This window comes from Elephas maximus, chromosome 25 (assembly GCF_024166365.1).
Source record: "Elephas maximus indicus isolate mEleMax1 chromosome 25, mEleMax1 primary haplotype, whole genome shotgun sequence".
NCBI classification, from domain to species: Eukaryota; Metazoa; Chordata; class Mammalia; order Proboscidea; family Elephantidae; genus Elephas; species Elephas maximus.
Genome location: NC_064843.1, coordinates 65,183,289 through 65,255,377, shown reverse-complemented (window position 1 = coordinate 65,255,377; position 72,089 = coordinate 65,183,289).

Genomic DNA, 72,089 nt, shown 5'->3' with positions numbered 1-72,089 from the left:
AAAAACACACAAATCTTTCATTATCAGTGATTAATATACAGCATCAAAATGGCGCAGGGCGTGGAATGGTTGTATCAGGGAAGACTAGTAGGAAACCATGAGTGAGGGCCCAAGAGTAGTGCTCACCAATCTTTAACATGTATGTGAATCACCTGGGAATGTTGTGAAAATCAGATTCTGACTCAGTGGTCTGGGGTAGGGCTCCAGATTCTGTACTTCTAACCAGTTCCCAGGTGATGTTAATGTTGCTGGTTGGCAGACCACACTTTCAGTAGCAAGGTCTTATATGATAAGTTTTCCAAAATGGAAAGGAATTCCAGGAAAGTGAAGAGGATAGAGGCCTGGGGATATAGGGTGTTTTAAAACTGTTTGCTATGGATGGAACTTAAGTTATGTTGAGAAAACTGCAAAAGTGAAAGTGTGTGAGAAGGACCACGGGCCAAAAAGCAGAGATCAGTTTTAGGTCATGTTCTATTTGTTTCATTGCTAACCTTGTTCTTATAGGCAGCTTCCACCTGTTTGTCAGTTTGTCGTACTGTGGTGACTTACATGCTGTTATGATGCTAGAAGCCATGCCACAGGCATTTCCCATACCAGCAGGTCACCTATGGTGGACAGGTTTCAGAGGAGCTTCCAGATTAAGACAGACTAGGAAGAAAGGCCTGGCAATCTACTTCCAAAATTCAGCCAATGAAAATCCCATAGTTGCAACAGAATATTGTCCGATATAGTGCTTGAAGATGAGCCCTGTAGGTTGGAAAAAAAAATTACACAATGGCTTCGACTATGGACTTGAGTACACCGATGATCTTGAAGATAGTGCAGGACTTAGTGACATTTCCTTTTGTTGTGCACTGGGGTCGCCATAAGTTGGGGCTGACTTTATTGCAACTAACAAGAACTTATAGGCAGTAGGGAGCCACTGTATGTTTCTAAGAATGGAAGTGGCTTGAAAAGTTTGGGATTTGTATATATCATCTGGTATCTGTGCTGAGAAGCATGGGGTGAAGTAGCATGGGGTGGGGTGAAAAACTGGAAACCTTTGAGCTGTGACCCATGATCCAATACAGGAATGTAAATGAAAGACAAGGAAGTATTTACCTGTGCAGGGGCCACGGTGGTGGAGAGGTAGGGATAGGCTTGAGCAATGTTTAGGAAATGGAATCAGCAGGACTTCTGAATACAGAATTTGGAAGCTTAAAGATTCTAAAAAAAAAAATCGCTCGGGTTTCTTGCTTGGGAGCCTGGATGGATGATGGTATCGCTAACCAAAATAGAGAATTTCGGAAGAGGAACAGCAGGTTTGTGGGAGGATAACAGGTTTAATTACTGATTTTAAGGACCCTGAGGGTTTCTGATTTTAAGGACCCTGAGGGGTAGCCAGACAAGTGTGCCTATGCACACACATGCAACATACATACACATACACACATGTGTGCACATATGCACACGAACACACACACATACACATATGAGACTAGGGAGGCAAGAGCCAAACAGGATGATTCAGATGACCCTTTTGAAAGAAAAAACAATGGGACATGTGAATATCAGAGTTGAATAATAAAGCGGATTCACAGGCAAATCCAGACTTCCCATCCTGGGGCGTGGAGTGGTATACACCTTACTAGTCAGTAGGATGGCTGCTGCTTAGAGCACTGGGCAAACAGGCACACCACCAGGATGTCCCTGCAGCTCTGTCCCCAGCCAGATTTTGGATTTCAGGCAAGTCATCTAACCTTCCTAGAGGCCACTTTTCTCACTTTTCCTAATTTTACCTTATGTAAATAACCACTAAATGTAGAACAAGACATATGTCAAACATCTGTGTGCTCTTCAACAACAGACCAATATTGAAAAGGAAGCCCAAAGGAAAACAAAAACCAAACCAAGTTGGAAAGGTACCGTAAGTTAGAAGGCTCAACTTCTTAGCTGGGATTTCGATTCTTCCTCTGGCTCTGACACCGTTGTCCTTAAGACACTGACATTTACAACTCCCACATAGACAGGGTAAGTAGTTTTCTATCTCTGTTGTGATAAAACTTTATAAATAAAATCATGTTGGAGTAAAACCCAAAGTAAAAAATAAATACACATGAGCCCATACTAACATAAACAAAAGACTGAATAAATAAGTAAACAGGGAGAAGGGATAGAACTTCCCTACAGAATTTCAAATATTAGAGGTAGATATCCTCTTCCTCCCTGGAGGTGTAGCTTAATCCCCTCGCTCCATTCAAATGTGGATGGGACTGCCAAAGAATATAGAAATGGAAAAATAGTAACTTTACAGTTGGAAGAACATGGCAGACACTACCTTAACCAAATGATCAAGATTGGAATGCCCATTGTTGCAGCTACTGTGTATTTTGAGTACCTTCCAACATAGGGGGCTCATGCTTCAGCACTATATCAGATAATATTCTTTTAAGATAGATAGGATTTTCATTCGAATCTACCAGGCAATCCTTGGAAACTCTATGGGCCAGTTCTACTCTGTCCTATACGGTCACTATGAGTTGGAACCGACTCGATGGCACTGGGTTTTTTAATGTTGAGAAGCAGACCACCAGGTCTTTCTTCCTGGTCTGTCTTAGTCTGGAAGCTCTGCTGAAAACTGTCCACCATGGGAGACACTGCTGATATTTGAAATACTGGTGGCATAGCTTCCAGCATCATAGCAACATGCAAGTTAACTCAGTATGACAAACTGACGGATGGGTGCATCAGGCAAAACCAAATTGAGGGACAGTCTATAAAATACCTGACCAGTACTCCTCACCAAAATGGATGTCAAAAGAGACTTTGAAACTTGCTCTTGAACATGGAGTAGCTAAAGCAAGGGAAGAAATGATGAAGTAAAAGAGCTGAACAGAAGATTTCAAAGGGCAGCTCGAGAAGACAAAGTAAGGTATTATAATGACATGTGCAAAGACCAGGAGTTAGAAAATCAAAGAGGATGAACACAGTTGGCGTTTCTCAAGCTGAAAAAGCTGAGGAAAAAATTTAAGCCTCAAATTGCAACAGTGAAGGATTCTATGGGCAAAATACTAAACGATGCAGGAAGCATCAAAAGAAGATGGGAAGAATACACAGAGTCACTGTAGCGAAAGAACAGGTTGATGTTCAACCATTTCAGGAGGTGGTAAATACATGATTAGAGCTGATGATACTGAAGGAAGAAATCCTAGCTGCACTGAAGACACTGGTGGAAAACAAGACTCCAGGAATTGAGATGTTTCAACAAATGGATGCAGTACTGAAAATACTCACTCCCCTATACAAAGAAATTTGGAACACAGCTACCTGGTCAACCGACTGGAAGAGATCCATATTTATGCCTATTTCAGAGAAAGGTGACCCAACCAAATGCAGAAGTTATCAAACAATGTCATTAATAGCATACATTAGTAAAATTTTGCTGAAGATCATTCAAAAGAGGTTGCAGCAGTACATCAACAGGGAACTGCCAGAGATTCAAGATGAATTCAGAAGAGGACGTGGAATGGGGGATATCATTACTGATGTCAGTTGGATCATTGCTGAAAGCAGAGAATACCAGAAAGATGTTTACCTGTGTTTTATTGACTCTGCAAAGGCATTTGACTGTGTGAATCATACCAAGTTATGGATAACATTGCAAAGAACGGGAATTCCAGAACACTTGTGTTCATGAGGAACCTGTGCTTAGACCAAGAGGCAGTTGTTTCAACATAAAGAGGAGATACTGTGTGATTAAAGTCAGGAAAGGCGTGCATCAGGGTTGTGTCCTTTTCCCATACTTATCCAATCTGCATGCTGAGCAAATAATCTGAGAAACTGGACTATATGAAGAAGAATGGGGCATCAGGTTTGGAGGAAGACTCAGTAACAGCCTATGTTGTGCAGACAACACAACCTTGCTTGCTGAAAGTGAAAAGGACTTGAAGCACTAACTGATAAACATCAAAGACTATAGCTTTCAGTATGGATTACACCTCAACATAAAGAAAACAAAAATCCTCACAACTGGACCAATAAGCAGCATTTAACGGAGAAAAGAATTTCATTTTACTTGGATCCACAATCAATGCCCATGGAAGCAGCAGTCAAGAAATTGGATAACCCATTGCATTGGGCAAATCTGCTGCAAAAGATCTCTTTAAAGTGTTGAAAAAAACAAAATTGTTAAAGACTAAGGTGTGCCTGACCCAAGCCATGGTGTTTTTGATTGCCTCATATGCATGCGAAAGCTGGGAAATGATTAGGGAAGACAGAAGAAGAATTGATGCCTTTGAATTACAGTGTTGGCAAAGAACATCGAATGTACCAAAGACTGCCAAAAGGACAAAGAGATCTGTCTTGGAAGAAGTACAGCCAGAAAACTTCTTAGAAGCGAGGATGGCAAGACTTCGTCTCACGTACTTTGAACGTGTTATCAGGAGGCAGCAGTCCCTGGAGAAGGACATCATGCTTGGTAAAGTAGAGGGTCAGCAAAAAAGAGGAAGACCCTCAGTGAGATGGATTGACACAGTGGCTACAATAACGAGTTCAAGCATAACAAGGATTGTGAGGAAGGTGCAAGGCCGGGCAGTGTTTAGTTCTGTTGTACATAGGGTCGCTATGAGTCGGGAGTGATTCGATGGCACCTAACAACAACAGTAATCCTCACAATTGTCGAGTTCATGGCAAACAAGGAAAGGCTAATGAGAAATAGCCATAGACTAAGGAGCTATGAGAACTAAATGCAAAAGAGATCCTAGACTGATCCTGGATTAGAATAAGGGCATCAGTGGAAAACTGGTGAAATTTGAGTAAAGCCTGGAATTTAATGAATAGTAATGTGCCAGTGTTAATTTCTTATTTTTACAAATATGTAGCATTCGTAGAAGGTGTTAACATTAAGGAAAGCTGGTTGAAAAGAACTATTCGTGCTACCTTTATAATTTTTCTGTAAATCTAAAATTATTCCGAAAGAAAATGTTTATTAATTACTAAATGCAATGTGGGCCCAGACTTAGGCCGACTGTAATGTACCCACATTTCTTTGATTTTTAAAGCAATTATTATAGAATCAACTTAAAGTGTAGTTTACTTTTATTTTGAACTGTCATTTACTGTAATTTTTAGTGATTAAGATGACTTATTTTTGTCTTTTATCCCAAAGAATCCCGTGCAGGGTTTTACATATTATATGTACTTAATATAAAGAAAAAAATTGTCAAAAAACAGCTAATTGATTTCATACTGAAATTTATTTCTAGTAATTTCTTACTTAAAATGATGGTCTTCATTATCAATAAATAACATTTTAGAACCCTTCTTGCAAAAAAGAAAAAAAAACCTTATGGAAAGCTCTGTCTTAGCGCAGAGTGCACTGCATTGTGAGTTTTTTGTGAAGCTCTCTCTCCCCTTCCAGGAAATGCTTTCCTTGAGGATAAGGAGAGATCCTTTTCATGCTTATCGTCTCCTCCTGCCCCCAGACTGAGCAATGTCTGGCACAAATAGTTATTTGGGATAAATAAATCCTACTAATTAATACAAATAAGTATTACTGTGTTCTTTCTACCTAAAATGAGTTCTTAGGCAGTAGAAATATATTTGCATCACGCAAAGCCGAGCTCGTCCTAAGCTCAGATGTGTAACAGCCGCACTGGTGACTAAGGCAACACTCTGACACTCAGCTTTTAAGATGGTGTCTTCTGAGATCATAAATCAGGTTAGGCAAATGCAGGCAACCAGTGTGACTTTATCAGGAAATTGGACAACACATGTAGGAGACCCAGGAACAGGGTGAAGGTCAACTAAGTTTCATTTCTCTGTGACAGAAGTTGGCTCCGAAGTTAGTGCCTTTTGGCTTAATAAACAGGAAAAAAATTATGGAAAACGGTAGTGGTCCTTAGGACCCATTTCACTGTGACACTATCCCCTCATCTCTCCAGGCTTTATCTACTTAAGCCCAATTGTTTCCATGATGATTTTAACTAAAATAGCCAGGGTAGTAACTATTGTGATAAGTCACAATAGCAATTGTTGGAGGTGTTGATGGTTAAAGAAAGAGAACAACTGAGCTTAATCCTAATAGATCAATCAGGAAAGAGGCTAAAATGTAAATCCGGGGGGCTGTTTATGAGATAATGAGGGTTGCTAAAAGTGGGTGCTAAAATCCAAACCCGCTGATTAATGAGGTCTTGGACAATATGTAGCCTCTTAATTTGGTGAATGACATTCATCTTGGGCAGAAGTCAGAGATGTGGCATGAGAGGACAAAACTGGAACAGGAAGCAAAACAGAGGACCATAAAGAGGAGATCAAGAAGGCAGAGAGGGCAGTGAATATTCTTGGATTTGCTCAGAACACCTGCAAATAAGGACCTCCTTGGGGGTGGGTGAAACTGTGGATGGCTTCCCTTTCATTTGGTGTGTGTGTACTTCTTCCCTTCTGAGTTTCTCCCAGGTTCCCTGCCTGTTGCCCGTTCTCTGTCTCTTCCTACTCACTCCTAAGTCACCCGTGAACTGAGTGCAATACCTGGTGTCAATGGTAACGTTGTTCTCACCCCTTAGATGCCAGCCTCGTAGGCCAGCATTGCTCTTTACATCCAACTCGATCTCCAGCACCATCGCCATCGCCATCACCATCACCATATCTGTGCTGACCACTCTCGCATCGGCCAACACTCTCTTACAAGACAGACTCCTAAATGTGGACTTCTTTTGTGGAAACCCTGGTTGCGTAGTGGTTAAGAGCTACGGTTGCTAACCAAAAGATTGGCAGTTAGAATCGACCAGCCACTCCTTGGAAACCGTATGGGGCAGTTCTACTCTGTCCTGTGGGGTTAATATAAGTTGGAACTAACTTGACAGCAATGGGTTTTTCCTTTTAGGTACCTCAAGAAATTGAATGCACCAGACTCTGCTCCCTTGATTGCAGCAGCTTTCTAGATTCCTGTCACAGTCCTGGTCATAACATAAAATTAGCTTCTGAACTCTTAAAAGCCAGCATTGATCTGTATGGCTCCATCTCTCTCAGCCTCTTCACAAACTTCCAGAGAGGGTTGTCCACACCTGCTTCACTCATTTTGCCCTCATGTCTCAGTCTGTGGCAGGTATCTTGTGTCCCACCACTTGATGAAAACTGTCGTACCTGATTCATTAAAGATCTACTTGCCACGATGTCTGATGTGGAGATTTCAGCCCTTAGCTTACCTCATCTTAAAAGCCTTTGGCACCCTTACATAATGGCTCCCCTGCCCTTTGTGTCATTTCAGTTTTCCTGAGTTTCCTCCTACCCTCCTGGCCATTCCCACTTGGCCTTCTTTGCAGTTTCCCATCCACCCTTTAAAAGCTGAAGTTCCCCATGGGTCTGTCTTTGGCACTTGCATCTTCTCACTTTCTGCTCAAATAAATACTAATTCTTCCCCAAAACATTTCACCCACTTTTAAGTCTTCATTTAGTATTTATATGTTGGGTATTGCCAAACTTAGCTCATTTCCCTCTCCTAAACTTCAGACCCATATAATCTCACTGTTCAACTTAATGTTTCTACTTGTATATCCCCCAGCAGCTCAAATATGACCAAATCCAAACTGAACTCACCATCCTAAGAAAATTCTTAGTTCTCTTGGAATCCAGATTTCTGGGGTCCATGGATTTGGGTTGCTCTACCAAAGCTATTGCCCTGAGATCCTCTTTAGAACCTTGAACCTTGAGCACACTGGTCTCCTGAGAGTCACCTTTAAGTTTAACAGAAAGCCAAAAAAAAAAAAAAAAAAAACCCAAACCAAACCTGTTGTTGTTGATTCTATTCCAACTCATAGCTACCCTATAGGGTAGAGTGGAAGTGCCCCATAGGGTTTCCAAGGAATGATTAGTGAATTCGAACTTCCACCCTTTTGGTTAGCAGCTGAGTCTTTAGCTTCTAACCACTGCATTACCAGGCTCCAAGTGAAACAATAAAACAAATTAAAAAAACCAAAAAAAACAAACTCATTGCCTTTGAGTGGATTCCTACTCATAGTGACCCTGTAGATCATAGTAGAACTGCCGCCTAGGGTTTCCAAAGAACGACTGGTGGATTCGAACTGCCAAGATTTTGGTTAGCAGCCACACTCTTAACCACTGTGCCACCAGGGCTAGTTTTGTTAGTTAGTAAAGACTATTTTGCCTTGGGCATAATGCTCTTTTGAAGAATTTTCTATGTGCCTTCAGTTTTAAGAAACAGAAGCTCGGGGGTCAGACTAGAAGCTGTGTTTTAGGCTAAATTGTTATTGTGTAAACACCTTTTCTGGCCCCCTTTCTAAGCCAAATCTGGATGAGATTTGGTATAAGAGTCTTTGGAAGTTCTTTAACCTTTGGAACACTTTGACTCTCTGGTCAGAAGTATTGCCCAAGTTCGAAATCAAATATTAAATAAACTTCAAATCAGTTTATAGTGTTGTCTTAACATGATTTTTGTTTTAACAATTTTCTCCCTCGACTTTTTTCCCTGATACATCCCCTTGTCCAGGGGATAGAAACATTGTCCACCTAGCTGTCTGAGCCAAAGGTCTAGGGGCCTCCTATGTTCTTCCTCCTCCTCCCACAACCACTACCCCTAAACAGGTGCAAGTCCTTTTGTTTCCACTTTCTACATAGCCTTCAGATCCATTCACTTATTTCATTCTCACTTCTGTTTCCATCATTTTTTGCCTGTGTATCTACAACAGCTTCTTAGCTGGTCTCTCTGCCTCCCATCTTGCCCCCACTCCAATCCATTATCCAGACTGTATACAATGCTTACTAACACGCTAGTAAGATGGTTTCTCTTTCCCATTTAAACTCCCTCTATGACTTTCCATTGCCCTTAGATTAAAGAGCGAAGTGCTTCCAGGAGTCTTCAAGTTATAGTCCCTGCTCATCCCTGTACCTCAACTTTCATCTTTCACTTTCCTGTACCTTGACTTCCAGCGAATTGAAATTCTTTTAGTTTCTCAAAAAAGTCACGATCCCTCACCCCCAGATCTTTAATAAAGTTCTTATGTCACCCTCTGAATACCTCCAACATTTTAGTGGACTGGTTCCCTCTCCCTTTTTAGATTTCATCTTGTCTCTCATTCTCTGGGACAATTTTCCTGACCCCCCAGGCCTGGGCCATGGACCCCCTTCCATGTCTTAGGTTAGCTGCTTCCTGAGACAAGGATTCATGGGTAAGCAGTTTACTTGGGAGGAGATTCCAGGAAGCAGCAGGAGGATAGAGAAGAAATGAGAGAGAAGAAAAGGAAGTCAGTGCAGAGTGTGTTATCACACAGGTTACCACTCTGTGTTGATTCCCCCTAAGGACCTCAGACAGAAGCATAGAGTACTTCCCCAGGGGGGCGAGGAAGCTGAGGTATTTAACTCCTGGACATCACAGGTTGAGAGCCACTCCCTGAAGCATTAATTCCCAGTGCTTCCAGCCTGCCCTGCATGCTTGTGATGTACCATTCTCAGTCCAAGATAGCCTCAGCAGTCACTTTTTGTCACCAAGGAAACGGGGGACTGGTGAGGGCCTGGGGGACAGGCTCTGGCAGTCATTGGGGCTTGCAGCACAAAACCAGCAGCACACCAGGACTGGTGAGGGCTTGGGGGTGGGGGGCGGTGCCTACAGGGTCTGCTGTTACAGCCCTTAATCATCATTTGTTAGAATTCACCTCCAAAACTCAGGATAGTCTTACTTTACAAAAGAAAAATAGGTAGTAAAATTTTGGGGAAAAGTAATCTGGAAGTGGAATGCAGGGTGGGTTGAGGCAGATAGAAATGAGTGAGGATCAGGAATACTGGCAGTGTGAGAGTTGAATCAATAATCAAAGAGTGACAGCAGTGTGGCTGGGAGAGCTGGAGTGAACAAGACAGAATTCATGAAAGACTAAGTGGCAGGATGTAGGGACAATTATGTTCCGGGGAGGAACTGGAGAAAAAAGTCAAAGGTGTGTCCAAAAGTTCTAGGTTGCTTAGAGGGGTTCAGGCAGGGAGCAGCAAGCTTGGAACCCAGGTTTCTGTTGTAGCTTGCTACTAACTAATCTTATGATCTTGGGTCAATCCCTTAACTCCTAGACACCTGTTTTCTCATTGCTTTCAAAAAGAGGTTGGATTAAATCAATTTCAGCCTCCTTATTCCTTTAACATGCCATGATCCTGGGTTTCTATTCATATTACTAGACAGAGTGCTGAGATATACCTATTGGAAAACTCTCTCCTGGCACTGTGCATCACTGTTACATATCTGTGCATCACAACTAGACAGGAAATACACTAAAAGCAATTTGGTAGTAATCCAAAAGTGCCAATGCTTGAAGATTTTTTCTGAGTTTAAAATTAGAGCTAATTTTAGATATTATCATAACAACACTACTCTTGGCCCAACTACCACGTTGACAAGGACCAAGAATAGGTTCAAGGGATGTAAAGACCGTCAATGGCACAGTTGCATGATACACACATGATTTCAAGACTTCAGCACCCCCAGACCTCAACAGACTCCACAGGCTCACACAGCTTGACTCAGATCATCCCTGCTGTCAGCGATCCATATGCCTACAAGGAAGACCAGTTAATAGTACTATTACTCAAATTTATGCACTAACCACTAATGCCAAAGATTTGGACATTGAAGATTTTTACCAACACCTGCAGTCTGAAATTGATCAAACATGCAATCAAGATACATTGATAATTACTGGTGATTGGAATTTGAAAGTTGGAAAAAAAGAAGGATTGATAGTTGGAAAATATGGCCTTGGAGATAGAAAAGACCACCAGAGATAGCATGACAAAAATTTTGCAAGACCAACGACTTATTCATTGCAAATATTTTTTCTCAACAACATAAAAGGCCACTATACATGTGGACCTCCCTGGATGGAAAACACAGGAATCAAAGCAAGTACTTCTGTGAAATGAGAAGACAGAAAAGCTCAATATCATCAGTCAAAACATGGCCAGGTGCTGACTGCATAACAGACCAGCAATTGCTCATATGTAAGTTTAAGTTGAAGCTGAAGAATATTTTAAAAAGTCCACATGAACCAAAATATGACCATGAGTATAACTCACCTGAATTTAGAGAATTTAGAGCAGCCTTGTGATAGATAGCTGCCATAAAGTTGACTCTGACTCATGGCGACCTTGGGTGCAATAGAATGAAGTGTTGTCCAGTCCTGCATCGTTCGCATGATTGCCAGCATGTTTGAGTTCATGCTGTGGCTATTGTTGCCAATCCATCTCACTGAGGGTCTCTCTTGCCCTCCGTGGCCCTCTATTTCATGAAACATGATGTCTTCCTCCAGCGATTGATCCTTCCTGATGACATGTCCAAAGCAAGCGATTCAAAGTACTGTTGTGATCCATAAAGTTTTCATTGGCTAATTTTCAGAAGTAGATTGTCAGGCCTTTCTTCCTAGTCTGTCTTAGTCTGGAAGCTGTGCTGAAATCTGTCCCTCATGGATGACCTTGCTGCTATGTGAAATACCAGTGGCATAGCTTTCAGCATCACAGCAATACACAAGCTACTGCAATATGACAAGCTATCTGATGACAAACTTGTAAGAACACTTTTTCTTTGAAATGTAGGCTGAGGAGATGAAGACAAATATAGAGAAGAACTAATCAAGAAATGAGAAATCAGAAAGATAGGACAGATGAATCATTATTGACCCGGACAGGTTGGGGATGAGGTCGGTTTGATAACAATGTCAGGATCAAAAATGCTCAGGTCTCTGATAGACACAGGAAGGAATCAGACTTCCATGGTACAGGTTACTAAAAAGGTTTCCTTTGCTTCTTCTGCCATTTTCTTGCTAGAGTAAATCATATTATGCCTTGTCCCAAACATGTATCAAGCACCTCACTGATAACTACTATGAAAATTAAAAGAAAAGACACGAATCTGAAAAGTGACATAAAATTAGAGACAAACTGTAAATAATGCACAACCTTTCAGGAGACCAAAATTGGGACGATATGTTACCTGTAGTTTTTCAATGATCCATCAACCAGAAGCAACTGATCCAGAGCCTGCCATCAATTCAAACAACCAAACATTTTGGAAACCATTTGTATAATTGTTGGTCTTAATTATGCACATTTCTGGATCATCAAGAAATAATTAAATTTTCTTCAGCTGAGTTTTAGTATGAAGGGCGTTTAATACAGTTTCATTTATAAGGTGTAATTAATCAGTGAAGCCAGTTAACCAGAACTGTACAACCCCTCCCATTAAAGACGGAAAGAAGCTGAACGCACAGCTACTGAGAGAGGGAAGCCAACTCTACTATCTTTCCTTGGATTCAAATATCCTTTTCGTTCCCATGAAAATCCTTCTCATTCCCATGAAAGTTCTTTTTATCTAAACATAAATACTTCCAAATTTCAAATGGAAAAATGTAAATATAATGTTTATAGCCTCTGGCAAAGAGTCTTTAAGCTGATGCTTCTGAAACGTCTGAAAGAAAAGGAAGGTTAGGGAAGAAGACTTGTTTTCCCTTCAATCAGTCTGAATTATTTTAGAAGCCAACTGGAAGATGAAATAAGTTCAACATCAAAAAAGAAAATGAACGTGGTAATTTTCAGTAGTCTCACTAAAATCTTCATCTATTTCTTTAGTACTGACTATGCATTTCCAATTTAGAATTTACTTTAGAGGGAAGAAATTCAATTCTGTATAGAATCCAGGGTTTTCTTCTTTCCCTTCTTATTTCTTTTAATTTATATTCATTTTCTTTATATTCATACTTTCCTGTAGGCCCTGGGGCTAAGTAATCTTAGCAAATAATGTATTGTATTAAAACTCAGGAAGAGATGTCAAAAAAAAAAAAAAAGGTTTTTACATGGCAGTAAAATTCTATAGCTAGGGCAATTACAGCCTGACAGACCAAAATACCCAAGATTGATATCTTTTCATTCTTTGCAAAGCTGCAAATGGAATTGGTATGACTTCGACAAAGAATTTTGAGGATCCCTTTAGGTAAGGGAAGAAGAAGGAAAGTATATCAAGAATTGTTGCTAGCTGCTGTTGAGTTGGCCCCTGATTCATGGAAACTCATGTATAGTGGAACAAAATGCTGCCCAGTCCTGTGCCATCCCCAAGATTGGTGTGGATCAGGCAGTTATGATTCAAGGGGTTTTCAATCATTGACTGATTTTCAGAAGTAGAGCACCAGACCTTTTCTCCTAATCCATTTTAGTCTGGAAGTTCCACTTAAACCTGCTCAGCATCATGGCAACATGCAAGCCTCCTCTAACAAATGGGCGGTGGCAGCACATGAGGTGCATTGGCCAGGAAATGAACCCAGGTCTCCTACATGGCGGGTGAGAATTCTACCGCTTGTCCACCAAAGAATTACACAGGCGTTATCACTTCAGTTTTGAGTAGGGCCTGGACTTCTGACTCTAACTATTAAGTAAGTCAGGAGGCAAATAATAGGACATTTATCATCAGCTTGCCCCATGCCAGTTACAGCAGTTGACCCTTGACAGATATTGTCTGTCACAGCAGTCTATCAGTTCATTCTGTTTTTGACTCTCTCACTGGAGAAAATTGAGACATGCTACTCAAGGTCTGTGGCTGAGGGAGAGGAGAAATATGTGTAGGGAGTCACTACGGAAATGTAAATTTATGCAGCCACTTTTGAATCCTTTTTGGAAGCATCTACCAAAGCTGCTCATATGACCCGGAGGTATATACTCAATGGAAATGAGGGCTTATGTACTCAGCATAATGTTCAGAGCAGTACCACTCAAAATAGCCCCAGACTGGAAACCCAAATGTCCATCATCTGTAGACTGAATACATAAATTTTGGTGAAGTCACACAATAGAAAGCTTACAGCAATGATAATGTGAACCTGTATGGATTAATCTCATAAAAATAATTTTGGGTGCAAGAAGCCAGACACAAAAGGAAACATACTATTTGATTCTATTTGTATAAAGTAGAAAAAATGGCAAAACTAATATTTGCTTGAAAAGTCAAAATACTGTTTACCCGGGGGGATTAGTGGCAGGAAGGAGGCATGGATCAGGCTTCTGGGTGCTACTAATTTTCTATCAATCTGTGTGCTGATCACGCAGCTGGACTCTTTTTCTGACTTACTTGTAATCTATGTACTTCCTATTGCAGAGTTCTCAGGCCATAGACTTCTGCCTGGAAGTTGCATCCTTGTGTTCATCAGATTTCCCCAGGGGCTGACATGTTCGTGTGGGCTTCAAATGATTCTCACAACACTAGCACCACTTTACAATGGCTTGATGGTTTGTTCTAAGATATCACCCAGAAACAGCCTGTCTAGGCCAGAAGAGACCCTAGAAAGAAGAAGATCCAGCAAGCAGTCAGTACAAGCCCCCTGACAGTAGAGATAAGGATCCTGGGCACGGGGAGGTGAACGTCTTGGTGGGGTTCACCCAGCAGTTCAAGGGCTGTGTTACCAAGTGTTCTTCTGTTACTGGATATAAACAAGCAGTGACTGTCAGCCTCCAAAGGAACCTCCATCAATGCTGCCTGTCCCTTGACGCACCACTGTTCCTCGCATCTGGAACCTGGGCTGGAGTTGTGACTTGACACCATCTATTTCTGAGTCTAAATCATGAGAAACCTTGTAGCTTTCAGTTAGGCCTCTTGGAATACTCGCTGCTAGTATGCTTCCTCTTGAAGCCCAGCCACCATGCTGTGAGAAGCCCCAGTCATACAGAGAAACCATGTGCAGGTACTCTAGTCGACAGTCCCAGATGAGCTCCCAGCTGGCACATTGTTCCAGGACAAGGTGGGAGCACATCACCTTGGACATCCAGCATGATGGAGCCTTCAGGTGACTCCAGCCCCAGAAGATATCTGACTGCAACCATATGAGAAACTCCTAGTGAGAATTGCCCAGATGAGCCCAGTCAATGCAAAAAATCAGGAGAATTAAAAAATCATTGCTGTAATTCACTTACCATTTTCATGTACTTTCCTCCAGTATCTTTTCATGTGTATACATACACTGGTGTCTTAGGCTGAGTTCCCTAGAGAAGCAAAACCAAAGGAAAAAAAAAGCATATTAATATATACATACAGTTAGAGATTTATATCAAGCAAATTGTTCTCACCATTGTAGAGGCTGTAACACCCTAAGTCCATGGATCAGGAAAGAGGCTTCACCTGATTCATGTAGCCACATGGGCTGGTGAACCCAAGATCAGCAGGCCAGAAAGCAGATCTGTTGCTCACAGGCTGTGAAGATTGATGAATCCCAAGATGGGCAGGCAAGACCACAGGTAAGCTGCTATCTCAAGTCCCAAGAACCAGAGATCAGACGAACGGGAGCCAGCTGCAGGATCCAGAATGAGCAAAACCTCCCCGAACCCTGCCTGAACATGCACCCACACTTGATGCAGGCCACATGCCCAAGGAAACTTCCCTTCAACTGATTGGCTACTCACAGCAGATCCCATCATGGGGGTGATCAGGTATCAGATCTTAACAGGGAAGTGATCACCACATTATACGACTGCCAAAATACTGAGAATCATGGCCCAGCCAAGTTAACACACAACCTTAACCATCACAATTGGTATAAACCTATTGGAGCAACTGATGCTCTCTAAATATTTATATATATTAAAAAATTTGTAGAACGTCAAACCTAATACCTGGAATATAGCATATGCTCAATAAATATATAAATACACACATAAATAACTTGCCTATAATATATTGTAAATACATCTATTAAAAAAGTGTTATCCATGCAAGTTATTGTTTTGCTTTTTTTCACTTCACATTTTATCAAGTCTTTTAATTTCATCAGCCAGGTTATAATGTGTCTTGGTGTGGATCTCTTTGGGTTTATCCTAATTGGAGTTTATTGAGCTTCTTGGATACATAAATTCATGTCTCATCAAATTTGGGAAGTTTCAGCCATTATTTCTTCAAATATTCTTTCTGCTCCTCTACCTCTCTCTTCTCCTTCTGCGATTTCCATAATTCGTATGTCTATCCGATGGTGGCCCACACATCCTTTAGGCTAAGTTCTCTTTGCTTCATTTTTTTTCCTTTGTGCTTCTTATACTGAATAATTTCAATTGTCCTCTCTTCATATTCACTGATTATTTCTCCTGCCTCCTCAAATTGGTGTTAAACCCCTCTAGTAAATTTTTCATTTCAGTTACTGTACTTTTCAGCTCCAAAATTTCTGTTTGGCTTTTGTTTATAATTTCTATCTCTTGATTGATATTCTCATTTTGTTCATACATTGTTTTACTTTAATTCTTTAAATATGTTTAAGGCAGTTGTTTTAAAGTCTTTATATCTAGTAAGTCCAATCTCTGGGCTACCTCAGAGATGGTTTCTATAGCTAAATTTTGCTCTTCAAATAAGCCATACTTTCTTGTTTCATTGTGTGTTTTGTGATTTTTTTTGTTGTTGTAAACTGGATATTTGAATATTATAACGTGATAACTCCAGAAATCAGATTCTCCTACTTCCCCTGGGACTTACTTTTTGTTTTCTAATTGTTGAAGGCTATAGTAGTCAGTTTGTTTGTTTAATGACTTTCTGCAAATTATTATTCTAAAGGCCCTATTCTTTGTTGTGTGTGGTCACTGAAGTCTCTGTTCCTTTAGCTTTTGTTCACCTAGTGCCTTGACAGCTATTTTCTTGAACGTCAGGAACATTTTTAAGTTGCCCTTTTCTTGATTCAGCATTCTCTTGGTTGCTATAAACTTTTGACTGTTTTCCAGAGTTCTGACAAATTTGATTTTTTTCTGCTTGTTTTTTTAATATTTCTATGGGGGCTGTGGGAGCTCAAAGTTGCCTACTGTGCCATCTTGCTGGCTTCACTCTCCTCTCCTATTATTTTTCATCCTCATTTCCCTTGAAATGAACTGTTTTAAGTTAAAACAAAACTTAGAAGGTCAAGGGTCTTAAATTATTCTGCATTATATTTTTAAATGTGTGTAGTAAGTGATCAATCTTGTCCAAGGAAAGTTTTGGCACTTGTCCCCAGTCCTGGAAGTTAGCCTCTAAACATTTGGAATACCCTGCCTGATAAAAATGTCTTTGTTTACCTGGAGGCGTTGGGCCATACCATCTATGCTAATAATATGATTGGGGGTGGGGCTTGGGCCACACCATATGAGCTTGACTTCTGGAGGGGCTGGAGACTAAGGTCAGCCACATGCATGTTCAGCCATGTCTCTGTGATTGACCCACACTATAAACTCTGGGCACCAATGATTGGGTAAGCTTCCCTGTTGGCAAAATTCCATATGTATTGTCATGAATCACTTCTGGGAGAAGTAAGCACCGTTCATAGGACTTCATTAGGAGAAGACGACTTTGAAGTTCCATACCTGAAACTCTCCTAGACCCTGAATTATATATCTTTATCCATTGCTGATTTTAATCTATATCCTTTTACTGTAGTAAACTATACCTGTGAGTACAACAGTTTTGCTGAGTTCTTTCTAGTGAATTATTGAACCTGAAGATGGTCTTGAAGAACTCCAGAACTGCAAACTTTTAACTCAAAATTCAAGAGACCTGGGTGATAAGAATGGTGTCAAAGTAGTCGACCTCCATCAAAGACCTTCCCAAAAAATTATACTACTTAAGAGAGGGGCTGGAGTCAAGGTTTATAGACTTGTAGAATATCAAAAGAAATCTGTGCTTAGATCTGCCCCCTACCAAATCAGCTTAGGTTCAGGAACAGGAATGTTGAAGGAGAGACCTACTATTAAAGGAATTATAGACCTGCAGGGTCACAGATATATTCAGCTCTGCAATTAAGATTTTTGCCATCAACAGAAAGCACTCAGTTTACTTCTGTCCATGTGGTGCTGTAGGGAACAGTGCATCATATAGACACTACCACCAAACCAACTAAAACCCAGGCATGGATCCTAAAGCATCTCTAGATTTCCATTTCATTAGCAGTAAATGATAAGTACAATCCTAGCAGAAACAATTGAATGTCACTGAAATTCAATATTGCTGAATTGGCTCTGGTTCAAACACTATCAGCAAAAAGCATCCATAATTTAGACATCACAATTTAAATTTTGATATATTAGAGGGGGACTGAATTGGATTTAACTAAGTGAGTTTGTTGAATAATTTAAGAAGACAGCGTGAGTGACATCAGAGAACAACCACCTTCCAGGCATTGGACACGCATCATTTACAAACAATCTGCTGTTTACAGACTATCTTGTGAACCTGCCAATGGACTGTTACTGCAGTGGGTTGCCACGTGATTAATGAAGTCCTGGTAACTGCATGTGCCCAAGAGCAGTTAAGCTGCATTTTCTGAGAGATATGTTCCGTAACTCAGACTTTGCACCAAATTAAACCAAATGCGATGATTTAGACTTAGAGATTTCTCTGTGAAAATGGTCTAAAGTATAATTCTAGATATTGGGATTCAGGAGTCCATCTTTTTGGGGTGTTCTGACGCTCAATGGCATCACTCCTTTTATATCTATATTCAGTTAGGAATCTGGATTTTAACTTAGAAGATACATTTTAGTGTGTGCCCCCCCCAGAAGCAGTTGCTAAAACAAGGATTTGGGGGCAAATAGTTTATTTGGCCAGTGTCTTAGTTTCCTAGGACTATCATAACAAAATACCTCCAAGTGGGTAGCTTTAAAGAACAGAAATTAACTTTCTCACAGTCCTGGAGGCTGTAAGTCCAAATTCAGTGTTGGCAGGACCATATTCTCTCCCTGTCCTTTCTGAAGAAGAATCTTTTGTTGTCTCATCCAGCTCTGATAGCTCCAGGCACTTCTTGGTGAGGCTCCTTGGCTTGTAGATGTGTCTTAACATTGTGTCTGTCTTCTCCCTGCATGACTCTCTCTTTGTTTCTGTTCTCTGCTTTTCTAAGATGTCACTCAGAAGGGATTAGTACCCACCCTACTCCAGTATGTTAACCAATAGGAGAAGAAAAATCTTATTTTCACAAAAAATCACAGTCAGAGGTAGAGGGGGTAGGACTTCAACATGTCTTTTTGGGGGACACAATTCTATCGATTATAGGAGGTGATCCCTGGAAGCACTGGTAGGGGAGTGGGGAAAGAGACAGGGACGGTAATATCATTAAGCCAGTCATGACTGGTCACCTGTGCTCAGTACCATTAGAGAAGATGGTGTAGAACATGAGCTGTTTCATTGAATAGCAAGAGGCTGGGTGTGTATCTATTATCTCCAAAGCTCATTGCCTGAGGCTGCTACCAAAGGCAGTGCCTCCCCTAGCACTTCCAGCTGTCCGTTGAATAGGCCAAATATGTGTTTATCAAAAAAGTGCCCTCAGGAAGAGAGCCGCAGATGTTCCATTCTGTAAGGGAGCAGTTGGTGTGAAAGGGATGCAGAGGTGCATCATCAGCGTCTGCTTCTGACTAGGTTTTTCTAGAAGGTCTGGAGAGGACTCTCTGAAGCCATACCATTCCTGCCTGCTACTGTCTGCATCACTGTTCATCGAACACAGGCTTAATGGAATAAAGCAAAAGAGGGCATAAATGACTTTTTTTGTTTTTACATTGTGGATAACCTTTGTTATTACTTTCCTTCTCTTTCCACAGCTATATAATGATGTTTAGTCTGTAGGTGTTATGAAGCAGGAGTCAAGAAATCAAATAATGTATTGCATTGGACAAATCTGCTGCAAAATACATCTTTAAAGTGTTAAAAAGCAAAGATGTCACTTTGAGGACCAAGATTCTCCTGACCCAAGCCATGGCATTTTTAATTGCCTCATATGCATGGGAAAGCTGGATAGTGAATAAGAAAGACCAAGGAAGAATTGATGCCTTTGAATTATGGTGTTGGCGAAGAATATTGACTGTACCACGGACTGTCAGAAGAACAAACAAATCTGTTCTTGGACGAAGTGCAGCCAGAATACTCCTCAGAAGTGAGGATGGTGAGACTTCATCTCATGCACTTTGAACATGTTATCAGAAGGGACCAGTTCCTGGAGAAGGACATCATGCTTGGTAAAGGAGTGGGTCAGTGAAAAAGAGGAAGGCCCACAACAAGATGGACTGACACAGTGGCTGCAACAATGGGCCCAAGCAGAGCAATGACTGTGAGAATGGCACAGGACCAGGGAGCGTTTTGTTCAGCTGTACATAGGGTTGCTGTGAGTCGGAATTGATTCTACAGCACCTAATAACAACAGTCTGTAGGGCTGTTTTGGGGCTGCATTATTATTTTTAGTATTTCAAGGTGTACCTTTTCTAAACGGTTTCCTCTGTGTTGTGAAGGGCAGAAAATATAATCAAAGACAGATTCAAAGCTTATAATGATTTTCCTACACTAGGAAAAGAAGTTCAAGCCAGAAATATGACATCCAACAGGGATTAATATTCATCCTGGATTTTTAAAGTCTAAAATCAATTGTGCAAGTAGAGGACAGAGGAGATAGCAGTGTGGAAAAGGTTTTCGGACTTGAGCAGAACATGAGCTTAATGTAAGCCACTCTGCAGCTGCTAAAACGACAGCACATTTTAGTAGGAAACAAAATCCTTTCCATGCAAAATCAATGTCCAAATGGATTTAGTCCTGCTCAGGCAGTATCGAAAGCCAGGGGGAGGGAGGTTAGCACCTTTTAAGAGGCATGTTGGCAAAATAAGCTGGTGAACAATCTAAGAAAGATTTCACATGAAGAATGGCCAAAGAAACAGAAGATATTTTGTTCAGTAAAGGAAATATTCACGGGAATTCTGAAGGAATGCCATGTACAAAAGGTGTGGATGGGCTCTGTGCCACTCCAGAAGGTAAAACGAGGGCAGACTGGTAAACATTACGAGATGAAGGGTGTGGGTTTAGCATTAAAGGGCCAACTCCCAGAACTGCCAGCCACGGAGTGAAATACTTGAGGTTTCTGAAGATTCTGGTTCTGTCTCTGTTGCAAACAAATTCAGATATTTTAAAGATGTGAGCTCAGAAGAGCTAAATCCTTACCATGTTTTTGTTTTTTTCTTGCTTTGGTTCTTTTCGTTTTGTTTCCTTTGGTGGGGGTGGGGATCTGAGGCTAGCGACAATTTCTTGGATAGAAACATCAATATCCCTGAGGTATAGCCCGTATGTTATTGTAGTTTAGTGCTGTTGGGTTGATTGTGACTCATAGCGACCCTATGTATAGAGAACTAAACATAGCTTGAGCCTGTGCCATCCTCACAAGTGCGTACGTTTGAGATCATTGTTTTAGCCCCTGTGTTAATCCATCTTCTTGAGAGTCCTCCTCTTTTTCACTAACCCTCTACCAAGCATGATGTCCTTCTCTAGGGACTAATCCCTTCTGAAAACATCTAAACCAAGGAAGATGAAGTCTCACCATCCTCCCTTCTAAGGAGCATCCTGGATGTGCTTCCTCCAAGACAGATTTGTTTGTTCTTCTAACAGTCCATCATATATTCAATATTCTTTGCCCACACCACAATTCGAATGTGTCAGTTCTCTTCAGTCTTCCTTTATTGCTGTCTGGTTTGTACATGCACATGAGGCAATTGGAAAAACTGTGGCTTGGGTCAGGTGCACTTTAGTCCTTAAAGTGGCACCTTTTTCTTTTAAGATTTTAAGGAAGTCTTTTGCAGCAGATTTGCTCAATGCAGTATGTTGTTTGACTTCTTGACTGCTCTTCTATGGGCATTGATTTTGATCCAAGTAAAATGAAATCCTTGACAACTTCAGTATTTTCTCAGTTAATCATGTTGTTTATTGGCATAGATTAGGGCTTTTGTTTTCTTTATGTTGAGGTGTAATCCATACTGAAGGTTGTAGTCTTCGATCTTCATCAGTAAGTGCTTCAAGTTCTCTTTATTTTTTGCAAACAAGGTTGTGTCATCTGCATACTGCAGGTTATTATTGAGTCTTCCTTCAATCCTGATACCTCTTTCTTCTTCATATAGTCCACCTTCTCGGATTACTTGTTACGGTGCAGTGAATTGCCTTTGTATGGCCCTCTAGCCATGGTTTTATAACTCCCACCAGAATGATTTTCTGGGACTACAGAAATAAGATGTGTAAAATTTTTGCTGGGATTGGCTGGGATATGCAAATAAGGTGCCAGTGGCCCACCAAGTGGATTAGTTAGTTTTGCCACCCTACTGTGCTTAAAAGAAGCCAATCCCAGAGGTTGAGGGGTGACATCACTATAATCGAGAAAGCCAGGAAAAAGCACATCCTTTGGACCAGATTCCCTGTGGTGAGAACAGGGCTGTAAACTGCTTCTTCCCAGTTCACTTGTGGCCAAGAAACCAAAACTAGAACAAACTCTAATTTTTAAAAATTGGATGAGCCAGAACAATAACTGGAATGGGAAAAATTACCAGTCAAAGCCCTGCTAGAAACTTAATCTCCCTCTTAGAAAGCATATATGTTACATAGCAACCAAATCTCTTGCCTGTCAAATTTTGAGCAGAGGTTAAGCACAGCCGTGCTCCACTCAAAAATGGCAGCTGACTGAGCCACTTTGAATGTGTCTTGCTCTCTACAGTCCAATCTCACACATCAGGCTCCTGAATGTACTTACTGCCTCTTCTGAGTCTCCCACTTCAGGGCTTCAACCCGTAATTTTTCCTGTTCTGGTTATCATTCCAGATCACCCAAGTTGTAACAATTCAGGTCTGCTCTGGTTTCGCTTCCTTGGCTATGACTGAACCAGGAAGAGCTGGTTCAAAGCCCTGACTAAGAACCTCCAAACCCAGGAGACTGAGTGTTGTAACACTGAAGATGGTGAGAGACTGCTGGAGATGACAGCAGTATGAGATTGGCAAGGCACAAGACTGGCAGCAGCACATGATAAGTAGATGGCTGCAGTGGGCTTGCCAACGCTCAGAGTAAGAGAGCTGAGCACATTAGGGCTGGAGGCTTCCTGGCAGAGTAGGGTGCCTCTGGGCACTTACCAGCAGAACTAAAGAGCTATAACACTTGTCCAGGAAAAAGACAGAGGCCAAACTGGCCCAGTGGCAGAGACTGAGAGACCTGCCCGTGGGCATGGCCAACAAGAAACTATCCTAATCAAAGAACCGTGTCCTGAGTTTTTGCAGTTACTTACAAGTTGATCCTGATCCTGATCCTGAATTGTAACTTAATAAACCCCGTAATAGTGAGTATAGTCTGTGAGTTCTATGTGACCATTGCAAAGAATTATTGAACCCAATAGAGAAGTAGAGAGTGCTGTGGGAGGGAAGACTGATAACAGAATTGGTAAGAAGTGTTGGACAGTGACTACCACTTCATAGGAATCAGCTTTGGGCTTATGTTGATCTTGATGATTCACTTTCCCCTAAAGTTAGGTGAGGTCTTATGCCACCATTTTTACAGTCACTCAGTATACAGATTGAATAAGTATGGTGAAAGGATACAATGCTGGCATACATCTTTTCTGACTTTAAGCCAGGAAGTACCCTCTTGTTCTGTTCGAAAGACTGCCTCGCGGCCCATGTATAGGTTCAGCATGAGGACCATTAAGTGTTCTGGAATTTCCATTCTTTGCAATGTTATCCATAATTTTTTATGATCCACATGGTCCAATGCCTTTGTGCGGTCAATAAAACACAGATAAATATCTTTCTGGTATTCTCTGCTTTCAGCCAAGATTCATCTGACATGGGCAATGATATTGCTTGTTCCAAGTCCTCTTCGGAATTCAGCTTGGACTTCTGGCAGTTCCCTGTCAATGAATGGATAAAGCTATTTTTGAATTACATTAAGGAAAATTTTGCTTGCATATGATCATAATATTGTTTGATAGTTTCCTCCTTCCATTGGATGACCTTTCACTGGAATGGAAAAGAACATGGATTTCTTCCAGTCAGTTGGCCAGGTAGCTGTCTTCCAAATTCTTGGCAGAGACAAGTAAAGGCTTCCAGCATGGCATCCATTTGTTGAAGCATCTCAGTTGGTATTTTGTCAACTTCTGGAGACTTATTTCGCACCAGTGCCTTCAGTGCAGCTTGGGCTTCTTCGTTCAGTACCATGGGCTCTTGATCATATGTTACCTCCTGAAATGGTTGAACGATGAACAATTTTTTGGGTATAGTGACTCTGTGTATTCCTTCAATATTCCTTTTTTTTTTAAATTTTTATTGTGCTTTAAGTGAAAGTTTACAAATCAAGTCAATCTCTCACACAAAAACTTATATACACCTTGTTGCATACTCCCCGTTGCTCTCCCCATAATGAGACAGCCCGCTCCCTCCCTCCACTCTCTCTTTTCATGCCCATTTTGCCAGCTTCTAACCCCCTCTACCCTCTCATCTGCCCTCCAGGCAGGAGATGCCAACATAGTCTCAAGTGTCTACCTGAACCAAGATGGTCACTCCTCACCAGCATCCCTCTCCATCCCATTGTCCAGTCCAATCCCCTGTCTGAAGAGTTGGCTTTGGGAATGGCTCCTGTCCTGGGGCAACAGAAGGTCTGGGGGCCATGACCTCCGGAGTCCTTCTAGTCTCAGTCAGACCATTAAGTCTGGTCTTTTTACTAAAATTTGGGGTCTGCATCCCATTGCTCTCCTTCTCCCTCAGGGGTTCTCTGTTGTGTTCCCTGTCAGGGCAGTCATCGGTTGTAGCTGGGCACCATCTAGCTCTTCTGGTCTCAGGCCGATGTAGTCTCTGGTTTATGTGGCCCTTTCTGTCTCTTGGGCTCATAATTACCTTTGTCCTTGGTGCTCTTCATTCTCCTTTGCTCTAGGTGGGTTGAGACCAATTGATGCATCTTAGATGGCCACTTGCTAGCATTTAAGGCCCCAGACGCCACTCTCCAAACTGGGATGTAGAATGTTTTCTTAATAGATTTTATTAAGCCAATTGACTTAGATGTCCCCTGAAATCATGGTCCCCAACCCCCCGCCCCTGCTACACTGGCCTTCGAAGCATTCAGTTTATTCGGGAAACTTCTTTGCTTTTGGTTTAGTCCAGTTGTGCTGACCTCACCTGTATTGTGTGTTATCTTTCCCATCACCTAAAGTAGTTCTTATCTACTATCTAATCCTTGAATACCCCTATCCCACCCTCGCTCCCTCCCCCCCTTGTAACCATCAAAGAATATTTTCTTCTCTGTTTAAACTATTTCTTGACTTCTTATAATAGTTGTCTTACACAATATTTGTCCTTTTGTAATTAATTTCACTCAGCATAATGCCTTCCAGATTCCTCCATGTTATGAAATGTTTTACAGATTCATCACTGTTCTTTTATCAATGCGTAGTATTCCATTGTGTGAATATACCATTTATCCGTTCATCCTTTAATGGGCACCTTGATTGCTTCTATCTTTCTGCTTTGTAAACAGTGCTGCAATGAACATGAATGTGCATATATCTGTTCTTGTAAAGGCTCTTATTTCTCTAGGATATATTCCAAGGAGTGAGATCCCTGGATCTTATGGTAGTTCTATTTCTAGCTTTTTAAAGAAGCGCCAAATGGATTTCCAAAGTGGTTGTACCATTTTACATTCTCACCAGCAGTTTATAAGTGTTCCAATCTCTCCACAACCGCTCCAGCATTTATTGTTTTGTGTTTTTTGGATTAATGCCAAAAAACATTAATTAATGCTGGAGTGCAATGAAATCTCATTGTAGTTTTGATTTGCATTTCTCTAATGGCTAATGATCATGAGCATTTCCTCCTGTGTCTGTTAGCTACCTGAATGTCTTCTTTAATGAAGTGTCTGTTCATATCCTTTGCTCATTTTTTAGTTGGGTTTTTTGTCTTTTTGCAGTTGAGTTTTTGCAGTATCATGTAGATTTCAGAGATCAGGTACTGATTGGAGATGTCACAGCTAAAAACTTTCTCCCAGTCTGTAGGTAATCTTTTTACTCTTTTGATGAAGTCTTTGGATGAGCATAGGTGTTTGAGTTTTAGGAGCTCCCATTTAACTAGTTTTTCTTCTGCCTTGTTAGTAATGTTTTGTATACTGTTTATGCCATGTATTAGGGCTCCTAATGTTGTCCCTATTTTTTCTTCCATGATCTTTATCGTTTTACATTTTATACTTAGGTCTTTGATCCATTTTGAGCTCACTTTTGTGCATGGCGTGAGGTATGGGTCTTGTTTTATTTTTTTGCAGATGGATATCCAGTTCTGCCAGCACCATTTGTTTAAAAGGCTGTTTTTTCCCCATTTAACTGATTTGGGGCCTTTGTCAAATATCAACTGCTCATATGTGGATGGATTTATGTCTGGATTCTCAATTCTGTTCCATTGGTCTATGTATTTGTTGCTGTACCAGTACCAGGCTGTTTTGACTACTGTGGCAGTATAATAGCTTCTAAAATCAGGTAGAGTGAGGCCTCCTACTCTGTTCTTCTTTTTCAGTAATGGTTTACTTTTCTGGGGCTTCTTTCCCTTCCATACGAAGTTGGTGATTTTTTTCTCCATCTCATTAAAGAATGTCTTTGGAATTTGGATTGGAAATGCATAAAATGTATAGATCACTTTTGGTAGAATAGACATTTTTATAATGTTAAGTCTTCCTATCCATGAGCAAGGTATGTTTTTCCACTTATGTAGGTCTCTTTTTGTTTCTTGCAGAAGTGTATTGTAGTTTTCTTTGTATAAGTCTTTTACATCTCTGGTAAGATTTATTCCTAAGTATTTTATCTTCTTGTGGGCTACTATAAATGGTATTGATTTGTTGATTTCCTCTTCGATGTTCTTTTTGTTGGTGTAGAGGAATCCAACTGATTTTTGTATGTTTACCTTGTATCCTGATACTCTGCTCAACTCTTCTATTAGTTTCAGTAGTTTTCTGGAGGATTCCTTCGGGTTTTCTGTGTATAAGACCATGTCGTTTGCAAATAGAGATACTTTTACTTCTTCCTTGCAAATTGGGATGCTCTTTATTTCTTTATCTAGCCTAATTGCTCTGGCTAGGAACTCCAGCACAACTTTGAATAAGAGTGGTGATAAAGGGCATCCTTGTCTGTTTCCTGTTCTCAAAGGGAATGCTTTCAGGCTCTCTCCATTTAGGATGATGTTGGCTGTTGACTTTGTATAAATGTCCTTTGTTATTTTGAGGAATTTTCCTTCTATTCCGATTTTGCTGAGAGTTTTTATCATGAATGAGTGTTGAACTTTGTCAAATGCCTTTTCTGCATCAGTTGATAAATTATGCAATTCTTGTCTTTTGTTTTATTTATATGATGGATTACATTAATTGTTTTTCTAATGTTGAACCATCATCCATGCATACCTGGTATGAATCCCACTTGGTCATGGTGAATTATTTTTTTGATATGTTGTTGAATTCTATTGGCTAGAATTTTGTTGAGGAATTTTGCATCCAAGTTCATGAGGGATATAGGTCTGTGATTTTCTTTTTCTTTGGTGTCTTTACCTGGTTTTGGTATCAGGGATATGCTGGTTTCATAGAATGAGTTTGGTAGTATTCCGTCCTTTTCTATCTTCTGAAATACCTTTAGTAGTAGTGGTGTTAACTCTTCTCTGAAGGTTTGATAGAACTCTGCAGTGAAGCCATCCAGGCTAGGGCATTTTTTTGTCGGGAGTTTTTTGATTACCCTTTCAATCTCTTCTTTTATTATGGGTCTATTTAGTTGTTCCACCTCTGTTTGTGTTAGTTTACGTAGGTAGTGTGTTTCTAAAAATTCATCCATTTCTTCTAGGTTTTCAAATTTGTTAGAATACAACTTTTTGTAGTAAACCGATATGATTCTTTTTAATTTCACTTGGGTCTGTTGTAACATTGCCCATCTCATATTCGGGTTATTTGCTTCCTCTCCTGTTTTTCTTTTGTCAGTTTGGCCAGTGGCTTATCAATTTTGTTGATTTTTTCAGAGAACCAGCTTTTGGTCTTGTTAATTCTTTCGATTGTTTTTCTTCTTTCTATTTCATTTAGTTCTGCTCTAATTTTTATTATTTGTTTTCATCTGGTGTCTGAGGGTTTCTTTTGTTGCCCTCTTTCTATTTGTTCAAGTTGTAGGGATAATTCTTTGATTTTGGCCCTTTCTTTTTTTTTAATGTGTGCATTTATTGATATAAATTGACCTCTGAACACTGCTTTTGCTGTGTCCCAAAAGTTCTGATAGGAAGTGTTTTCATTGTCATTGGATTGTGTGAATTTCTTTATTTCAACATTAATGTCTTCTATAACCCAGTCTTTTTTGAGCAGGGTATTGTTCAGTTTCCAAGTGTTTGATTTCTTTTCCCTGTTATTTATTTCCACTTTTATGGCTCTATGGTCAGAGAAGATGCTTTGTAATATTTCAATGTTTTGGATTCTGCTAAGGCTTGCTTTGTGACCTGATATGTGGTCTATTCTACAGAATGTTCCATGTGCACTAGAAAAGAAAGTATACTGTATACTTGGATACTGTTGGGTGGAGTGTTCTGTATGTGCCAATGAGGTCAGATTGATTGATTGTGGCATTTAGATCTTCCGTGTCTTTATTGAGATTCTTTTTGGATGTCCTGTCCTTCACCGAAAGTAGTGTGTTGAAGTCCCCTACTATTATTGTGGTGCTGTCTATCTCACTTTTCAATGCTGATAGAGTTTGCTTTATGTATCTTGCAGCCCTGTCACTGGGTTCATAAATATTTAATATGGTTGTATCGTCTTGGTATACTGTCCCTTTAATTATTACTTGGTGTCCTTCCTTATCCTTTATGATGGATTTAACTTCAAAGTCTATTTTATTGGAAATTAATATTGCCACTCCTGCTCTTTTTTGATTGCTGTTTGCTTGATATATTTTTCCCATCTTTTGATTTTTAGTTTGTTTGTGTCTCTAAGTCTAAGGTGTGTCTCTTGTAGGCAGCATATCGATGGATAGTGTTTTTTAATCCATTCTGCCACTGTCTGTCTCTTTATGAGTGCGTTTAGTCCATTTACATTCAGCGTAATTGTGGAGAGGTATGAGTTTAGTGCTATCATTTTGATGTCTTTTTTTGTGTGTTGTTGACAGTTTCTTTAGCCCACTTAATTTTATGTGCTGAGTAGATTATATATTGTCCTTTCCTCATATTGGTTGCTGTTGATTTTGTTTCTGATGAGTCTCTATTTTTTTCTTGTATTTTATTTTGATGAGTAGGACAGTTTGTCTTCTTTGTGGGACCTCTATTTTTCTAAATTTATAACTAACTTTTATTTCTTTGTATCGCCATATCTTCCTCTCCATATGGAAGATCTATGATTACGTTTCTTAGTCCCTCTTTATTGTTTTAATGTTGTATTCTTTTATATAATAACATCGCTGTTACCCTGTTTTGAGCTTTTTTTTCTTTTTAATCTTGCTTTGTTTTTTGGATTTCCCTGTCTGGGTTAACTTCTGATTGCTCTGCCCAGTGTTCTAGTCTTGGGTTAATACCTGATATTATTGATTTTCTATTCAAAGAACTCCCTTTAGTATTTCTTGTAGTTTTGGTTTTGTTTTTATGAATTCCCTAAACTCTTGTTTATCTGGAAATGTCCTAATTTCACCTTCATATTTGAGAGAACATTTTGCTGGATATATGATTCTTGGCTGGCAATTTTTTTCCTTCTTTTTTTAAATAAGTCATCCCATTGCCTTCTTGCCTGCATGGTTTCTGCTAAGTAGTCTGAGTTTATTCTTATTTGCTCTCCTTTGTACGTGACTTTTCATTTATCCCTAGCTGCTCTTAAAATTATTTCTTTTTCTTTGGTTTTGGCAAGTTTGATTATAATATGTCTTGGTGACTTTCTTTGAATATCTACCTTATGTGGAGTTTCATGAGCATCTTGGATAGATATTTTCTCATCTTTCATGATATCAGGGAAGTTTTCTGCCAACAAATCTTCAACAATTCTCTCTGTATTTCCTGTTAACCCTCCCTGTTCTGGTACTCCAATCAGTCATAGGTTATTTCTCTTGATAGAGTCCCACATGATTCTTAAGGTTTCCTCATTTTTAAAAACTCTTTTATCTTATTTTTCTTCAAATACATTAGTGCCAAGTGATTTATCTTCAAGTTCAGAAATTCTGGCTTCTACTTGCTCAGTTTTGCTCCTCTGACTTTCTATTGAGTTGTCTACTTTTGTAATTTTATTGTTAATATTTTGAATTTCTGATTGCTGTCTGTCTATGGGTTTTTCCAGCTTATTAAATTTTTCATTATGTTCCTGAATAATCTTTCTAATTTCTTCAATTGCTTTCTCTGTGTGTTCCTTGGCTTGTTCTGAGTATTACCTCATTTCCCTCCTGTTGTCTTGAAGGGTTCTATATATTAATCTTTTGTATTCTGCCTCTGGTATTTCCAGTAATGCACTTTCTTCTAGAAGATCCCTGGATTCTTTGTTTTGAAAGCTTGTTGAGGCGATCATGATCTGATATTGACTGTTGTCTCTGAGCCATTTAAAAGTTATTGTATTAGTTTATGCTTGCTTACTGTGTCATAGTTTCTTGCTTTGTTTTGTTTTGATATGCCCAAATGGGTTGCTTGAGTGAGCTAGCTTGATTATTTTTGGCTTTGGATCTCTGACGTCCTGTCCCCAGGTGGCTTGACCTGTTATCAGGTATAGCAGTCTATGAGCCCATTCACTTTTCTTGTATGAATTCAGCTCAGGTTTCCAGGTAGCTGATCATCAAGTATGTGGTATAGGCTCTGTCCTACAGTCTTCGAAGGGCAGGGGTGATTTGTGTATGTACCAGTATGTGATTGCTCTGCACAAGGCAGGGGGCTGAGAACCAACCCCCGAGTGTCTCTGAAGAAAGTGCGTCACTGTTCCCTAGAGCATACAAGTGGGTGGGTTCTGCAGATGGACCATGGGCACCCAATGTTTTTGGTTGTAAGGACTGGGGGGTACCAGTTATCCTTGGACCTCTGTCTCAGGTGGCTGGTGACCTGAGTGGAGCTACCAGTCCTTAGATCCCTGATGTGCGTAGGTGAGGACCCTATTTAACAGGCAAAGCAATGTCAAACATCAAACACCCACCTCTCCACCACACAGCTGAAATGGTTGGAGTCTGCCAACAAGGGCCTATTCTCCTGAAACAGGCCCACACAGGTCCATGCAGAGGGGAAAAGTGCTCAAAGTCCACAGACTGTTTATGTCTGGACAGGAGCCACTTCTGTCCTGAGCTCCCCTGGTTAATGGATCTGGCAAATTATCTTTCCCCCAGTTGCAAATTTTTTTCCTTCTCTAATGCTAGAATGGTGGTTCTAGGCACTCAACAGTGCTTGTCTCAGGCCCAGGGAATTCAGCCTCTGAATCTGGCTTGGGGGTGGGAGGGAACTGGTAAAATACACACAAGTCCTTAGCTTTTGCTGAGAGCACCGTTCTTCTCTGGTTCCGGAGGTGTGAGTATGCTGTGTGGCTGGCTGCTTCTTCCTGAGGAAACTGCGGCCAAAAGCTAGTACAAGCCCACCACCGGTGCTCCTGGAATGGTGCCTGAGGGCTCCCCACGATTTAGGTCCAGTAAGTCCTCTCCACTTCTGAAATGTCTCTTCCTCTCTCTGCCCCTCTGTTCATTTTCTAGGCTTGCCTTTGATGCTCAGGGCTACTAAAAATATACTTGTTTTTTCAGTTCTTTCTTGTAAAGAGGGCTCACCAGAAGTGTCTGTCTATTCCACCGTCTTGGCTCTGCCTCTCAATATTCTTTTGATGTTTCCTGCATCATTCAGTGTTTTTCCCATAGAATCCTTCAGTGTTGCAACTCAAGCCTTGAGTTTTCTCTACAGTTCTATCAGCTTGAGAAATTCCAAACAAGTTCTTCTTTTTGGTTTTTCTAACTCCAGATCTCTGCACATGTCATTATAATCCTTTACTTTTTCTTCTACCTGCCCTTTGAAATCTTTTGTTCAGCTCTTTTACTTTGTCATTCACTTTAGCCACCCTACTTTCAAGAGCAAGTTTCAGAGTCTCTTCTGATATCTTTTTGGTCTTTTCATTCTTTCCATTCTTTTTAATGACCTTTTGCATTCTTCATGTATGATGTCCTTGATGTCATCCCACAACTCTTCTGCTCTATGGTTATTAGTGTTCAGTGCATCAAATCCATATATTTATTATCAATATTTCACACTCAATATCTTTCTAGGGTGGGTTATCTATATCCGCATCAATAGTGTGTGTGTGTGTGTGTGTTGGGTTGGGCAGATAATAGGGAGGCTCTTGAGGTAGAAGTAGGAAAAAAAAAGATTAAGGTGCCAGGGAGAGAGACTGTAATATCACATATTTTTCTTCCTGATATATCTTTTATACATCACAGAAGAAATTTCCTTCACAATCTCAAACAGCTTACACTATAAAGATGACAGGGAACCTCTGTCCTGAACCCTTCTTCCGAGGAGTAATTTCCAGACAGGGAACACAGTGAGTGCCAGTAGGAGTGTGCATGTAAGTGGGCATCCTCCTGTAGCTGCCTGAGGTTCAGGCAAGAGAGGCTGGACAGCGGGTGAATGGCTCCCCTCCCTGACTGGGTCTGGGCATTTACCAGAGGCCATGGAGGTCTCCTGCAGAAGAGCTGACCCTGGGGTATCAGAGACACTCTGATTCCATTGTCCTGTCTGCTTGAGAGAAGTGTCCTCATCCTTCTGGACAGAGTTCAGAGAAAGTTCCCCAGGGGTGAAAGTTCCTCATGGAGATGAGAGAGCACAATACTGGACTTCTCTATTTTAGGCAGATAAAGTGTTTCCCACAATTTTTGACATGCCGCAAGTGATCTGACACATTCTAGCAAAGAGTCTTTGAGCCTAGAAGTACCTAGGCCTTGGATTGTGCCTTCCGACCCCACGGGAGCTGAGCTCATAAACAACATGTGAAATGAGCAGTCAATACAAAGATTGACCTAGGCTCCAATAGTCAGGTTCTGAAGACAGTAGCTGTTTTCTCCAGTGAGCAGATGCTCATTGAGGTGCTACTTGGGCCAGGGTTCCATTATAAAGGGGTGACACATTCTCACAGTGGGGTATAGCACGTGGCTCTTTTCCCTCTGTAACCCCAAATGATGAACCCGGAGTAGACCTTTTTAAGTGATTTTTTAAACTATGGAATATTTGATATACAGCACTGCAGCAAGTACATGTGTGTTATAAAAAATAGAAATAAAAAGGAAACCTACATGCTCACCACCCAGTTTAAGAAGCAGATCATTAGCCATAACACTAAAGCCACCGGTGTTCTACCCAGCCCTGACCCCTGCCTCCCACCACTGTCCTGGTTAGTTGCCTATTCTCCTTGATGGACATTTGGGTGGTTCTAGGATTTTGGCTACTAGAAGAATGTGGCTATGAAGATTCTTGAAAACGTGTCCCATTGCACATGACAAGAGTTTCAGTGGCAAATATGATTATATCTGACAGTGTTCAATGGCAGGGTATGTCAGCTTTACTACAGAGTGCTGGATTCTCATAATTTACATTCTAACCAGCAATTAATAACTGGTGCATGTTACTCCACGGTGTTGTCAAATACTTGGTGTGATCAAATTTCTTAACTTTTGCCAACTAATAGGTGAGCAAAGAAATTCATTCTTGTGTTTCCCTGGTAACTAATGAGGTTGAGAATTTTTTGATGTTTCTAGGCTGTTTGTGTTTTCTCATCTGTGAAATGCTAATCCGTATCTTTTGCCATTTTCTCCCCCCTTGGGGCTATTTTCTCTTCTGTCAATCTGAGATTCTTGCGTGCTTTCTCTCTTTGTACTAATCCATTGCCGTTTACATGTGCGATGCTTGTCTTTTCACTTTTATTAGCTGTTTTGATAAGAGACTTTCTCAATTTTAATGTAGCTGAACACACCACTATTTTCCTTGTGTTTGTTCTTTTTGTATTTTGTTGAAGAAATCCTTCCTAACACTGAAGTTCCAAGGATACACTCCTACATGTACCTCTGTATTGTTTCTTTTATACCTGTTTTTAATCCACTGATGTGCATCGTCAGAAGTGTGCATGTTTGTTCTCCATATAGATATCCAAATGTCCTAGACTATTTATTAAATATATATGTGGGTCATATTTTCAGCTCTTCATTGGTTGATTTATCTTTCTCTACATGCTGATACCACACTCTAATTACCATAATTTTATAATATTTTGGTATCTAGAAAGGCAACTCTCCTCACTTTGTTCTTCACCTTCAAGGAAATGTCCCCAGCACTTGCATCTGTTAAAACAGAAAGTCTACATGGTCTCGGAGAACATCTAGCACAATTGGCATAACATAGTTTATAAAGAAAATGTTCTACATTCTACTTTGGCGAGTAGTGTCTGAGGTTTTAAAAGCCTGTGAGTGGCCATCTACGATACTCCACTGGTCTCATCCCTTTGGGAGCAAGGGAGAATGAAGAAAACTAAAGATACAAGGGAAAGATTAGTCCAAAGGACTAATGGACCACAACTACCATGGCCTATACCAGACCTAGTCCAGTACAACTAGAAGGTGCCTGGCTACCACCACTGGCTGCCCTGAAAGGGATCACAATAGAGGGTCCCAGACAGAACTGGAGAAAAATGTAGAACAAAATTCTAACTCACAAAAAAAGACCTGACAGAGACTAGAGAAACCCTGAGAGTATGGTCCCCACACAATATTTTAGCTCAGTAATGAAGTCACTCCTGAGGTTCACCCTTCATCCAAAGGTTAGACAGACCCATAAAACAAAATGAGATTAAAGGGGCACACCAGCCCAGGGGCAAGGACTAGAAGGCAGGAAGGGACAGGAAAGCTGGTAATAGAGAACCGAAGATCGAGAAGGGAAAGCGTTGACATGTTTTGGGGTTGTTAAGCAATGTCATAAAACAATATGTGTACTGTTTAGCTAAAACCGAGTTTGTTCTGTAAACCTTCATCTAAAGCACAATAAAAAAAAAGGAAAAAAATGTATAAATGCATTAAGATATTTTAAACGAAGAATGGCTAAAAAGTGCTTAAAAAAAAAAAAGATCTAAGTAATCCTGTGAAAAATAGACACTCCCCCTCCAGTCAGGTGATGATGTTAGCACTTGTTTATTTCCTGGTACTCCTGCTTTCACTTCATTCCTCGTATCAGAATTGTTCCTTTCTTTCTTGAAAAACCTGCCATACGTTTAAATGTCTGTTGTAAAGTATTTTCTACAGAGTTTCAGCACATTTTTATTGGGGGTGATCTTAGTTCATCATTAGCAGAAACCTGTATTTATTTTTAAGCCCCAACAAGCAGATAGCAGACTCCTAGGGGAATGAGAAAGGGACTCTCAAAATAAGGAAGTGGCCTTTGGGAGCAACATAATTAAGTTTGTTGGCCTTGCACTGGGTCTGGTGGCACATGCTGCAATACATGTTTAATGAGCTCTAGTTGGCTTTAGTTTAGTTGGCTTTAAGAGTGCGATAAAATTTTAAGGTGCTTGGAGATAATCCTGGACTTTTCAGTCCTTGGCCGTTCTACTTTATCACCCCCACCCCAACTCTGGTTCAGCGCAAGCATAGAGAAAAGTAGATTTTCCCAGTACCAAGTGTTTGAGAACTCTTTGAGGCACAGCTGCAGGGAGGGGAAATAATTCAGGGGTCCCCTTATGCTTGGCCATATCTTCCTTAGAATCAGCTATGTCCACTTGAATCCCAAATTGCCTCAAGCCCCTTCTGAGGAGCAGTCTCAACAATGTGACTTTGGTCTATCCAAAAAAAAGTGGGGGTGGCCCAAATCTTTGTTGTTGAGACTTGATATCTGACGAACACTGAACACAAAATCATCTAATTCAACCTCTCACCACTGACCATAGCAGCTAGCTCAACACTAGGGAACATGGAGGAATGTTTATCATGGTCAGCCTGAAACCTAAAAGGCATTCAAACGTATGCTCTTAGAACTGGTCAACCATGACCAGACCTTCTAAGTTTTGAGTTTGACATTGAGTCTCAAGTTCAGATAAATCCTGGCTGATAAGTGCCTTTGGTCCCTATTATCTCTTTCTAGAACCACAGAGCTGGTTTCCATATACATAACAAAGATGTTGGCAGGTCATCAAGACATGCTTACACTGAAAAGTCTACCAAGGCCTTGCATACCGGCTCATAGGCCTCATCCTAGACACCTGAGGCCCTGGGAGCTAACTGCCTGAGGTTTTTCTCCATTTTGTTAGAAGTGGACCAGTTTTTATAGGATACCTGCTTAAAATAGGTGTGTGGTTTAGCAACCTGACAATATTCCTCTTCACAGCTTCTTTAAAGCCCCGTAAGACATTTTAAAACCCCTTATAAGTGGTGAATTGAGGCCAACTGATAACGGGCATTGGTTGTCCTGTAGTCTTTCTCTTCCTTGTTGGAAGTGTTCAACATGCCGAATAAAAATTCTGCCTTGAGGTATTGTTAAGGTTAGTAATCCAGGGATATTCTTCTGGAAAGCTATAGAAACCCCTAAGGCTTTTTGAGTTCCCTGTAAATTGGTGGCTTGAGGCCATTGTTGTTATTGGATATAATGTCAAGCCAGCTTTCCATCCAGAGTGGGATCTTGCATATCCAGAGTTTTAGGAGAATTGACACATGTTCAAGGACAACATTAAACTACTCCCCCTGGGGTACCCAACATCCAAAGGCCCTTGTTCTGTTCTTCTGGTACATAAAGTTAATTATCTTACCAAAATAAACAAGTCATTGCTATTTATTTCACATCCTCATTAACCTTTTTCTTTACCTGGGGGCTCGTTTGTAAATTGATAAAACCCAACAAGGAAGTGAAGGCTATTTGTGTCTTTGTTCTCATGGCTAAGAACCAAACCAAACCCTTGGCAGTAGAATTGATTTCAAATCATAGCTACCCTATAGGACAAAGTAGAACTGCCCCACAGGGTTTCCAAGGCTGTAAATCTTTAAGGAAGTGACAGCCACATCTTTCTCCAGTGGAGTGGTTAGTGGGTTTGAACTGCCAACCTTTTGGTTAACAGCAGAGCACTTTAACCACTGTGCCATGGGGCTCCTTTAATGGCTAAAGGTACTCTTCAAATCCATTACTTAAAGGTACTAACTCATTAGCAACCAATCCAAGGTGTCCTGAATTCAAGCTGAAATGTACTAATCTACATTAGTACTTTCATGGGGTTACTAAGCATATGGAAGTATGTATCTTGCCAGATTTCTTCTAAAACACAGCAATCAAGGATTCATAAGTGTCATAAGATTTAGATATTATTCTCTAGTATTCCTTCAGTGTAGTCTTGCAAGTTCTTGATTTCAGATAATGACTTCTTTGAAAAAGATTGTCATGCTCCTCTGTCTTGCATTGCTCAATCTGAAGGTAATTCACATCCCATTCCTGGAGTGTTCTTTGCCATTCTCCTTCCATTGTTCATTATTAAGGAATCATCCAAATAAAAAATTTCAGATGATTTTTTTTTGGGGGGGAGGGAGGTTCATTGGTACTATCCTAGGAGAGAAATGGCTGTGCTTTTGCTTAGTCTCTATCTTTCTGTAGCATCTGCACATGGGAGGCAAATATAAAGAGTATCTAGATATTCATGTTTGTATACTGCTCATCATACTGAGCTAGTACTTTAAAAGACCATTGGAGACAAACCTGAGCCATCTCTCATGGAAACTTTGAGTCTTCTCATTTATAACCATCCTTAGCCTGGGGATTCCCCATTGTGCCTTCCTCCCTTTTTCTGCCTTTGCAACACATGCTGTTAGTGTCCTGCAAGTATCTGCTTGACACACATCATTTTTGCATATGACTCCATTACACAAGCTCTTGCTACTTTCTTCCTGAGGCCTTCCTCTGACCAGGGAGACATATACAGACATTCTATGCAGGGCAGACCAGAAATGACGGGAAGCCACTGCCCTGGGGAATAATCTTTAACCACTGATAAGTAGAAGTTGATGGATGAATGCCCCAGTTTTTGCTAGCCTCAGACTGGACAACCGTGAATGGTGTTCTACACAACTTCCCAGAGATATCCACTGGATAAAAGTCCACTTACTGGCAGGATTAACTTGCTCACTAATGCACACTCTAGTGGATGCCTTTCCTTCCATGTCAGATTTCCCCCTCCTCTATAAGTACTCTCTGGTATCACTTCTGACATAAGTTTCTCTCACTCAAATCTTTGTCTCGGGGTCTGCTTCTGGGAGAACTCAACCTAAGACAACAAAGGGGATCAAACTTTTCTGTATTAGCTTTGACGTTCCTTAACTCTTGTTTCTGCACCTTCTCATAATGCTATCTTCTTCCTTATGATCCCCAATCCTCCTGAAAACAATCACACAGACAGTTTGAAGGTAGGGTTTTGTCTTTTTTGGCAACATTGGCCCAGCTTATCCTGAGTACATCTCAAGTGGTGACTCAGCCCCGTCAAACATACTCATCAATTGTGTCTCATTATCTAGTACCCTCATTTCCAGTCCTTTCTATTTTCATCACCACTCTACTTTGGGATCCACGTGCTTCTAAGCAGAAAAGAAAAAAATTACTGGTGGGCAGCTTGATGTGAACCTATAGTGGTAGGGCTCAAGGATAACTCAACTTCCCTTCCCATTCCCTGCCTTTCTTTCAGTGTGGTGGCCTTTTAAGATATTTACATTCTCTTTTTTGTGTTACTAGATCAAGGGAGAGCCCTGTTTTATGGGTTACTGAGATCCTTTTGGTTCAACTTGATTCTTAAGAGTCTTTATGGTAGACAGAATAATGGCTCCCTAAAAGTGTCCACATCCTAATCCCCAGAATTTATAAATATTTTATATTGATGGAAAATGGGAATTAAGGTTGTTGTTGTTAGGTGCCGTTGAGTCAGTTCTGACTCATGATGACCCTATGCACAGCAGAATGAAACACTGCCTGGTCCTGAGCCATCATGCTTGAGCTCATCGTTGCAGCCACTGTGTCAATCCACCTCACTGAGGGTCTTCCTGTTTTCCACCGACCCTGTACTCTGCCAAGCATGATATCCTTCTCCAGGGACTGATCCCTCCTGACAACATGTCTGAAGTATGTAAGATGCAGTCTCGCCATCCTTGCTTCTAAGGAGCATTCTGGTTGTACTTCTTCTAAGACAGATTTGTTCATTCTTTTGGCAGTCCATGGTATATTTAATATTCTTCGCCAACACCACAATTCAAAGGGGTCAATTCTTCTGCCGTCTTCCTTATTCATTGTCCAGCTTTCACATGTATATGAGGCAATTGAAAATACCATGGCCTGGGTCAGGTGCGCCTTAGTCTTCAGGGTGACATCTTTGCTCTTCAACACTTTGAAGAGGTCCTTTACAGCAGATTTACCCAATGCAATGCATCTTTTGATTTCTTGACTGCTGCTTCCGTGGCTGTTGATTGTAGATCCAAGTAAAATGAAATCCTTGACAACTTCAATCTTTTCTCCGTTTGTCATGATGTTGCTCATTGGTCCAGTTGTGAGGATTTTTGTTTTCTTTATGTTGAGGTGCAATCTATACTGAAGTCTGTGGTCTTTGATCTTCATCAGTAACTGCTTCAAGTCCTCTTCACTTTCGGCAAGCAAGGTTGTATCATCTGCATAGCACAGGTTGTTAATCAGTCTTTCTCCAATCCTTCATATAGTCCAGTTTCTCTTATTATTTGCTCAGCATACAGATTGAATATGTATGGTGAAAGAATACAACCCTGATGCACACCTTTCCTGACTTTAAACCAGTCAGTATCCCCTTGTTCTGTCCGAACAACTGCCTCTTGGTCTATGTAAAGTTTTCTTATGAGTTCAATTAAGTGTTCTGGAATTCCCATTCTTCGCAATGTTATCCATAGTTTGCTATGATCCACACTGTCGAATGCCTTTGTGTAGTCGGTAAAACACAGGTAAACATCCCCTGGTATTCTCTGCTTTCAGCCAGGATTCATCTGACACCAGCAGTGATATCCAGGTTCCATGTCCTCTACTGAAACCGGCCTGAAATTCTGGCAGTTCCCTGTTGATATACTGCTGCAGCCGTTTTTGAATGATCTTCAGCAAAATTTTGCTTGTGTGTGATATTAATGATATTGTTCTATAATTTCCACATTTGGTTGGTCACCTTTCTTGGGAATAGGCATAAATATGGATCTCTTCCAGTCATTTGGCCAGGAAGCTGTCCTCCATATTTCTTGGCATAGACAAGTGAGCATCTCCAGCTCTGCATCTGTTTGTTGAAACATCTCAATTGATATTCCATCAATTCCTGGAGCCTTGTTTTTCACCAATGCCTTCAGAGCAGCTTGGACTTCTTCCTTCAGTACCATCAGTTCCTGATCCTATGCCACCTCTTGAAATGGTTGAACGTTGACTAATTCTTTTCGGTATAATGACTCTGTGTATTCCTTGCATCTTCTTTTGATGCTTCCTGCATTGTTTAATATTTTCCCCATAGAATCCTTCACTATTGCAACTCAAGGCTTGAATGTTTTCTTCATTTCTTTCAGCTTGAGAACCGCTGAGTGTGTTCTTCCCTTTTGTTTTTCCATCTCCAGCTCTTTGCACATGTCATTATAACACTTTTCCTTCTTGAGAAGCCCCTTGAAATCTTCTGTTCAGTTCTTTTACTTCATCAATTCTTCATTTTGCTTTAGCTGCTCGACGTTCAACAGCAAGTTTCAGAGTCTCCTCTCACATCCATCTTGGTCCTTTCTTTCTTTCCTGTCTTTTCAATGACCTCTTGCTTTCTTCATGTATGATGTCCTTGATGTCATTCCACAACTCGTCTGGTCTTCGGTCACTAGTGTTCAATGCATCAAATCTATTCTTCGGATGGTCTCTAAATTCAGGTGGGAAATACTCAAGGTCATATTTTGGCTCTCGTGGACTTGCTCTGATTTTTTTCAGTTTCAGCTTGAACTTGCATATGAGCAATTGATGGTCTTTTCCACAGTCGGCCCCTGGCCTTGCTCTGACTGATGATATTGAGCTTTTCCATCATCTCTTTCCACAGATGTAGTCATTTTGATTTCTGTGTGCTCCATCTGGCGAGATCCATGTGTATAGTCATCGTTTATGTTGATGAAAGAAGGTATTTGCAAAGAAGAAGTCGTTGGTCTTGCAAAATTCTATCATTCGATCTGCGGCATTGTTTCTATCACCAAGGCCATATTTTCCAACTACTGATACTTCTTGTTTCCAACTTTAGCATTCCAATCACCAGTAATTATCAAAGCATCTTGATTGCATGTTCGATCAATTTCAGACTGCAGCAGCTGATAAAAATCTATTTCTTCATCTTTGGCCTTAGTGGTTGGTGTGTGAATTTGAGTAATAGTCGTATTAACTGGTCTTCCTTGTAGGCGTATGGATATTATCCTATCATTGACAGTGATGTTCTTCAGGGTAGATCCTGAAACGTTCTTTTTGATGATGCATGCAACACCATTTCTCTTCATGTTGTCATTCCCAGCATAGTAGACTATATGATTGTCAGATTCAAAATGACCAATACCAGTCCATTTTAGCTCAGCAATGCCTAGGATATCGACATTTATGCATTCCATTTCATTTTTGACGATTTCTAATTTTCCTAGATTCATGCTTTGTACTGTCCAGGTTCTGATTATTAATGAATGTTTGCAGCTGTTTCTTCTCATTATGAGTTGTGTCACATCAGCAAATGAAGGTCCCGAAAGCTTTACTTCATCCAGGTCATTAAGGTCGACTCTACTTTGAGGAGGCAGCTCTTCCCCAGTGGTATTTTGAGTGCCTTCCAACCTGGCGGGCTCATCTTCCAGCACTATATCAGACAATGTTCCACTGCTAGTCATAAGGTTTTCACTGGCTAATGGTTTTCAGAAGTAGACTTCTGGGTCCTTCTTCATAGTCTGTCTTAGTCTGGAAGCTCAGCTGAAACCTGTCCTCCATGGGAGACCCTGCTGGTATCTGAATACTGGTGGCATAGCTTCCAGCCTCACAGCAAAACACGAGCCCCCACAGTATGACAAACTGACAGACACGTGGGGGGAATCAATGTAGGAGATTAAATTAAATTTGCTAATCTACTGACCTTAAAATATGAAAATTATTTTTGATTATCCAGGTGGGCCCAATGTAATCACAAGGGTCCTTAAATGTGAAAGAGAAAGACAGAAGAAGGTATCAGAGTGATTCAATGTGGGACCTCAACTCACTGCTGCTGGCTTTGAAGATGGAGAAAGGAGGGCAAGAGACAAGGAAAGCAGGTAGCCTCTAGAAGGCGGAAAGTACAAGTAATGGATTGTTCCCCAGAACCTCCAGAAAGGAATGCACTCTACTGACACCTTGATTTTAGCTCAGTGAGACCATTTCAATCTTTTAAACCATAGAAATATAATTTGCACTGTTTTAAGCCACCAACTTTGTGATAATTTGTTACAGCAGCCACAGAAAGCTAACATAGGTTTGTTAAGGCCCAAAAGCTTACATTGCAACTCCCATCTGGTTGGTGATAGTTACTAGAACTTGACAAGTACCACCCCTTCCTGTCTTCCTCTCAGGTTTGCCCTTCTTTACTCTTTTTGTGGATACTAAGGTTCTTTATCTCTGACTTCTTTGTCTAGCTTTAAAAACAGAAAGAAAATGGTCAGGGTATGATTAGATTTTACCTGCTTCGGTTTAGGCAAGACAGTTTAGACTTAGAATAGCTTGAGATCCCATCTGGTCTTAGTGGAGCTCATATGAATTTCCTGAATCAAACAATCTCTGATTAGTGTTTGTCTCTAGCTTTAGTACATCTATATTGGCTAGGGAGCCTCTGCGGGGGTGCAAACGGTTAAACCCTCAACTGCTGATTGAAAGGTTGGCAGTTTGAACTCACGCAGAGGCACTGCAGAAGACAGGCTTGGTGATCTGTTTCACAGCCTTGACAACCCTATGAAGTAGTTCTACTCTGCACACATAAGGTAGCCTTGAGTTGGAATTGATTCGATGATTCCTAACAGCAACATATTGACTAGACACATTTTCTCCAGCTTTCTGGTGAGAAAATAATTTCCAAATTGCCCCAAAGCCATTTTTTTTTTTTTTTTTTTTTGGAGAGTTTTGATACCCAAGGCTTTGAAACTCTCAGGCATCCCACCATCCTGAATTCTAGTCCTGGCCCTGTGAGCTCCATCCCTAATGCATGTCCCTGCCTTGATTCTTTAGTGGCACATCCTAGTGATGAGGTCCAGTCTTCAGACTAGTAGAAAAGAGTCCTAACTCTGAATAGGGCTTCTCTTCTGAATGTGTCAGGTGAGTTCTGATCCGGCCCCTCCCTCAGGGAAGGAAGCTACTATCAGTGAAAGGGCTATTAAGGGAATGGAGGTGGTGAGGGATGAGAGGGGGATCTTGGAAGACAACTTTCCAGTCCCCCCTTTTCTTTCTCAGTTTAGGGTCAATAGCCTTCTCACTTCATATAAAATTCCATTCAGCCTCAAAATGAACATGACTCCAAAGTTTTAATTTGGTTTTGAAGTCTCCCTTCTCTGAATCCTGACCACAGCTGGTAGTTACCCTTCCCTATGTGTGGTGTCTATCTGCATGAACCACTCTCCTAACAGGCAGGTGTCCATCTTGAATGATGGAAATTGGTGAGAGCACTATGCGTGGCTCTTCTCCTGAGGTGTTTGTGTGTTATTTGGCTATGCAACGTGGCACCCAAGTTTACAAGCTAACAGCATCCCACACCAGCCTCCACATATTGCTGGGAAAGTGAGTTTTAACAAGGTCCTGGCATGAGGAACAATTTCAAGTAGGTTCTGCCCAAATTTCCTTTGGAGAAGATTCTGTTTCATAAAGCTTCTTGGCACTGACAGAAAACAGTAGCTCCTTGAAGGATGGTAGTTGCTCCAACTCAGACATTTCAATCCTGTATCCCTAACCCTTCCCCCTGTACCCACTACCTTAACTTTCCCAGTGCAAGGGAAAGAAACCACACTCTGAATCTGTACATCCAAGCCTTACTGTCTTGCAGTTAGAACAAGAGTGCCTGAACTTAGCTTCCTTTGCCATCAATGATGACACTGTACATTGAATTGAGCCATCTGATTAACTCAGTTATCTATACCTAAGACTGGGAATTGTGAGGAATAAAAAAGCTTACAGATTTAGAAAAAATTATAATTCTAATATTTAGTGATAATTCTTTCATTTGCACTGTTTTGAACTTCAAGACACTAGTTTTAAAAAAATGGCATCTGCTTTGAGTCTTCTACCAGAAAAACCACATTGCAGGGTTGATGGCAAATCCCTTGTTAATCACTTTTCATGACTATAATTAGACGCTCACACTTCTCACACTGTTGATACCTACAGTCACTCAGGGTGGGTGTACGAGTGGGTGAAGTGATAGAGAGAAGAGTGCTGGCTCCAGAAATGCATCCACACGAAATAAAAAAATCAGATCAAGAAACTGTGATGAGCCCCATGTAGAGCAATAATAAGTAGGTCAGCACTTAAAACTCAATAATCAGACTCTGAGGTGCATGTTGGCTTATATAATAAGTCACATTTCCTGTGGGCTTAGAGCTATAAAGCACATAAGCTTTTGCATATGTGATGGTTATTTATTTTTCTGTTACCTTTGTTTGATGGAGATTGGCCTGAAAAATAAGAGTTGGTCTCTCCTCTCCTTAACCTACCTGAATTTGACCCTTATATTTTGTGATAGTTTTTCTTTTACTGCAATTTGTATAACGTGAACCGATCTTAACAAAGAAAGGGTTGTGTAGTAATGGGCTCTACCTCGAAATTAAGAAAATAAATACCTCTAGGTTAAAACCCTATTCTCAAATTAAGCTAATAGAAAAAATTGGGATGCTTTTTTAAGATAATAAACTAAATGAAAAAGCATCAACATTACTAACCATTATATAATCATTAAGTATTTTGTACATGAAAATATTTAATAAAGGCAAATAATTACTGGCAGTAAGAGGCAGACATTTAAGGTAATTGGCTATGTATGGATTGCACCAATTTAGAAGAAAGTGAAATTAGATCTCTGAAACCTAAATTTAAAAGCGATAGTGAAAAATAGTGAGTAAAATTTGATTTGACAATACCATATGCCATTTCAGATATCATTTAATTCAACCCTCTCACCTTCCATGTGACACATGGGAACTAAAACAATAGGATGTGAAATTTCTTGACCTCGGTCACCCAGGTGATCAGGGACAAAACCAGGTGGACACATTGGCCAGTCATAGGCTGGCCAGTCTAGCTCCCAAGCAAACTGTAACCCCGATCTCTAGTTTACTTACGTTTCCAGGGACCTCTCCCTTTCTTTCATCTCTGCTTTTTTGTTGTTGTTGGCTTCCTTCTTAGGCAGGCTCCTCCTATGCGGAAAAGATGTGATTTCTCTTCTTTTATGTAAATAAATTTATGCCTGCCTGCCTTTCAGTCTTTCTATTTCTCAATCTGTTTAAACATCTATTCATCAATCAACTCATTCATCCCTCTACCCAGCCATGTGACTGTTTGCCTCCCAGCCTATTAGTCACTCAGTGTTTTCCTCTTTCTCCTCTATTTCCCTCTCTGTCTATCCATCCACCCATCTGTCTGTCCATCCATCCATCCATCCATCCAACCATATCCTTGAGATACTCATTCCTATGGCTACTGTCAGCCCATCTTCTGTAGGCCCACTCTTTAATTCATTAGTGTGTTGAGCATTTACTCTATTCCAGACTTCATGCTGGCAACAGAGTAGAGAGAAGGAATCAGAAGCTGACATAGGTGGGCCCAATACCACTTATAGTCTAGGGTGGTGAATCGTCATCTCAGGAATCAAATGTCTTAATATTTTTGTAACTTGGGAGGCCAGGTCTGTTGTTTTTTTTTTTTTTAACTTTTATTAAGCTTCAAGTGAATGTTTACAAATCCAATCAGTCTGTCACATATAAGTTTACATACATCTTACTCCGTACTCCCACCTGCTCTTCCCCTATTGAGTCAGACCTTTCAGTCTCTCCTTTCGTGATGATTTTGCCAGCTTCCCTCTCTCCCTATCCTCCCATCCCCCCTCCAGACAAGAGCTGCCAACACAGTCTCAAGTGTCCACCTGATATAATTAGCTCACTCTTCATCAACATCTCTCTCCCACCCACTGACCAGTCCCTTTCATGTCTGATGAGTTGTCTTCGGGGATGGTTCCTGTCTTGTGCTGACAGAAGGTCTGGGGAGCATGGCAGCCGGGATTCCTCTAGTCTCAGTCAGACCATTAAGTTTGGTCTTTTTACGAGAATTTGGGGTCTGCATCCCACTGATCTCCTGTTCCCTCAGGAGTTCTCTGTTGTGCTCCCTGACAGGGCAGTCATCGATTGTGGCCGGGCACCAACTCGTTCTTCTGGTGTCAGGATGATGTAGGTCTCTGGTTCACGTGGCCCTTTCTGTCTCTTGGGCTCTTAGTTGTCATGTGACCTTGGTGTTCTTCATTTTCCTTTGCTCCAGGTGGGTTGAGACCAATTGCTGCATCTTAGATGGCCGCTTGTTAGCATCTAAGACCCCAGACGCCACATTTCAAAGTGGGATGCAGAATGTTTTCATAATAGAATTATTTTGCCAATTGACTTAGAAGTTCCCTCAAACCATGTTCCCCAGACCCCCACCCCTACTCCGCTGACCTTTGAAGCATTCGTTTTATCCCAGAAACTTCTTTGCTTTTGGTCCAGTCCAATTGAGCTGACCTTCCATGTATTGAGTGTTGTCTTTCCCTTCACCCAAAGCCGTTCTTATCTACTGATTAATCAATAAAAAAACCCTCTCCCTCCCTCCCTCCCTCCCCGCTTCGTAACCACAAAAGTATGTGTTCTTCTCAGTTTTTACTATTTCTCAAGATCTTATAATAGTGGTCTTATACAATGTTTGTCCTTTTGCCTCTGACTCATTTCGCTCAGCATAATGCCTTCCAGGTTCCTCCATGTTATGAAATGTTTCAGAGATTCGTCACTGTTCTTTATCGATGCGTAGTATTCCATTGTGTGAATATACCACAATTTATTTACCCATTCATCCGTTGATGGACACCTTGGTTGATTCCAGCTTTTTGCTATTGTAAACAGAGCTGCAATAAACATGGGTGTGCATATATCTGTTTGTGTGAAGGCTCTTGTATCTCTAGGGTATATTCCGAGGAGTGGGATTTCTGGGTTGTATGGTAGTTCTATGTCTAACTGTTTAAGATAATGCCAGATAGATTTCCAAAGTGGTTGTACCATTTTACATTCCCACCAGCAGTGTATAAGAGTTCCAATCTCTCCGCAGCCTCTCCAACATTTATTATTTTGTGTTTTTTGGATTAATGCCAGCCTTGTTGGAGTGAGATGGAATCTCATCGTAGTTTTAATTTGCATTTCTCTAATGGCTAATGATCGAGAGCATTTTCTCATGTATCTGTTGGCTGCCTGAATATCTTCTTTAGTGAAATGTGTGTTCATATCCTTTGCCCACTTCTTGATTGGGTTGTTTGTCTTTTTGTGGTTGACTTTTGACAGAATCATGTAGATTTTAGAGATCAGGCGCTGGTTGGAGATGTCATAGCTGAAAATTCTTTCCCTGTCTGTAGGTGGTCTTTTTACTCTTTTGGTGAAGTCTTTAGATGAGCATAGATGTTTGATTTTTAGGAGCTCCCAGTTATGTGGTTTCTCTTCATCATTTTTGGTAATGTTTTGTATTCTGTTTATGCCATGTATTAGGGCTCCTAGGGTTGTCCCTATTTTTTCTTCCATGATCTTTATCGTTTTAGTCTTTATGTTTAGGTCTTTGATCTACTTGGAGTTAGTTTTTGTGCATGGTGTGAGGTATGGGCCCTGTTTCATTCTTTTGCAAATGGATATCCAGTTATGCCTGCACCATTTGTTAAGAAGACTATTATTTCCCCAATTGACTGACACTGGTCCTTTGTCAAATATCAGCTGCTCATACATGGATGGATTTATATCTGGGTTCTCAATTCTGTTGCATTGGTCTATGTGCCTGTTGTTGTACCAGTACCAGGCTGTTTTGACTACTGTGGCTGTATAATAGGTTCTTAAATCAGGTAGAGTAAGGCCTCCCACTTTCTTCTTCTTTTTCAGTAATGCTTTGCTTATCCGGGGCTTCTTTCCCTTCCATATGAAATTGGTGATTTGTTTCTCTATCCCCTTAAAATATGACATTGGAATTTGGATCGGAAGTGCGTTATATGTATAAATGGCTTTTGGTAGAATAGACATTTTTACTATGTTAAGTCTTCCTATCCATGAGCAAGGTATGTTTTTCCACTTAAGTATGTCCTTTTGAATTTCTTGTAGTAGAGCTTTGTAGTTTTCTTTGTATAGGTTTTTACATTCTTGGTAAGATTTATTCTTAAGTATTTTATCTTCTTGGGGGCTACTGTGAATGGTATTGATTTGGTTATTTCCTCTTCGGTGTTCTTTTTGTTGATGTAGAGGAATCCAAGTGATTTTTGTATGTTTATTTTATAACCTGAGACTCTGCCAAACTCTTCTATTAGTTTCAGTAGTTTTCTGGAGGATTCCTTAGGGTTTTCTGTGTATATAATCATGTCATCTGCAAATAGTGATAACTTTACTTCCTCCTTGCCAATCCGGATACCCTTTATTTCTTTGTCTAGCCTAATTGCCCTGGCTAGGACTTCAAGTACGATGTTGAATAAGAGCGGTGATAAAGGGCATCCTTGTCTGGTTCCCGTTCTCAAGGGAAATGCTTTCAGGCTCTCTCCATTTAGAGTGATATTGGCTGTTGCCTTTGCATAGATGCCCTTTATTATGTTGAGGAATTTTCCTTCAATTCCTATTTTGGTAAGAGTTTTTATCATAAATGGGTGTTGGACTTTGTCAAATGCCTTTTCTGCATCAATTGATAAGATCATGTGGTTTTTATCTTTTGTTTTATTTATGTGATGGATTACATTAATGGTTTTTCTGATATTAAACCAGCCTTGCATACCGGGTATAAATCCCACTTGATCAGGGTGAATTATTTTTTTGATGTGTCGTTGGATTCTATTGGCTAGAATTTTGTTGAGGATTTTTGCATCTATGTTCATGAGGGATATAGGTCTATAATTTTCTTTTTTTGTAATGTCTTTACCTGGTTTTGGTATCAGGGAGATGGTGGCTTCATAGAATGAGTTGGGTAATATTCCGTCATTTTCTATGCTTTGAAATACCTTCAGTAGGAGTGGTGTTAACTCTTCTCTGAAAGTTTGGTAGAACTCTGCAGTGAAGCCGTCTGGGCCAGGGCTTTTTTTTGTTGGAAGTTTTTTGATTACCGTTTCAATCTCTTTTTTTGTTATGGGTCTATTTAGTTGTTCTATTTCTGAATGTGTTAGTTTAGGCAGGTAGTGTTTTTCCAAGAATTCATCCATTTCTTCTAGGTTTTCAAATTTGTTAGAGTACAATTTTTCGTAGTAATCTGAAATGATTCTTTTAATTTCACATGGTTCTGTTGTGATGTGGTCCTTCTCGTTTCTTATTCAGGTTATTTGTTTCCTTTCCTGTATTTCTTTAGTCAGTCTAGCCAATGGTTTATCAATTTTGTTAATTTTTTCAAAGAACCAGCTTTTGGCTTTGTTAATTCTTTCAATTGTTTTTCTCTTCTCTAATTCATTTAGTTCAGCTCTAATTTTTATTATTTGTTTTCTTCTGGTGCCCGATGGGTTCTTTTGTTGCTCACTTTCTATTTGTTCAAGTTGTAGGGACAGTTCTCTGATTTTGGCTCTTTCTTCTTCTTGTATGTGTGCATTTATCGATATAAATTGGCCTCTGAGCACTGCTTTTGCTGTGTCCCAGAGGTTTTGATGGGAAGTATTTTCATTCTCGTTGCATTCTATGAATTTCCTTATTCCCTCCTTGATGTCTTCTATAACCCAGTCTTTTTTCAGGAGGGTATTGTTCATTTTCCAAGTATTTGATTTCTTTTCCCTCGTTTTTCTGTTATTGATCTCTAGTTTTATTGCCTTGTGGTCTGAGAAGATGCTTTGTAATATTTCGATGTTTTGGACTCTGCAAAGGTTTGTTTTATGACCTAATATGTGGTCTATTCCAGAGAATGTTCCATGTGCGCTAGAAAAAAAAGCATACTTTGCAGCAGTTGGGTGGACAGTTCTGTATAAGTCAATGAGGTCAAGTTGGTTGATTGTTGTAAGTAGGTCTTCCATGTCTCTATTGAGCTTCTTACTGGGTGTCCTGTCCTTCTCTGAAAGTGGTGTGTTGAAGTCTCCTACTATAATTGCGGAGGTGTCTATCTCACTTTTCAATTCTGTTAAAATTTGATTTATGTATCTTGCAGCCCTGTCATTGGGTGCATAAATATTTAATATGGTTATGTCTTCCTGATCAATTGTCCCTTTTATCATTATATAGTGTCCTTCTTTATCCTTTGTGGTGGATTTAAGTCTAAAGTCTATTTTGTCAGAAATTAATATTGCTACTCCTCTTCTTTTTTGCTTATTGTTTGCTTGATATATTTTTTTCCATCCTTTGAGTTTTAGTTTGTTTGTGTCTCTAAGTCTAAGGTGTGTCTCTTGTAGGCAGCATATAGATGGATCGTGTTTCTTTATCCAGTCCGTGACTCTCTGTCTCTTTATTGGTGCATTTAGTCCATTTACATTTAGCGTAATTATAGATAAATAAGTTTTTAGTGCTGTCATTTTGATGCCTTTTCATGTGTGTTGTTGGCAATTTCATTTTTCCACATACTTTTTTGTGCTGAGACGTTTTTCTTAGTAAATTGTGAGATCCTCATTTTCATAGTGTTTGACTTTATGTTAGTTGAGTCGTTACGTTTTTCTTGGCTTTTATCTTGAGTTATGGAGTTGTTATACCGTTTTGTGGTTACCTTATTATTTACCCCTATTTTTCTAAGTAAAAACCTAACTTGTATCATTCTATATCACCCTGTATCACTCTCCATCTGGCAGTTCAATGCCTCCTGTATTTAGTCCCTCTTTTTGTTTATTGTGATCTTTTACCTATTGACTTCCGTGATTCCCTGTTATGTGTATTATTATTATTTTTTTTAATTAATCTTAATTTGTTTGTTTTTGTGATTTCCCTATTTAAGTTGATATCAGGACATTCTGTTTTGTGACCTTGTATTGTGCTGGTATCTGATATTATTGGTTTTCTGACCAAACAATATCCTTTAGTATTTCTTGTAGCTTTGGTTTGGTTTTTGCAAATTCTCTAAACTTGTGTTTATCTGTAAATATCTTAATTTCACCTTCATATTTCAGAGAGAGTTTTGCTGGATATATGATCCTTGGCTGGCAGTTTTTCTCCTTCAGTGTTCTGTATATGTCGTCCCATTCCCTTCTTGCCTGCATGGTTTCTGCTGAGTAGTCAGAACTTATTCTTATTGATTCTCCCTTGAAGGAAACCTTTCTTTTCTCCTTGGCTGATTTTAAAATTTTCTGTTTATCTTTGGTTTTGGTGAGTTTGATGATAATATGTCTTGGTGTTTTTCTTTTTGGATCAATCTTAAATGGGGTTCGATGAGCATCTTGGATAGATATCCTTTCATCTTTCATGATGTCAGGGAACTTTTGTGCCAGGAGTTCTTCAACTATTTTATCTGTGTTTTCTGTCCCCCCTCCCTGTTCTGGGACTCCAATCACACACAAGTTATCCTTCTTGATAGAGTCCCAGATGATTCTTAGGGTTTCTTCATTTTTTTTTAATTCTTTTATCTGATTTTTTTTCAGCTATGTTGGTGTTGATTCCCTGGTCCTCCAGATGTCCCAGCCTGCATTCTAATTGCTCGAGTCTGCTCCTCTGACTTCCGATTGCATTGTCTAATTCTGTAATTTTATTGTTAATCTTTTGGATTTCTACATGCTGTCTCTCTATGGATTCTTGCAACTTATTAATTTTTCCACTATGTTCTTGAATAATCTTTTTGAGTTCTTCAACAGTTTTATCAGCGTGTTCCTTGGCTTTTTCTGCAGTTTGCCTTATTTCTTTTGTGATGTCTTGAAGCATTCTGTAAATTAGTTTTTTATATTCTGTATCTGATAATTCCAGGATTGTATCTTCATTTGGGAAAGATTTTGATTCTTTTGTTTGGGGGGTTGTAGAAGCTGTCATGGTCTGCTTCTTTATGTGGTTTGATATGGATTGTTGTCTCCGAGCCATCACTGGGAAACTAGTTTTTCCAGAAAATCCGCTAAAAAAAATGCAGTCAGATCCCTCTCAGAGTTCTCCCTCTGGCTCAGGCTATTCAGAAGTTAATGAATCCTCCTGGGGAGGATGGGAGAGGGATCAGAGAGATAGGAGAGTAGCACCTCAGAATATAGCCAGAGTTGCTTGTCTTGCTTGGAATGACTATTATATCTGAGATTTCTGTGGGGCACATCGCCTATGTGTGCTGGCTGTGTGGAGACTGCCCCCAGCGGGTCTGGCCCGCTGGAGTCACAGTCAGATCCTCCGCTACCAGCCTGGGACCGTGCACTCCCGACTCCAAAATCAGTCACTGCCTCCCGGGGACTCCCGGTCCCACCTGCCGCATCGCCCCGCCACCCTGCTAACCGGCTGGGCTCCCCCCCGGTGTCAGCTCAGGCGAGCAGAGCAGCTCCCCGCACCTGCGCTGCGACCGCACGTCCTGGCTGGGAATCCACTCTCCCTGCTCCAAGACCCGTCACTGTCTCCTGGGGACTTCTCCCACTGGCTGTGTCACCACGCCGCCCACGCGAACTGGCTGGGCCCCCTCCCGGTGTTATTTCAGGGGGTTGGAGCAGCTCCCCGCGCCCGAGCTCCACCAAAATCCCGGTGGGACGGCTCCCCGGCTGGGACGCCGCTCTCGGGAGGCCAGGTCTGTTTTAAAGAAATACTTTATATTTCTTTACTTAGGATTTTGTGTGTGTGTGTGTGTATGCACTAGTACCAATTTGTACCAGTTTCCAGTTAAATGGCTTATTATTTTGAGATCAAGCATCATCCTTTGAAAAGTAAAGCTATGTACAGAGAAGCCTGATACAGAACAGCTCGGCCTCAGGCAACATGGCAATTCAGCTTTCCACGCTTGGAATTCTTTCCTGACTGCTCAAACTGTCTGCCATGGTGTCTGACACCTGCACCGAGGCTTCTCCCATCACTAGAGTCTGAGTATCATCTACTTCTCTCATACATCAAACCCGGTACACCTTGGGGTGGATTTGGTCCTCTGTAGCTGTCCTGTTGAATTCCCTCCACCTGTGGTCAGTCTGTTCATTCAAGCCCTCATTCCAAAGTGACAATTCATCCCTACGAGGGCTAAAGTGCAGGAAAGCCTCCTCCCTCCCATCATCTCTAGATGTGAATTTATGGATTCATTTCACATGGACTTCCCTCGTTGAGCCCTGAGACTCACATCTAACTCCAGAGTCACTGTTTCCCTGAACTCTTGAAGGCCTTTGCCCTCTGACTGAACTGCCTTAGATGCCACCTTCAGCCTGGACGAAGCCTGAGAAGGTCTTGCTTTCTGAACATGGTCAAGCCTCCTGATTCTGCCCTCCAGGGGAAGGGCTGCTCCTGCTGCTTTCCTTTGTTTTTCTTGGAATCTACTTGGCTACATGTGTGATGTTTGCTAAAGACTGATGCCATGGAGGATTTCTTCTAGAGTCTAGGGCTGACATTTACTGAAGGCAGGAATTTCTCTCAGAAATGTATTTTTGTTCTTTTCCATAACATGGCCTATAATCTGGTTCGGCCTTTTCTCACCTAACATCACCGCATAAAGCATAATCTTGCATTATGTCTTAATTACTCAGTGCTGCTATAACAGAAATACCACAGATTGGCGGCTTTAAAGAACAGAAATTTATTTTCTCACAGTTCTAGAGGCTAAAAGTCTAAATCAGAGACTTGGCTCTGTTGATCCCTTCTGTGAGCCTCTCTCCTAGTTTCTGGGGTTGGGCAGTGATCCTTGGTCATCCTTTGCTTGTAGGTCTTTACATGTTGTTTGTATTCCCCTGTGTGCTTGTGTCTCTGTTCTGGGCTTTTATAACTCATAAATGATTAGCTTTTGGATTCACTCTACACTGGTATGACCTCAAATGATTGATTGATTACATTGCATAAGATTGCATTATAGAAGTTGATTACATTATATTATATTACATTGGAGGTAAGGAAATTACATTACATTTTGGAAGGTAATCTACTCTACCAAGGCCAACTAATCACATGATTTAATCTACATGACAGTAACTAGACTAGTGTTTGATTAAACAACTGGGAATCAAAGCCTAGCAAGTTGACCCACAAAATTAACTATTACACATATCTTCCCTTCCATCCTTATTTTTTTTAATTTTTTTTCTCTTATTGTGCTTTAAGTGAAAGTTTACAGCTCAAGTTAATTTCTCATACAAAATTTATACACATATTGTTATATGACAATAGTTGCAATCCCTATAATTTGACAGCACACTCCGCCTTTCCGCCCCAGGTTTCTCGTGTCCATTCAACCAGTTCCTGTCCTTTCCTGCCTTCTCATCCTGCCTCTGGATGGGAGCCACAAACTTGGTTTCCTGTATCTGCTTGAACTGAGAAGCGCTCTCTCCACAAGTATCATTTTATGTTTTATACCACAGTCTAATCTTTGTCTGAAGAGTGGTCTTTGGGAATGATTTTAGTTCTGGGTTAACAGAACGTCTGGGGGCCGTGGCCTCGGGGGTTCCTCCAGTCTCAGTGAAACCATTAAGTCTGGTCTTTTTATGTGAATTAGAGTTCTGCTCAATACCTTTCTCCCACTCTGTCAGGGACTCTCTGTTGTGTTCCCTGTCCGGGCGGTCATTGGGTGGTGTCCGGGCACCATCTAGTTCTTCTGGTCTCAGAATGATGAAGTCCCTCGTTTATGTGGTCCTTTTGTCTCTTGGGCTAATATTTCCCTTGTGTCTTTGGTGTTCTTCATTGTCCTTTGCTCCAAGTGGGTTGGGACAAATTGATATATCTTAAATGGCTGCTCACAAGCTTTTAAGACCCCTGATGCCACTTACCAAAGTTGGATGCAGAAAACATTTCTTAATAAACTTCATTATATGAATTGACCTACATGTCCTCTGAAACCATGGCCCCAGACCCCAACCCCAGCTACTCTGTCCCTCGAAGTACTTGGTTGTGTTCAGGAAAGTTCTAAGCTTTTGGTTTAGTCTAGTTGTGTTGATTTCTCCTATATTGTGTGTTGTCTTTCCCTTCACCTAAGATGATTTTTGTCTACATTTAGTTAGTGAATTCCTCTCTCATTCCCTCCCCACAGTCATAACCACAAAAGAATGTTTTCTTCTGTGTTTAAACCTTTTCTTGAGTTCTTATAATAATGGTATCATACAATATTTGTCTTTTTTTTTGTAAATAAAGATTTATTGAGCTCAGTGCAAACACAACTGAATTATCACTTCTATCTCTTGTCTTTTTTACCTCTGACCTTCCCTATGTCTATACCTCCAGAGAGCTAAGTTAGGATAGGGAAGTAATTCTAGATTGGAAGATATATGTTCATGGAAAACTTCTTGTTCCAGATCTGCAACCATGTGCTGTTTGTTAGGCTGCATCGAATACAGCTGTTTTTATTACTCCTTTTTCATGTCCTTCCTCAATCTTTCCAGGCTCAATTTATTTAGAGTCCTGCAAAAAAAAAAAAAAAAAAAGTTGCTGTGGGGTTGATTCCGATTCATAGTGACCCCATCTGTGTTAGAGTAGAACTGTACCCCATAGGGTTTTTGGATTTTTTAATTTACTTTATTTTGTTTTTGTCGTTGTTGAGAATATACACAGCAGAATATACACCAATTCAACAATTTCTGCATATACAGTTCAGGGACATTTATTATATTCTTCGTATTCTGCACCCTTCTTACTCTCCTTTTGGAGCTGTTCCTCCCTCGTTAAATTCACTACTTCCTAAGGTTCCTATATAATCTTTCAAGCTGCTGTTGTCAATTTAATCCCATACAGATAGTTCTTAAAAGAGCATAATGCTCAAGGCAGACATTCTTTATCAGTTAAGCAAACTATTGTTTGGTCTAAAGAAGATTTTAGGGGATATTTTTGGTTTAAGGTTTAGATTTAAAGATTACCTCAGGGCAATACTTTCAGGGGTTCTTCCAGCCTCCATGATTCCAGAAAAACTAAATTCTATGAGAATTTGAAATTCTTTTCTGCATTTTCTCCCTTTTAATCAGGATTCTTCTACAGAATCATTGATCAAGACATTTAGTAATGGTAGCTGAGCACTATCCAGTTCTCCTGGTCTCATGGCAAAAAAGGCAGTTGTTTATGGAGGCAATTAGCCATACATTCCATTTCTTCCTCTGTTGTTCCAGGTAAATACAGACCAGTTGTTGTACTTTGTTTTGTTTTTTAAATTTTTTAAATTGTACTTTAAATGAAGGTTTACAGAACAAACTAGTTTCTTATTAAACAGTACACATATTGTTTTATGACATTGGTTAACAACCCCATGATATGTCAACACTCTCCCTTCCCAACCTTGGGTTCCCTATTACCAGATTTCCTATCCCCTCCTGCCTTCTAGTCCTTGCCCCTGGGCCGGCGTACCCCTTTAGTCTTGTTTTGTTTTATGGGTCTGCATAATCTTTGGCTAAAGGGTAAACCTCAGGAATGACTTTATTTCTGAGTTGAAAGGGTGTTGGGGGGCCATACTCTCAGGGTTTCTCCAGTCTCTGCCAGACCAGCAAGTCTGTTCTTTCTTTTTGAGTTAGATATTTGTTCTACATTTTTCTCCAGCTCAGTTCAGGACCCACTATTGTGGTCCCTGTCAGAACAGTCAGTGGTGGTAGCTGGGCACCATCTAGTGGTAGTGGGCTCATTCTGGGGGAAGCTGTGGTAGATGTGGCCCATTAGTACTTTGGACAAATCTTTTCCTTGTATCTTTAGTTTTCTTCATTCTTCCTTGCTATTGAAGGGGTAAGACCAGAGGAGTATCCAAGGTGGCCACTCACAGACTATTAAGACCCAGACGATATTCACCAAAGTAAATGTAAAACATTTTCTTTATAAACTATGTTATGCCAATTGAGGTAGATGTTCTCTGAGACTATGGTCCCCACAGCCTTCAACTCAGCAATTCAGTCCCTCAGGGAGTTTAGACGTGTCTATGAAGCTTCCATGACCTTGCCTTGTACAGGATGTGCTGGCCCCCCAGTATTGTGCACTGTCTTACCCTTTACCAAAGTTATCTCCTAACTATAGTGTATTTTGTATTTTTCCATCCCCAACCCTCTCCTCCCTCACACCATCAAAGATTGTTTCTTTTTGTGTGTAAACTTTTTCATGAGTTTTTACAGTAGCGGTCTCCTACAATATTTGTCCTTTTGTGATTGACTTATTTCACTCAGCATAATGCCCTCCAGATTCATCCATGTTATGAGATGTTTCACAGACTTACCATTGTTCTTCGTCATTGCATAATTACTCCATTGTGTGTATGTACCACAGTTTATCCATTCATCTATTGATGGGCATCTAGTTTGTTTCCATTGTTTTGCTATTGTGAACAAAGCTGCAATGAACATGGGTGTGCATATGTCTATTTGTGTGATGACTCTTATTTCTCTAGAATATATTCCTAGGAGTGGAATTGCTGAATCCTGTGGTATTTCTTTCTAAGGAAGCACCATATCATTTTTCAAAATGGTTGTGTCATTTTGCATTCCTACCAGCAGTGCCTACATGTTCTGATCTCCCCTCAACCTCTCCAACATTTGTCATTTCCTGTTTTTGTGTGTGTGTGTGTGTGTGTGCCAGTAATGCCGGGGTGAGATAGTATCTCATCGTGGTTTTGATTTGCATTTTTCTAATGGCTAGTGATTACTAGCATTTCCTCATGTGTCTGTTGGTCACTTGAATGTCTTCTTTGGTGAAATGTCTGTTCATTTCCTTTGCTCAGTTTTTAACCTGATTATTTGTCTTTTTCTTGTAAAGGTGTTGGATTTTCTTGTAGATTTTAGAGATTAGAACTTTGTCAGATTTGCAATAGCCAAAACATTTTTCATAGTCTGTAGGTTCTCTTTTTTATTCTTTTGACAAAGTCTTTTGATGAGCGTAAGTGTTTAATTTTTGGAAAATCCCAGTTATCTAGCTTATCTTCTGGAGTTTGTGTGTTGTGATTTATATCCTATTGATGCCGTGTAATAAGGCCTCTAGTGTTGATCCTATTTTTTCATCTATGAACTTCATAGTTTTTGGCTTCATATTTAGGTATATGATCCATTTTGAATTATTTTTTGTATACGGTGTGAGGTGTGGCTCCTGTTTCCCTTTCAGGACATTCATTTGCTGATGTGGCACGACTCAAAATGAGAAGAAACAGATGCAAATGTCCATTAATAATCAGAACCTGGAATGTACAAAATATGAATCTAGAAAGTTGGAAATTATCAAAAATGAAATGGAACACATAAACATTGATATCCTAGGCATTAGTGAGCTAAAATGGACTGGTACTGGCCATTTTGAATTGGACAATCATATAGTCTACCATGCCAGGAATGACAACATGGAGAGGAATGGTGTTGCATTCATCATCCCAAAGAACATTTCAAGATCTATCGTGAAATACAAGGCTGTCAGTGATAGGATAATATCCATATGCCTATAAGGAAGGTCAGTTAATAGGACTATAATTCAAATTTATGCACCAACTGTTAAGGCCAAGGATGAAGAAATTGAAGATTTTTATCAGCTTCTACAGTCCGAGATTGATCAAACATGCAATCAGGATGCATTGATAATTACTAGTGATTGGAATGAGAAAGTTGAAAACAAAGAAGAAGAATTGGTAGTTGGAAAATATGGCCTTGGTGATAGAAACAATGCCAGAGATCGGATAATTGAATTTTGCAAGATCAATGACTTCTTCATTGCAAATACCTTTTTTTTACCAATATGAATAGTTACTATACAAAAAAAAAAAAAAATTTTTTTTTTTTTTATATACATGTACCTCACCAGATGGAATGCACAGGAATCAAATTGACTACATCTGTGGAAAGAGAAAAACTTCAACATCACTGGTCAGAACAAGGCCAGGTGCCAACTGTGGAACAGACCATCCATTGCTCATATGCAAGTTCAGGTTAAAACTGAAGAAAATCAAAGCAAGTCCACAAGAGCCAAAGTAAGACCTCGAGTATATCCCACCTGAATTTAGGGACCATCTCAAGAACAGATTTAACGTGTTGAACACTAATGACTGGAGACCAGACGAGTTGTGGAATGATATCAAGGACATTATACATGAAGAAAGCAAGAGGTTATTGGAAAGACAGGAAAGAAAAAGACCAAGATGGTTGTTAGAGGAGACTCTGAAACCTCATCTTGAATTTCAGGCAGCTAAAGCAAGAGGAAGAATGATGAAGTAAAAAAACTGAACAGAAGATTTCAAAGGCGGCTCGAGAAGACAAGGTAAAATATTATAATGACATGTGCAAAGAGCTGGAAATAGAAAACCAAAAGGGAAGAACATGCTTGGCATTTCTCAAGTTGAAAGAACTGAAGAAAAAATTCAAGCCTCCAGTTGTAATAGTAAAGGATTCTATAGGGAAAATATTAAATGATGCAGGAAGCAGTAAAAGAAGATGGAAAGAATAGACAGAGTCATTATACCAAAAAGAATTAGTCAACGTTCAACCATTTCAAGAGGTAGCATATGATCAGGAACTGATGGTACTGAAGTAAGAAGCCCAAGCTGCACTGAAAAAAAAATCTGAAGGCACTGGCAAAAAACAAGGATCCAGGAATTGACAGGATATCAGTTGAGATGTTTAAACAAACTGGTGCAGTGCTGGGAGTGTTCCTTAACCTATGCTAAGAAATTTGGAAGAAAGCTGCCTGGCCAACCAGCTGGATGAGATCCATATTTATGCCTATTTCAAAGAATAATGGGATTTCCAGAACACTTAATTGTGCTCATGAGGAAATTGTACATAGATCAAGAGGCAGTTGTTTGGAGAGAACAAGGGAATACTGAGTGGTTTAAAGTCAGGAAAGGTGTGCATCAGGGTTGTATCCTTTCACTATACCTATTCAATCTGTATGTTGAGCAAATAATACGAGAAGCTGGACTATATGAAGAGGAACGGGGCATCAGTGTTGGAGGAAGACTCGTTAACAACCTGGTTTATGCAGATGACACAACCTTGCTTGCTGAAAGTGAAGAGGACTTGAAGCACTTACTGATGAAGATCAAAGGTTATAGCCTTCAGTATGGATTGCACCTCAACATAAAGAAAACAAAAATCCTCACAACTGGACCAATAAGCAACATCATGATAAAAGGAGAAAAGATTGAAGTCAAGGATTTCATTTTACTTGTATCCACAATCAACAGCCGTGGAAGCAGCAGTCAAGAAATCAAAAGACAAATTGCATTGGGCAAATCTGCTGCAAAGGACCTCTTTAAAGTGTTGAAAAACAAAGATGTCACCTTGAAGACTAAGGTGTGGCTGACCTGGGCCATGGTATTTTCAATTGCCTCATATGCATGTGAAAGCTGGACAATGAATAAGGAAGACGGCAGAAGAATTGACCCCTTTGAATTGTGGTGTTGGTGAAGAATATTGAGTACAGCTTGGACTGTCAAAAGAACAAACAAATCTGCCTTGGAAGAAATACAACCAGAAGGCTCTTTAGAAGCAAAGGATGGTGAGACTGCATCTTAAATACTTTTGAATTGTCATCAGGAGGGATCAGTCCCTGGAGAGGGACATCATGGCTGGTAAAGTACAGGGTTAGCAGAAAAGAGGAAGACCCTCAACAAGATGGATTGACACAGTGGCTGCACAGCATAACAAAGATTGTAAGGATGGCACAGGACCCAGCAGTATTTCGTTCCATGGTACATAGGGTCAGTATGAATTGGAACCGACTCGATGGCACCTAACAACAGTGGATCCTCTTTCATTTTTTTTCAGATGGACATCCAGTTTTGCCAGCACCATTTGTTAAAAAGACTGCCTTTTTCCAGTCTTTGGTCCCTTGTCGAAGATCAGGTGACCATAGGTGGATGGATTTACATCTGAATTCTCAATTGTGTTCCATTGGTCAATGTATATGTCGTTGTACCAATGCCAGGCTCTTTTGACTACCATAGCTGTATAGTGGGTTCTGAGGTCAGGTAGTGCGAGTCCTCCTACTTTATTCTTCTTCTTCAACAGTGCTTTACTTATCTGGGGCTTCTTCTCTTCCATATAAAGTTAATGGTAAGTTTTTCTACCTCTTTAAAGAATGTTGTTGATATTCAGATTGGGATTGCATTGTATTTGTAACTCACTTTGGGTGGAACTGTCATTTTCACAATGTTGAGACCATGAGCATGGTGTATTTTTCCATTTATGTAGATCTCTTTTGGTTTACTTCAGTAGAGTTCTGTAGTTTTCTTTGCATAGGTCCGTTACATCCCTGGTTAGATTTATTCCTAAGTATTTTAGTTTTTTAGGGGCTATTATGAACAGTATTGTTTTTGTGATTTCCTTTTCATCATTCTTTTTATTGGTGTTTAGGAATCTAACCGATTTTTGTATGTTTCTCCTGTATCCTGCTTCTCTGCTGAAACTTTCTATTAGTTTCAGTAGTTTTCTCTTGGCGTCTTTTGGATTTTCTATGTATAGTATCATATCATCTGCAAATAAGGACATTTTAACTTCTTCATTACCATTTTGGATGCCCTTTATTTCTTTTTCTTGCCTTATTGCTCTAGCTACAACTTCCACCACAATATTAAATAGGAATGGTGATAAAGGACATCCTTGTCTTGTTCCTGTTCTCAAGGGAAATGTTTTTAGCCTCTCTCGGTTAAGAATGATGTTCGCTGTTGGTTTTGGATAGATGCCATTTATTATGTTGAGAAACTTCCCTTCTATACCTATTTTATTGAGAGTTTTTATCAGAAATGTGTGTTGGACTTTTTCGAATGCCTTTTCTGTGTCGAATGAGATGATCATGTGATTCTTTTCCTTCCTTTGATTTGTGTGATAAAAAAAATGTGATGGATTATGTTAATTGATTTTCTAATGTTGAACCATCCTTGCATACCTGGTATGAATCCTTCTTGGTTGTGGTGTATTATTTTTTTGATATGATGCTGAAATCTATTGGCTAGAATTTAGTTGAGAATTTTTGCGTCTATATTCATGAGAGATATTTGCCTGTAATTTTCTTTTTTTATGGTGTCTTTGCCTGGTTATGGTATCAGTGTTATGCTTGCTTCATAGAATGAATTTGGAAGTATCACTTCTTTTTTTATGTTCTGAAATAGTTTAGCAGTACTGGCATAAACTCTTCTCTGAATGTTTGGTAAATTCTCCTGTGCATTCATCTGGGCCAGGGTTTTTTTTCTTGGGAGTTTTTTAAATTACCTTTCCAAGCTCTTCTCTTGTTATTGGTCTGTTCAGATTTTCAACATCATTTTGTGTTCGTTTGAGTAGGCACCGTGTTTCCAGAATTTTGTCCATTTCTGTAGGCTTTGAAATTTGTTGGAGTATAGTTTTTCATAATATTCTATTAAGATCTTCTTTATTTCAGTTGGGTCTATTGTAATCCCCCATTTCATTTCTTATTTGTGCTATTTGTGTCCTCTAGTGTTTTCTTTTGTCAATTTGGCCAGTGGCTTGTCGATTTTTCTTGATCCTTTCAAAGAACCAGCTTTTGGTTTTGTTGATTCTATTGTTTTTCTATTCTCTACTCCATTTATTTCTGCTCTGATCTTTATTATTTCCTTTCTTCTGGTGGCTGAGGGCTTCTTTTGCTGTTCTCTATTTGTTCAAGTTGTGTAGCTAATGTTTTGATTTTGTCCCTTTCTTCTTTTTTGATGTGTGCCATAAATTGATCTCTGAGGACTGCCTTTGCTGTGTCCCAAAGGTTATGGTAGGATGTGCTTTCATTCTCATTTGATTCTATGAGTTTTTTTTTATTTCACCTCTGATTTCTTCTATTACCCAATGGTTTTTAAGCAGGGTGTTATTCAGTTCCCATGTAACTGATTTTTTTTTCCTTGCTCTTCTCGTTGTTAATTTCTACTTTGAGGGTGTTGTGGTAAGAGAAGATACTTTGTATTATCTCAGTGTTTCGAATTTTGTTGAGGGCTGCTCTGTGGCCTAAGATGTGGTCTATTCTGGAGAACATTCTATGTGCCTTGGAAAAGAATGTGTACTTTGCAGCTGTTGCGTGGAGTGTTCTATATATGTCTGTGAGGCTAAGTTGGCTGATTGTGTCCTTTAGCTCTTCTGTATCTTTGCTGAGAACCTTTCTAGATGTTCTACCCTTCACCGAGAGTGGCGTGTTGAGGTCTCCTACCATTATTGCGGAACTGTCAATTTCTCTTTTCAGTGCTGTTAGAGTTTTTTTTATGTATTTTGGAGCCTTGTCATTGGGTGCATAGGTGTTTGTTATGTTTAAGTCTTCATGATGGACTGTCTCTTTAATCATTTTATAGTGCCCTTCTTTGTCTGTTTTGGTGGATTTTGTTTTTAAGTCTATTTTATCTGAGATTAGTATTGCCACTCCTGCTCCATTTCTAGAGTTATTTGCTAGATATATTTTTGTCCATCCTTTGATTTTTAATAAATTTACATCCTTATTTTTAAGGTGTGTCTCTTGTAGACAGCATATTGATGGATCCTGGTTTCTTTTTTTTTTTTCCCACCCATTCTGTCATTCCCTGTCTCTTTATGGGTGCATTTAGGCCATTTACATTCAGAATAATTATTGAGAGGAGGTAGTTTATTGCTGTCATTTTTTAGTGGTTTTTTTTTTTTTTGTGGTGCTGACATTTTCTTTGTTCCTCTTACTCTTCTCTGCTGAATTCCCTTTATTTGTGGCTTTCTTTCATTTTTGTAGATTTTGTTTTTATTGAGACTTTATGTTTTTCTTCTTTATTTTGATGAGTAGGTTTGTTAACTTTTTTTGTGGTTACCTTCAAATTTACCCTTATCTTTTTAGGTTTGAACCAGTCTATTACTATTATTATTATTACTACGTATCACCTTGCCTTCCTCTCCATTAGAAAGTTCTATACCTACACCATTTATTTCCTCTTTTATTGTTCTGATGTTGTTATCATTTACAGAGAAAACTCTGATTCCCTGTTGTAATTCTTGTGGCTTTGGATAGTCTTTGAGAATTCATTTCTTAGGTTGGTATCTGGCTGGTACTATCTTGCATCCAAGATTCAGGCTGTGGTCTGATGTTGTTTGTTCTCAGACCAAAGTGCTCCCTTTAATAATTTTTGTAGATTTGGTTTGGTTTTTACATATTCCCTTAATTTCTGTTTATCTGAAAATGTCCTAATTTCACCATCACATTTGAATGAGAGTTTTGCAGGATATATTATTCTTTTTGGCATTTTTTTTGTCTCAAAATTTTATATATATCATCCCATTGCCTTCTTGCCTACATGGTTTCTGCTGAATAATCAGAGCTTAGTCTTATTGTCTCTTCTCTGTATGTGACTTTTTGTTTTTCTTGAGCTTCTCTCAATATTTTTTCTTTGTCTTTGTTTTTAGCAAACGTGATTATGATATGCCTTGGTGATTTTCTTTTGGAGTCTACCCTATATGGGGTTAGTTGAACTTCTTGGATGGTCAGCTTTTCATCATTCATGATATTAGGGAGGTTTTCTGGCAACAATTTTTCAGTAATCTTCTCTGAGTTTTCCATTTTATCCTCCTGATCTGGAAATCCCATCACTCACAGATTTTTGCTTTTGATTGTATCCCACATAATTCTCAAGGTTTCTTATTTTCCTTCTTTCTTTTTTCTGATTTTTTCTCAGACAAAGCTGTATCCATGTGTTTGTCTTCAATTTCACTGATCATGTCTTCCATCATTTCAAACCTGCTCCTCAGTCCTGCGACACTTCCCATTTCTGAAATTTTGTTGCTTATCTTTCAGATTTATAATTGCTGTTTTTGTGTGATTTCTAGTTGTGAATTTACTTTGTTCCTGTATTTTTTCCTAAATTCTTCTCTTTTTTTTTGTCTGTATTTTCCATGAATTTGTCTGCCTTTTCCATGAATTTGTCTATTTTTTCCTCATTTTTGCCTACTTTTTGCTTCAACTCTTGGATAGCTCTGAATATTAGAGATTTGATTTCCCTGTCAGGTTGTTCTCGTGCCTTTTCCTCTACTGGAAAGTCATATGCTGTTTTATTTTGGACACCTACTGGAACCATCCTCTCCTGTTTTTTTAATGTTTTGATATTTTCTGCTGTCTTTGGGATAGTCAGTAGTTGTTTTCTTAATTTGTTGATTGTAGATCCGTTTGTTTCATCCTGCTTTTTTGTTTTATTTGGTTATGCCTGAGCAGGTGGGCAATGCATTCTTTTTTGTTTCCTTGTCTGTGGTTAAAATAATTTTCACCTCCTCATCCAGGGGGCAGGGCTAGCCACTCAGCTATGGTGCAGCAGGGCAGGTCCAGCTGAAGGGAAGGGTCCGGGATGGGTTGTTTGTGGCACTTACTAGGGCCGACATGGTGGGTGGGGAATCAGTTCTTGGCAGATTCCAGTAGGCCATACCTGTGCTGCTTGGGGGTGTGATGTTCAGCGCATGGTGCAGGTAGGCAGGAAGGATGGGGGAGGTTGTTATGTGTGGAGATAATACGTGTATGGGAACTAGGAGAGAGAAAGAGGAGCCAAAAACAAAAAAACAAACCAAAAAAAAGTGCTAAGAGCGCTTGCCTTTGGATTGGGGAGATGAGAAACCAAGAAATGGAGGAAAACAAAAAGCAAAAAAGGAAAAAGAATAATAACTAGATAAAAATTTGGAAAAAGAAAGAAAGAAATGAAAAGCCCCTAGGGGTCCCAACAGTGCAACTGTGAAGGCTGGGGAACTGGCTTTCAGCCTGTGCATTATAGCCTGGCTAGAGGGGTATAGATGTCACACAGTTCCAAGTATTCAAGAGACAGGAAATGAAGGTAAGTATAGAGAGATGAGAACTGAGAAATGAAGAAAGACAGAAAGAAAGAAAAAAGAGATGCTCCCAGGGATCCCCAAAATGCAGCTTCACAGATTGGTGGAATGGCTTCTAAGTCTTTAGTGCAGCCCAGCTAGAAGGGACTCCCAAGCTGTGAAAAGAAAAATGAAAACAAACAAAACAAAATAAAGCTGGAAAAAAAATAGCCACTTGGCTCCCACCAGCGTGGTGTCACTGGCTGGGGGTGTGGTTCCTCAGTTGAGCGGCACTTCATAGCCTTTTAAGAAGAAGCAAAGATGGCACAAGAAGCCAGAAGATCAAGAGAAAGAAGGCAGAGGTGGTGGGGGGCATGGAAGAAACCAAAGAAATGGAAAAAAGCAACATCAGCAACATACAAATGCCACTCAGGGGGCCAGCCAGTGTGGGAGGGGCGAATCTAAGCGACCCAGGGCTGAAGCAGTTGCCTCCTGGCCAAGAAACTGTGGCTTGCAGGAAGCAGAGAAGGCCAGGGTGGGGGGTGAGGGAGAGGGAGAAAGGTGGGGACTAGGAAAGTGTATATAGCTGGTTACTGGATGCTCTGTCTCCTGCTGGGAATTTCCTGAAAGTGCTTTCCCATACTCCCTGTCTGCTGATCTCTGACATGAGTAGGGTGAATCCAAGCAGCATGTATGCTGCATTTCTCAGCTGGTTGAGCCACCGCTGCCAGCCAGGAAGTGCAGAGGTAGAGCAGCAGGGAGATAATGGGGAATGGGAATACGTGTATCGCTGGTTACCGGGTTCTCTGTCTCCTGCTGGGAGCTCCATGAAGCTGCTTTCCTGTGCTCCCGTCCATTTCTTGGTTTCTCATCTCTCCACTCCAACAGCAAGCTCTCTTAGTGCTCTTTTTTTCTGTCTTTCTTTTTTCAGTTGTTTGTTTGGGGCTCCTCTTTTTCTCTCCTCTCTCTCCTCTTCCCCATAGCCCTATTAGCTCCAAACATCACAACTTCCTCCCTCGTTCCTGCCTACCTGTACCATGCACTGAACATCACACCTCCAAGCAGCACAGGCACAGCCTACTGGAACCTTCCCAGAACTGATTTCTTGCCTTCCCTGTCAACCCTAGTATGTGCCATAAACAACCCATCCCAGCCCCTCCCCTTCAGCTGGACCTGCCTTTCTGCACCATAGCTGAATGACTGGCCCTGCTCATTGGACAAGTAGGTAAAAAAGTATTGTGACTATAGATGAGCAAACAACAAAGAACACACAACCCACCTGCTCAGACATAACCAAATAAAACAAAAAAGCAGGATGGAACAAACCAATCTACAATTGAGAAATGAAGAAAATAACTACTGAATGTCCTGAAGACAGCAGACAATACCAAAACACATAAAAAAAAAAAAAAAAAAAAAAAAAGAGGACAGCATGGGTCTAGTAGGCATCCAAAAAAAAAAAAAAAAATTAGAGGACTTTCCAGTAGAAGAAAAGGCACTAGGACTACCTGACAAGGAATTCAAATCTCTAATATTCAGAGCTATCCAAGAGTTGAAGCAAAAAGTAGACAAAAATGAGGAAGAAATAGAAAAATTTTTGGAAAAGGCAGACAAACTCATGGAAAATACAGACAAAAAAAGGAACAATTTGGGAAAGTAATACAGGAACAAAATGTCAAAATAAATTCACAACTAGAAATCATTCAAAAACAACAATTAGAAATCCAAAAGATAAACAACAAGATTTCAGAAATGGACAGTGTCATAGAAGGGATAAGGAGCAGGTTTAAAAGTTAGAAGACAGAATCAGTGAAATCGAAGACAAACACTTGGATACAACTGTGTTTGGGGAAAAGTCAGAGAAAAGAATGAAGAAACCCTGAGACCCATGTGGGATACAATCAAAAGCAAAAATTCGCAAGTGATCAGAGTTCCAGAACAGGGAGAGAAAACAGAAAACACACAGAGGACCATTGAAGAACTGCTGCCAGAAAACCTCCCTAATATCAAGAATGATGAAAAGCTGACCATCCAAGAAGCTCAACGAATCTCGTATAGGATAGACCCCAAAAGAAAAACACCAAGGCATGTCATAATCACAGTCGCTAAAACCAAAGACAAAGAAAAAATCCTGCGAGCAGCTCGAAAAAAACAGAAAGTTACATACAGAGGAGAAACAATAAGACTAAGCTCTGATTATTCAGCAGACACCATGAAGGCAAGATGGGAATGGGATGACATATATAAAACCTTCAAAGAAAAAAATTGCCAACCAAGAATAATATATCCTGCAAACTGTCATTCAAATGTGATGGTTAAATTAGGACATTTCCAGATAAACAGAAATTAAGGGAATATGTAAAAACCAAACAAAACTTACAAGAATTATTAAAGGTGTCCTTCGGTCTGAGAACAAACAACATCAGACCACAGTCTGATTCTAGGGTACAAGATTGTACCAGCCAGATACCAACCTAGGAAATGAACTCTCAAGGACTATCCAAAACCAAAACAATTGCAACAGAGGACCAGAGAGGTTAATCTGTAAATGACAACAACGTCAGAACAATAAAAGAGGGAATAAATGGTATAGGTATAGAACTTTCTAATGGAGAGGAAGGGAAGGCAATACCAAGTAATAATAGGAACCTACCTAGGAAGACAAGGGTAAATTTCAAGGTGACCACAAAGAAAGTTAACAAACCCACTCATCAAAATAAAGAAAAAAAACATGAAGTCTCAATAAAAACAAAATCTACAAAAACAACAAAAGAAATGAAAAAGAAATCCACGAACAAAAGCAACTCAGCACAGGAGAGCAAGAGGAACAAAATGTTAGCACAAAAAAAAAAGGAGTACAAAATGACAGCAATAAACTCAACGATAAAGAACAACAATGGATCTGTGAACCATCTCATAACTTGGATGCATCTTGAGAACATTATGCTGAGTGAAATAAGTCGATCACAAAAGGACAAATATTGCATGAGACCACTACTATAAAAACTTATGAAAAGGTTTACATACAAAAAAAAAAAAAAAAAGTTTGGTGGTTACGAGGGAGGGGGAGGAGTGGAGATGGAAAAACACTTAATAGACAAAAGATAAGTGGTAACTTTGGTGAATGTAAGACAGTACACAATACTGGGGAAGCCAGCACAACCGGTACAAGGCAAGGCCACGGTAGCTCCATAAACCCATCGAAACTCCCTGCGGAGGCCATGGTCTCTGGGAACATCTAGCTCAATTGGCATAACAGAGTTTATAAAGAAAATGTTCTACATTCTATTTTGGTGAGTAGCATCTCGGGTCTTAAAAGCCTGTGAGCAGCCATCTAGGATACTCCACAGGTCTCACCCCTTCAGGAGCAAAGAAGAATGAAAAAAACTAAAGACAAAAGGGAAATATCAGTCCGAACAACAAATGGACCATATCAGCCACAGCCTTCACCAAACTGAGTCCAGCACAACCAGATGGTGCTTGGCTATCACCACTGACTGCTCTAACAGGGATCACAATAGAGGGTCCTGGACAGAGCTGGAGAAAAATGTAGAACAAAATTCTAACTCAAAAAGAAAGACCAGACTTGCTGGCCTGACAGAGACTGGAGAAACCCTGAGAGTATGGCCCCTTGACACCCTTTTAGCTCAGTAATGAGGCCACTCTACAGGTTTAGCCTTCTGCCAAAGATTGAACAGGCCCATGGAACAAAAAAAGACTAAAGGGGCACATCAGCCCTGGGGCAGGGACTGGAAAGCAGGAGGGAACAGGAAAGCTGGTAACAGGAACCCAGGGTTGAGAAGGGAGAGTGTTGACATGTCGTGGGGTTGCTAACCAACGTCATACAACAATGTGCATACCGTTTGATGAGAAACTAGTTTGTTCTTAAACCTTCACCTAAAGTTCAGTAAAAAAGGAAAAAAAAAAAATACCAGATACCATCTCACCCTTACTACAAGGGCAATGATAAAAATAAAAAAAATAAAAAAAAAAACCTGAAAATAAATGTTGGCAAGGATGTGGGGAGATCAGAAGCCTTATCCATTGCTGGTTGGAATGTAAAATAGCACAACCATTGTGAAAAATAGTGTGGTAATTTCTTAAAAAACTATAGGATCCAGCAATTCCTATCTTAGGTATATATCCTAGGGCCTAAAGTTGCAAAGCAAAAAACCACATGCATACCTACATTCATTGCAGCACTACTCACAATAGTAAAAAGTGTAAGCAGCCTAAGTGCCCATCAAAAGATGAATGGATAAACAAAGTGTAGTATATACATATCTGAAACTGATTGCCACCAAGTCGATTCCAACTCATAGAGATCCTGTAGGACAGAGTAGAGCTGACCCACAGGGTTTCCAAGGAGTGACTAATGGATTCAAACTGCTAACTTTTTGGTGAACACCAGAGCACTTAACCCCTGTACCAACAGGGCTCCACAATTAAAAATGGGCTTCAGGTGTATGCCCTGCTGTTTCATGCTAATGAGGGCATGCAGTGTGAATCAGCCCACACAGGTCTAGGCAGGGGTGAAGGGTGCTGCAAGTCTTTGGACCCCTTATGCCAGTGGCTGAACAAAAGGGCAGGACCTCCCAACTGGCTTGAGTTCCTGGTTTAGGGGGAGTGGTGGTGTTTTTTAAAGCTGCAAGGCAGGTGTGGGTGCAAATAGCCCTGAATTCCAGCTTAGGGGGTGTGGCAGTTGTTGAATACTGCTGGACTGGTGTGTGGAGTGGAGTGGGGGTGGTGGGTGAGGGGAAGGAAACACTTATCCACCATGAAACTCCTGGAGGGGGAGGGGTAATCTTACCCTTGCACGGGTATATTAGACTCTTGCACTTAACTTTCGCAGGTCCAGTGCTGCTTCCACCCAGCTCTGGAGGCTTGGGCAGAGTTGCTGCTGTCTGGCCTCAACGGAAATTATGAGATGAATCCTGAATGCTACTGCTCACCTCAGCACCCATGCACTGGTTGACCCAGCCAGCAGCGCGCTGGCAACCTCTCGGCCAGCACTTGTCTGTTACTTTTGAAGTGCCTCTCCTTCTCCCTGCAGCTCAATCTGACTCTTCAGCTTTGTCTTTGATGATCAGGGCTCCTAGATTGTCATATATAATTGATTCACTTGTTTTTTCAGGCCTTTGTTGTAAGAGGGATGACAGAAACATCTGACTATTCTGCCGTTTTGGCCCTGCCCCTCCAATTGACCTAATGCTGGTTTTAGAATTACTGCTACACTTCTTAGTTCAGTGATTAGTGCCTGGGGTTTTAAAAGTTTGCAAGCACCCATCCAAGAATCAATAATTGGTCTCTATTTGTTTGGTGCAGCAAGGGAAAGAGACTCAGTAAGCAAACATAGATCTGGACTACAGGTGTAACTGCCACAGTGAAGTACTGCCTCCTTAGTAATGAGACCAAAAGAACTGGATGGTGTCCAGCTACCATTACTGAATGTTCTGATCAAGGAATCCATAGATGAATCCTGATCAAAAGGGGATAAAATATAGAACGGGGTTTAAAATTCTTACAGAATCCAGACTTGCTGGTCCTATTAAGATTGGTGGAATGCCCAAAAATATCACTCTGAGAAAAATCTTTGAACCATGAATAAAAATTATCTCCTTAAATAATCTGCAAACTAAACAATGGTTAGGCTAAATTAGTAAAGAATGTTCAACATGAGCTTTGCACTCTTTTGAATAATTGTATGAGGTCAAAGTGTCAACAATAACTCCAAATCCTAGATGAAAAGTTTAGGGGGTAGTGGGTCCAAGCCAATGGTGGTGAAACACTATGGGTAGAGATAGCGAGAATGATGACACAACCTAAAGAAAGTAAGTAATGTTATTTAATTGTACACATAGAAACTGATGAATGGGTCCAAGTTTTGCTATGCATAGTTTTACCAAGATTTAAAAAATAGTAACAATTCATTACTTTTTAACACTAAATAGTTTTTCATGATGCGGGTGCAACACAATTTAGCACTTTGCCCGTTTAAGGACATTTGGGGCCATGATGAATAAGGCTGCTGTGAGGTGTGGAACCTCTTTGCAATAAACAATTTGGCCTTTCATTCTGGTTCCTGAGGCCAATGACCTGACCAAGAGGGACCACCTTGAGGCCCGATGCTGAACTAAGCCTCAGGAGCCATGATGTAATCTATCATGGCCATGTGGTGAGTCCAATAAAAGCCTTGGAAGATAGACACTCAGAAGTGCTTCCTGGGTGGTGAGAGTGAATATCTGCTTGCTCTGAGACCCCTCCCAGACTGCAGCCTTTGTGTTTGTATCCTTTTTTCTGCTAGAATAAAGATAGCCCATTTCTCTGGAGTTTGTAATTTGTTCCAATGGATTATTTGACCTAAGAAACAGAGGAGGGGCCATTACTCCGTGAC